This window comes from Cynocephalus volans, chromosome 7, assembly GCF_027409185.1.
Source record: "Cynocephalus volans isolate mCynVol1 chromosome 7, mCynVol1.pri, whole genome shotgun sequence".
Classification (NCBI taxonomy): Eukaryota; Metazoa; Chordata; class Mammalia; order Dermoptera; family Cynocephalidae; genus Cynocephalus; species Cynocephalus volans.
In genome coordinates this window covers 146,487,053-146,549,555 of record NC_084466.1, presented here as the reverse complement: position 1 = coordinate 146,549,555, position 62,503 = coordinate 146,487,053, and the positions used below count along the sequence as shown (strand labels likewise).

The window sequence follows — 62,503 nt, the reverse complement described above, 5'->3', positions numbered from 1 at the left end:
GCTAACAAAAAAAAGAAGAGAGAAGACTCAAATAACAAAAATTAGAAATGAAAAAGGCGATATTACAACTGATTCATCTGAAATACAAGGAATCATTCGAGACTACTATAAACAACTGTACACCAACAAATTTGAAAATCTGGAGGAAATGGATAAATTTCTGGACACACACAAGCTCCCAAAACTGAACCGTGAAGACGTAGAAAATTTGAACAGACCAATAACAATAAAGGAGATTGAAGCTGTTATCAGAAGGCTCCCAACAAAGAAAAGCCCAGGACCAGATGGATTCACAGCAGAATTTTACCAAACATTCAAAGAGGAATTGACACCGATTCTTTACAAACTATTCCAAAAGATTGAAACGGACGCAAATCTCCCAAACTCATTCTATGAAGCAAACATCATCCTGATACCAAAACCAGGTAAAGATATAACCAAAAAAGAAAACTACAGGCCGATATCCTTGATGAATATAGATGCAAAAATCCTCACTAAAATACTAGCGAACAGAATACAGCAACACATACGAAAAATTATTCATCACGATCAAGTGGGATTCATCCCAGGGATGCAAGGTTGGTTCAACATACGCAAATCAATAAATGTGATACACCATATTAATAAACTCAAACACAAGGACCATATGATCATCTCTATAGATGCTGAAAAAGCATTTGATAAAGTTCAGCACTCATTCATGACAAAGACCCTCTATAAGTTAGGTATAGAGGGAAAGTATCTCAACATAATTAAAGCCATATATGACAAACCCACTGCCAATATCATCCTGAATGGGGAAAAGCTGAAAGCTTTTCCTTTAAGAACAGGCACTAGACAAGGATGCCCACTCTCACCACTCCTATTCAACATAGTGTTGGAAGTACTAGCCAGAGCAATCAGAGAAGAGAAGGAAATAAAGGGCATTCAGATTGGAAAAGATGAAGTCAAACTGTCCCTGTTTGCAGATGACATGATCCTATATATCGAACAGCCTAAAACCTCTACAAAAAAACTGTTGGAATTGATAAATGATTTCAGCACAGTAGCAGGATACAAAATCAACACACAAAAATCAGTAGCATTTCTTTTCTCCAATAGTGAACAGGCAGAACGAGAAATCAAGAAAGCCTGCCCATTTACAATAGCCACCAAAAAAATAAAATACTTAGGAATTGAGTTAACCAAGGAGGTGAAAAATCTCTATAATGAGAACTACAAACCACTGCTGAGAGAAATTAGAGAGGATACAAGAAGATGGAAAGATATTCCATGCTCTTGGATTGGAAGAATCAACATAGTGAAAATGTCCATACTACCCAAAGTGATATACAAATTCAATGCAATCCCCATCAAAATTCCAAAGACATTTTTCTCAGAAATGGAAAAAACTATTCAGACATTTATATGGAACAATAAAAGACCACGAATAGCCAAAGCAATGCTCAGCAAAAAAAATAAAGCTGGAGGCATAACACTACCTGACTTTAAGCTATACTACAAAGCTATAATAACCAAAACAGTATGGTACTGGCATAAAAACAGACACACTGACCAATGGAATAGAATTGAGAATCCAGAAATCAACCCACACACTTACTGCCATCTGATCTTTGACAAAGGCACCAAGCCTATTCACTGGGGAAGGGACTGCCTCTTCAGCAAGTGGTGTTGGGATAACTGGATATCGATATGCAGGAGAATGAAACTAGATCCATACCTCTCACCGTATACTAAAATCAACTCAAAATGGATTAAGGATTTAAATATACACCCTGAGACAATAAAACTTCTTAAAGAAAACATAGGGGAAACACTTCAGGAAATAGGACTGGGCACAGACTTCATGAATACGACCCCAAAAGCACGGGCAACCAAAGGAAAAATAAACAAATGGGATTATATCAAACTAAAAAGCTTCTGCACAGCAAAAGAAACAATTAAAAGAGTTAAAAGACAACCAACAGAGTGGGAGAAAATATTTGCAAAATATACATCTGACAAAGGATTAATATCCAGAATATATAAGGAACTCAAACAACTTTACAAGAAGAAAACAAGCAACCCAATTAAAAAATGGGCAAAAGAGCTAAGTAGGCATTTCTCTAAGGAAGATATCCAAATGGCCAACAGACATATGAAAAAATGCTCAACATCACTCAGCATCCGGGAAATGCAAATCAAAACCACATTGAGATACCATCTAACCCCAGTTAGGATGGCTAAAATCCAAAAGACTATGAACGATAAATGCTGGCGAGGCTGCGGAGAAAAAGGAACTCTCATACATTGTTGGTGGGACTGCAAAATGGTGCAGCCTCTATGGAAAATGGTATGGAGGTTCCTCAAACAATTGCAGATAGATCTACCATACGACCCAGCCATCCCACTGTTGGGAATATACCCAGAGGAATGGAAATCATCAAGTCGAAGGTATACCTGTTCCCCAATGTTCATCGCAGCACTCTTTACAATAGCCAAGAGTTGGAACCAGCCCAAATGCCCATCATCAGATGAGTGGATACGGAAAATGTGGTACATCTACACAATGGAATACTACTCAGCTATAAAAACGAATGAAATACTGCCTTTTGCAACAACATGGATGGACCTTGAGAGAATTATATTAAGTGAAACAAGTCAGGCACAGAAAGAGAAATACCACATGTTCTCACTTATTGGAGGGAGCTAAACATTAATATATAAATTCACACACACACATACACACACACACACACAAATCGGGGGGGGAGGGAAGAAGATATAACAACCACAATTATTTGAAGTTGATACAACAAGCAAGCAGAAAGGACATTGTTGGGGGGGAGGGGGGGAGGGAGAAGGGAGGGAGGTTTTGGTGATGGGGAGCATTAATCAGCTACAATGTATATCGACAAAATAAAATTAAAAAAAAAAAAAAAAAAGAAACAGTGGCAGATAAATCAGGATTTGAATCCAAATACAGACACGGACCGTCTTAGGAAGAGTTAGCCATAAAAACCAATGCAATCACCTTTCATAAGCCTCAGGTGCGGAACTCCAAAATATTGCAAACCTCATCCATTTGGGCTCCTGGGCAGCCTTCTTAGCTTCCCTAGACTCAATCTGTCCATCTCCAGCGCTCTCTCTCTTTTTCTCTTAAATTTGGATAAAAAATTAACACTACACAAAAAATAACATTGACAAACACCATTATAACCACCTGGAATTAGCCAAGATGAGCCTTTTATTGTATTTCCTTCAAATCCTTTTGTAATGAAAAATAAATGTGACATTACTAGTAAAGACAGGTTCTAAATGGACATCTAGGCCATGTTTTGATATTTCATACCACATATGTGGTGAGTGGCAGTGTTTTGTGGATAAAAATGTCCATAAGTGGTCATTTCTACACCTAAATGGTTATCTTTCAGTCACTTGCTTTTCTCCTCAACAAGACATTTTGGGGATCTACCTATTTTGGTACCTATGGATCCTAGTTCATTCTTTTTCATTGCTAGAGTTATATATTGGATAACCTGACAGGTGTGAGTGTTATTTTGTTGGTTCATTTGTATTGCCCTGATTACTGGCGAGGTTGCATATCATAGTTGTTATCCAGCTTTCCTCTGTGTAGATCGCCTGCTCATGTCTTTTGCCCATTTTTGTCTTGGGTTGTCCTTTTCTTTATGTATTCTGAATACTAATCCTTGTGGTGTCCACTTCATACACCTTTTCTGAGGCTGTGGCTTGTCTTACCTCTTTGTCTCTGTTACTCTCGAGGAATAACTCACTCCAGCCAGCCCTTCCTGCTTCATTGACTGACAGTTTATGATGTGCCAGCCCCACTTTGTGACAGGGCTGCTATCATCCCCAAGTAAGTGTTGAGGTCAGAGAAGTCAAGTAGCCAGCCCAGGTAGTACAGGTAGAAAGAGACAAAACTGTGATTCAAAGCCAGCTCAGCCTTACTGCAGAGCTGAGTATATAAGCCCTTATTGCACTATGAGAAATCATATGAGTAAAGATATAAAGTGTCATCTCAAACTCTTAGAAAGAAACATATGTGATGGTTTTCAACTGTGGCTGCAAATATCTTGTGGAGCTTTAAAAAATACTGGTGCCCCACCCCAGAAATTGTGTTGGTCTGGGGTAAAGCCTGGACATGGGGTTTTCTTTTAAAGCTCTGTGGTGATTCTAATGTGCAGTCAGGGCTGAGAAAGTTTGCCCTATAGTTTGTGGTTTTATTGAGATCTAGAACATTTAGTAAGTCTCAGACAAGAACCTATCTCATTGCACCAGGCTCACATTTGAATGTTGTATAGGGCATCAGGAAAAAGAATTTAGAAAATGCAAAGAAGAGAAAGGGGAAAAAGGAGAATGAAACAAAAATCCCAAGATATTGAGCCCAAGCCCTTCCATTCCATTACGGATTCGAGGCCTCACTGTAAAGGGAGGAGAGAGCTCCTTTCCCCCCATTCTCTGAATCCCAGGGGATGAATCACCTGCATTTCTCTTCAAGCACCACCCACTGCTGTCATGACACCATTCTCAGAATTTGCTAAATGAGGCCATTTCTGGATTCTAAGAATTGAACAGTGAATATCCACAGCTTGGCCCAACAGGTGCACCCTACACCATCCCAGAGTCTCTGAAAATGGCAGCCTCTCTTGGCTCCAGCCATTTACTCACTGGGGGCCCTGGGAATGAGTGGGCAGTTCTGCTGGGGGCAAGTGGAAGGCTGTGCATGGGCAGGAGGCCAGGCTGGAATGGTTGTGCCCCAGAGACCCCAGCAGCTCTGCTGGGAGGACGTGCCAAGCCCCTGCAAAGCTGAGTACAGCCTGGGAAAAGGACCACACAGGCTGGAGGCTGGTATCCAGCTCAGGAAGGAAAGCTGAAAACCTGGGCCTGGCTGCCTCACCTGGCCTGACCAGTGTGAGTTCAGGTGGTTAGAGCCCTCTGGACAGCTGCGAGGGTCACGGGCACCTGCAGAACCCTCGAGGATGAGCTAGGGCACAGGCTGGCTGGGTGCAGTCCCTCCCACAGACTTTCTGTTTCCTCCCAGGTGACAGATAATTTGAGGAAGATATTTACATATGACAGAATATGCCAATTTCCTTAATATTAAAGTGCTCTTTAAAGTAAAAATCTATTTAAAAGAGGTCAAAAATTGGCAAAGAATTTGGACAATTCATAGAGAAACAAGAACAAAGAATCAGTAAACACTGAAAAGACGTTCACCCTCATGTATAACAAAATAAACACAAATCACAATGTAAGGAAGAGCACTTGTGCTATCAATTGGTGAAAGGTTTGACAATACACCATGTTGGTGAGGGTGTGAAACGCTCTCATATTAGAGTGCACCATATGAAATTGCCAATATTTGGCTTTTTTTGGCCTGCAAAATGGCAATTTCACGTAGTTCAATCTACCATGTTGTTTGTTGGAGTGTAAATTGGTACAATGACTACCGAGGGCAACTTGGCAATACAGATCAAAATAAACACATTCTAGAATTTTATTGGACAGATATGTATAATGTAGAAAATATGATAAAAGGATATTAATTGCATGAGTATTTGTAACAGGAGAATTTTGGAAACCACCTGTATGTCCATCGGCCGCTGCAGCAATACATACCGTGTACCTCTCTCAGTGGAATCTATGCAGCTGAATGGAGAATGAAGGAGCTCTTTCTGTACCAGCAGAAAACAATAGTCAATTTATTGTTAGTGAAAAAGGCAAGATGCAGAATAGCATGTATAGCACGCTACCACTTGGGCTTGGACAAAAAGGGTGGGATGGAGCTGAGGTGTGTAAGATAGATATATACATATGTACACACGAAATATTTCCTGGAAAAACCCAAGTTGTCTGTGGGAAGAGACTTGAAGGCAAGGGTAGAAAGATTCACTTTTTATAGGAATACTCTTCTGTATCATTTGAATTTTGTACCATGTACAGGTATTAACTTTTGTGTTAAAGCCCCTTTTCCTCCATGCCACAGGCAGGTTTTAACCTAAATCACAGTAGTCCGGGGTCACAGGGAGTAGTGTCTACTCCCCACCCCTAAGGTGTTAAGAGCTGGGAGCAACACGTGGGAGCAACAATGACCTTTTCAAATAGAACAGAACTTCATTACCTAAGGAAATAAGATGCATTAGAACAGGCCACACAAAATGCCCTGAAAGAGAGAGCTGGTGGTGGGGGCGGGGGGTGGTGGTGGGAAGTTCCAGGCATCACCTGTGGCAATCTTGGCTCCAGTCCCATTAATCATTTCCAAAATGTTACCCCAGAACATATAGAATGTCAGACTAATACCTCAATCTCAAGCCAAATGCATTAAAAATTTCATTACCACAAAGAGACAAGAGCCTGGCCACGACTTTAACAAGGGGAAAGAGACTATAAAACGTCTTCCGGCACAGTGTCACTGCTACAAAAATTATACCTGTGGAGGAAAATATTTTCAGCATGAGAGTCTTTTGTGGAAATGTAGCTTTAGATGAGTAAACAGCATTTCGCCAAACCCCTGGATTCAGCTCCCTTCGACCAAAAAGCTGTGCTAGAGTCTATGTGATTCTTACTATGTAAACCTCCTAAGAAACATGCTCCTCTCCTGTGGGCTCTTAGCAGGCTGAGAGTGAATCGGTCAGGGCAAGCCACAGCTTTACAAAACTGAGGGGTCTCTGGTGTGCCTGCCGCTTTAGGCCCACCAATGAGTTCCCCTAGCTTCCCTATGTAACGTTAGACAAGTTACTTGATTCTCCAAATATAACTTTCCTCATCTTAAAATGGGAGCAGCTGAGAGGGACACATGTTTCCTTCAGACTCTAACATCCCATTATTCTCTGTCAAGGTGTCCTTCTTTCCCTTGATATTTTAAAAACAGTCACATCCTTTCCCAGCTCCTACCAAGTAAGATTCTATTCCCTTAGAAAGGGAAGAGCTTGCCACTGTGAGCCAGGTCCCCACACAGTCTATGTCCCTCAAGCCACAGTCTCCACACAGACCAATTTATATTAACTGCACGCCCACTGACGTTAACTCGGAGATTTCCCCCAGTACCTCCTGGGTGTTTTCCTTTTTGTTTGAGATAAAACAGTCTCATGTTGACCTGTTTCTTGGATCTATGCCTTACAGCTGATGCTTCGCCCTTGCCAAGCTGAATTTTGCCTGAGGAAAATGATGTTTGATATTTCAAAGTAAATCAGATGGACAGATGGAAAGCTGAGATGCATAGTTGGGTAGATGAGTGGATAGACGGGAAGATGGAAGGATGGCTGGATAGTGAGAAAGATGAGGAGAGAGATGTCTGGATGGATGGGTGGATGGGACGGATAAGTGGATGTGGAAGTGGTTAAGTGGATGCACAAAGGATAGAGGAATGGATGGATGGGTAGATGAATGGACGGGAAAATGAATACATAGATGGGTAGGTGGGTGATGGGATGTATGGCCGTATGCATAGATAAATAGATTGATATATAAATATAAATAATCAGACTTAGATGCAATAAAAGATATGCACCAAGTCCCGTTTTCACCACGTTGCCCTGTGATTTGGGAAGCCCTCAGTCTGGGCTGGAGGAGATTTATCATGTGATGGTTCCAGAAGAACTTAACCTTCTGGATTTTTCCAACATTGAGGTCCACATCAATGTCCTACAGATGGCTTTCACCTGGTTTGAGGGATCTTCTGCAAATACACACATAAAATGTCACATCAGCTGGATGTATGAATATGTAAGATGACAGCAGTCTATCGTTTCTAACAATGGCTACTGTTGGTTTTCTGAAAATACCTGGAATGACTTCATCATTCACATCCAGGGGCTGTCCAACACACATGTATTTGTGCAAAACACACCTTTTAAAAATATTGAACTCCAGATTTCTTTTAGTTTATCTCTAGAGAGAAGTGAGTGAGATATTTGGGGTGGCAAAGCTCATAGGATTTTTTTTTTTTTTTACTTACAGGGTTAATAAACCCTATTAGTTTGCTACAGGACCAATTTTGATGCAGTGTCTTTGGTTTAAAGATGCATGTAGTTCAGCAGAGGCCATTTACTAACATCTCATATGTAGCACAGAAAGTTGTCAAAGGAATTTAACTCAACATGAAGATTATTTTGTTGATTAAATATATAAATTTCGTGCAAAAACAAAATCTAACTTTATGGCACAGGTTGTGTATTTGACCCAACACATATTTACCAAGCACCTCATATGTCCAGCAAAAGCCAGGTGCTGAGGCCACCACAGCAAAAGAAGCTGGCCCCAGGCTTTGTGTGTATCTACGTGTGTGGGGATGGAGTGTGTGTTGAAGGGGAGAGAGTTGCTCATATAGATGAGACTTGCCTGAGGAGCATTTGATATTCATAAAATCCATTCAGATGGTTAACATTCCAAAAGGAGTTATTTTAGATAGTGAATACCTATCTAAAATAGGTATTCACATGACTCATTTTAGATAGTGAATTCTCTCTCTCTGCGCCTCACTCTCCTCACATGTAAAATGGGGTGGCTGAACTAGATGCCAAGACTGTCTTCCAGCTCTGACATTCTAGGATTCAATGGCTCTGTATAAAAGACGCCTAGATTTATAAATCAGTTTATACCTAATCTTTCATGAATAGTCTTTTATGGCAAGTATAGTCATTTCACTCTCCTTGAAAATCTCATATCGTTTTGAGTTTCCATTACTTCCATACAAAGCAACTCTGATGTACCCACTCACTTTCTTTTTTCCAGACAGTGTGACCAATACCTTATATCTCCACCCTATCCAAAGAAGTACAATCAATTTAATGAACTCACTTCGTTGAAAAAGTGACCCAATGGAAGTATTATTGTTCCAAGAGCAATGGTTTCCTTGACTCAATGGAGTTGAGACCCAGGAATTCAGATTCCAGGTGGAGCTGAGGGACCCAGAGGGTAGTAAATATTATAGTTCAGCACAGTTATCTACCAACACAGCAAGGTGTGTACCCGCTGGATGAAGGGCAGCCAGTTACTGCGCATGTACACCCTTGATACACACCCCTACACCAAAAAGGCCCTGGGGAGAGGAAGAGGCTTGTGGATCTGACATTTGGATAAATCACCTACTGCTGTCTCTTAGTTTTTGCTTTGTTCATGTACAATGGCCATATTATTCGCAATAGAAAACCAACACAGATAAAAAGTAAAATCCCCCTTCATCGGTGCCCTATCTACCTGGCCTCCTTCCCAGGTTCTTCTCTGAGATAACCAGTTTGGCCTCTAAACTTCATGAAGTCAGGGGTTCTCAGTCAGGAGTGATTTTGTTCCCCTGGGACTATGTGGCAATATTTGGAGATATTTTTGTATGTCACAACTGAGGGGTTGGGGGAGTGGTGGTGCTACTAGAATCTAGTGGGCAAAGGTCAGGGATACTGCTAAACATCCTGCAATGCACAGGACAGGCTCACAACTCCTGCAGGAAGGAATTATCTAGCTGCAAATGTCAACAGTGCTGAGGTTGCGTAACCCTGATCTAGAGCCTTCTCTGAGCATTTACGTATATATAATATATGCACATATACATTATATACATATATATACATATATGCCTATAAGAATATATAGGCTTGTTTCCTTTTCCACAAATAGTATGGGCTGTTATTCTCTATTTTCCCCACTCGTTCCTACCCCCAACAGATTCACGGTCCTTCTCTGACCTGCCTGTGTTCCGGTGCTGCCCCCAGCAGACTGTCACCAGGGGTCCTTGCCAGCTGCCTTGCGGTTGGGTTCAGCCAGTAGGAGGCTTGAGCAGGAGAGCAGAAGGCAGGAGGAGAGCGGCTGAGGCATCTGTTCCCTTGCTCCCTCCTTGCTCTAGTACCAGGTCTCCGGCAGTGACCTTGCAGCGCCACTCTGGGCAGCCCTGCCTGATGTGATCAGCATGACGCCAGCTCTCACTAGGCTCTGCTAACAGGATTTGCTCCCTTTGCACCTCAGCCCTAGAAGCAGTGATAGCTTCCCACAGTCACTAGATTCTGGGTGCCTCAGCCTCCCTTGTTTGTTCCTTTAACCCTGCCCACACCTGTAAAAGTAGTCACTTCAATAGTCATGTGAACCACTTGCAGTGAGTTCTATCTCCTGGGGGACCATGAGTGACACATGGTGCAACAGACTGAATGTTTTTGTCGCCCTCAATTTCATGTGTTGGAATCCTACCCCCGGTGTGATGGTATTAGGAGGCAGGGCCTTTGGGAGGCAATTAGGTCACCAGGGTAGATCCCTCATGAATGGAATTAGTACCCTTATAAAACGGACCCTAGAGAGCTCTCCTGCCCTCTTTCTGCCATGTAGGAGGATATAGCAAGAAGATAGCAATGTGCACCAGGCCTTACCGTACTGGCACCCTGACCTCGGGCTTCCAGCCTCCGGAACTATGAGAAATAAATTTCTGTCATTTATAAGCCACCCAGCCTGACCTGACTAAGACTCCTGGTGTATTGCATGTCATTCTGTCACTTGCCTTTCACTTAATAGGCCTTGGAGGTTTTCTCTCTTCAGTACGTAGAGCCCTATCCTTATTTGTAATGTTTACATGTAGTATTTAATCTATAGTATTTAGTCATTTACCAACTGCTAGACATTTAGGTTTTACCTGCAGTCTTCTGCTATTACAAACAAAGCTAGTGAGCATCTTCAAACACACCTTCTTGTGCATATGTGTGAGTATTTCTTTATGGCATGTTCTGAGGAGTGAAGTGTCTAGGTTAAAGGAATATGCATATACAACTTTACAGATACTGTAAACTCTATCTTTTATGATAAATATTGTGAGGATTACACAAAATACTCTATGTGAAAAGGCTTTTGTAAAGCGCTACATAATTTTTTAAAAGTTAAAACTCTCTTGGAAAATAACTGCTCTTCTCTCCAGCTATTATATGATATTATTTATAGCAAATGGTGATTTTACTATCTTGGTGATTTTACCATCTTGTTCTTTTTGAATGAGAAGCGGGGCAAAATAACAATGCAAAGAGTGTGTGTGTGCACACGTGTGTGTATGTGCGTGTCGGGGGACTGGTATGGTGAATAATCATCACTGTGGTGACTTCTTGACCTACAATGACTTTGTCTCATGTCGCCTGCTTCTTTTGTTAATAGATGCATTCTTCCTGCCACAGAGGTGGGGGGACATGACCCAGCTCGAGCCAGTCATTGTATTTTCCTTTGCTGATCAGAATTATTATTTAAAGGAGTGAACATTAGACCCACGGCAAATGCCATTCTACTCTCCTTACATTAGAACTTAAGCTGTTTGTAGTTGAGTTTCTGTCAGTTGCTACCAAGGATTTTAATTAAAAATGCTGATACACCTTTTAAAATTACTCACAAGAATTTTTAAGTGAGTAAAATGGAAACTTACCAGTAAAGTTACCACTCTCTCCTGTGTTCAGGAAAAAGGTTTGTCCCATAGCACTGGTTTTCCCCTTAAATTGGCCAGCATAGTGCCCCATTTTGGGGCATCCTTCTGTTGGGCAGGGGAAACAGCCTCTCTAGTGGGAAAAAAACATAATTTTTCTGCAAGTGGTAGGCCTTTGGCTCACTCAATTAATCAATCAACTCATCTTCCCATCCTCTATCTATCTATCTATCTATCTTTCTATCTATCTATCATCTATCTATCTATCTATCTATCTATCTATCTATCTATCTATCTATCTATCTATCTATCTATCTATCTATCTATCTATCTATATATCTATTTATGTATCCATCCATCCACCCAGCCATCCTCTTATCTACCCAGACAGCCATCCATCTACCTGTCCATCCCCCATCCATCTTCTTATCTACCATCCATCCTTCCATTCATCCATCCATTCTCACACCCATCCACTGGTCCATGCATGCATGCATCTATCTACCCATGCCCCATGCACCCATCTACCTACCCATGCACCCACACACCCATCTCAGAACTGTGCATAGAACTGTGCTGGGCCGGGCAAAGTACCCAAAGAAGTACCTTGAAAACTTGAGTATAGTCATATCCAGGAAGCAGTAAAATTAAAATATAAAGAGGAATGCAAGACAATGTCTCTAGGAAGAAGCAAATGGGACAGATAAGAAATTATTTCAAAAGAAGAGAGGAAGGGGAGATCTATGACCATTTTTCATGTCACTGTAAATTACTTCTCCAGACTAGTTGATTTCCATTTGGTACTGCCCAAATGGTAGTTTTTAATTGGACCTGGAAGAGGGAGTTTGCTCCCTTCAAATCAGATTAGCACTTTATGCCACGGAGTCATCATCCTCTGTTCTTTGACCTCATACCACATCCAAAGTGCATGGTGTGCAGGACTACTTTGTGATTTGGAAAGCATGAGACAAATGCTGGAGGCCATGTGACTTTCCAGGCCACAATAATAACTAGCAAGCCAAGGTTACTAACTGGGTACTCACAGACCCTGGGGATCAAATGTGATGTACTTAGTTCAATCCAAGAATGTCAAGGTCAAAATTAGTTTTGAAAGGCAAAAAATGGGAGTGGAAACATATTTTTATTTGAGATCAGATATTTTAAAATACTGAACCTTTGAAAGTCCCAGTGTAATAACTCATTCAGGTAAGGATTGTCAACAGAAACTCAAAGCTTTCCCTGGGTTTGTGGTTGGGAAACAATATCATCTAACAGATTACATAGGGGAAATAATACTTTTATAATGGAGAAATCTGGCAGACACCACCTTAACCAAGTAATCAAAATTTATGTTATCAAAGTACAAGGTGCCATCAAATGAATGTCTTTGGTTGTAATACACTGAGAAGAACCTAATATCACCCACTGAATCACAGAGAAATAATCAAATAATTTCAGAGTATGGGATATTCTACCAAATACCTGGTCTGGAATCCTCATAACGCTCAATGTCCTGGAAGACCAAAAAAAAAAAAAAAAAGGAAACTGTTCTAGATTAAAGAAGACTAAAGAGACAAGATAATGTGCAAAGAAGGGAAGGAGAAAAGAAAGGAAAGAGAGGAAAGAAGGACAGACAGCTCTAGAGGACACTGTTTGGATAATTGGAGAAGTTCGAATATGGACTACATATTAGAAAATATTAGTGTATCAAAATGAAATTTCTTGAATGTTGTTCTGTAGGAGAATAGTCTCATTTTTAGGAGATAAATGCCGAAGTATTTATGAGTAAAATGTGATAACGTCCTTTATTTACTTTCACATGATTTAGAAAAAAAGTATACACACACATATACAAAATGTTAACAATTGGTGCATTTAGGTGGCAGGTGTACAGATATTCATTGTGCTCTTCTTCCAACTTCTGTGCAGATTAGAAGTTTTCCTAGATGAAAAGCTGGGGACCCTAGGGAGGGCCCAGCACAGTCAGGTCTGTGCCATCTCCCTTCGGCCCACCCTGTGCCCTGGGGGAGGAAGGTTTTGTAAGGCTCAGAATTTCCATTACCTTCTCTCATTAGATGCAGAATTACATCTTCCTGTTCTGTCGTAAGCCACAGGGACAAAAATACCATCAACAGGGCCACCAATGTCTTTCTTGGGCTCCTGGGGTGACCTACCTCCTGAAACTCATCATAGGAGGTGCAGGGGTAGCCCAGGAAGCAGTCAGGGCTGAGGATGCTGTTTGCACAGTACTTGTAGCTTTGTAGGTGATTGCAAACTGCAAAGTCTCGCGTTCTTGGAAAGCAAAGCCCACGTGAGCTTGAAGGAAGCCTCTCACTTCTGATGTGTGAACCATTCCAACCACGTGAGGAATCCCTTCAACTTTTCACTGGTGGGTGTCAGCACTACTGGGGGCTGTGCTGGGGTAGGTGGGGGGCGAGCACAGAGAGAGAACAGATAGATAGACAGATAGACAGATAGACAGATAGACAGATAGACAGACAGACAGACAGACAGACAGACAGACAGACAGACAGACAGACAGACAGACAGATAGATAGATAGATAGATAGATAGATAGATAGATAGATAGATAGATAGATAGATAGATTGGAACAGAGAGAGGGGAGAGACAGAGAGACAGAAATAGTCAGACAGACAGAAAGAGACAGAGAGAGACAGAAGAGAGATTCAGAGACAGAAAGACACACACAGAGAGGAGAGAGATTCAGAGAAAGACAGAAAGAGAGAGACAAAGGACAGAGAGAGAGTATATATATATATATATAGAGAGAGAGAGAGAGAGAGATAGACAGACTGAGAGAGAGAAGATAGCACTGGCTTTAAAAAAAGCTTTTTTTTTTTTTTTTTTGTCGTTTTTTCGTGACCGGCACTCAGCCAGTGAGTGCACCGGTCAGTCCTATATGGGATCCGAACCCGCGGCGGGAGCGTCGCCGCGCTCCCAGCGCAGCACTCTACCAAGTGCGCCACGGGCTCGGCCCCTAAAAAAAGCTTTTAAAAGATAGCAACAGCTTTTAAAAATAGAGAAAGAATACATATATACATGTATATATATATGAGGTTACTTCAAAGAGTTCATGGAAAGATTCGCATTATCTCTTAATTCTATTTTTCCATGAACTTTTTGAAGTATCCTGTGTATATACATATAGAGAGAGAAACAGAGAAACAGAGAGACAGAGAGAGAAGATGGCAAAAACTTTTAAAGGGGCTCCTACACAGCCCGGCTTGTTGTTGCATGTTGAAGGCAAAGATTGCTTGGTCTTCTGATTTTTCATGAGAAGCAAGAATCTCAACTTTTACCTGAAAATCCTTCTATGCTCAGATGACCGCAGCACATTCCCATTGTTAGTAGTCGCTGCGTAGGCCTGTCCGGTGCTGCCACGGATTGCCAGTATCCTACCCACGCGCGAGGACTCCCGACCACACTGGACAGGCCTTTCCCACGAACTGACCTCTGTGCCCATGGCCTCAGGCTGCCAAATTCCTCCTCTTTGTTACATGGGTCACAAGGCAAAAGCAGTGGAGAGGGAGGTCACTGTGGCCTCCAGCCACTCCTTCACAGCATTCTATCCATGGCCTTCTCCTTTCAACCAAAAAGTCCTCTCATTAGGAAAATGGTTTTTCATTTCTCTGGCTACTTGGTACAAAACTCCCCATGGAGCAATCCCCAGCGACCCTGGACCCATCTGAGGGCCATTCCTGGGGGTCTGCTGGGCTCGATCTACCACCCCTTGAGAAATGAACATTCTCCTTTGTGCCCAGGGTGGGTTTGCTCTCTGCAGCCCCACCGAGCCCACGGCTCAGCGACTTCCAGCCCACACCAGCACTCATCAGCAGACAATGGAGCCTGTTTCGAACTTGATTGTTTCTTTCATCCAAAATTGCCACCCAGGGACACCATAATAGAGGAAAAAGTGGTTTAATTGTTCCCCAGTGCCCAGAGCCTGGGTGACCCGGAGCTTGACACAATAGAAACACACTCCCATGTTCATGGGCTTGTGCACTCTAAATTGCCTCTTTAATTAAACCTGGGCTTGGTCCTATTATGTGTGCCCTGCTCGTCACTTCTGAAAGGGGCAGCTATTACTGTGACTCTAGTGTTCTTTCAGGGAGTGCAGAATGGCCATGTCTTCCCAGGAGTTACCTGGTGTGGAGCTGAGAGGTCAAAAGCTCTGTTTATTTGTTGGTAGATGCTGGCTGTTGCTTTATCGTCTCTGCTCTTTGACATTAAGCACATGGAATATTAAAGTGCCATTCAAGGCCACTCAACTCAGTTTTAACCAAGTGTATTTAGTGCCTGCTTTGGGCTAGGCCCTGAGCAGGGTACTGAGGTGTTTGGGATGCCCAAGACAAAGTCCTCAGTCTCGAGGAACTCCCAGCTCAGAAAAATAAAGACAAAATGATCACAGACCCAAAGCCTCCCCTTTCAGGGAGGAGACTAAAACCTGGTCTCAGGGGAGAGGCAACAGGAATAGCCGAAGGTCAGAACAAGGAGCAGCTAATGTAAACAGTGCTGTGAGGTCACCTAATGCTAAGGGTACAGATCCTTCTCTCTCAGATCAACAGAAACACACACGAGGCTTGCCAGGAGCCAGGCCCCCAGGCCCCCAGGCCTTCCCATGACACATGCACACCTCAAACCCACAGAACGAACCCTACTTTGTCTTCTTGCCAGCTCAGTCCTCTTGCATCCCTAGGACCTGACAACAGCAAACAGCGAGAAAGTCAAAGCCCTTCAAATCTTTGCCTCTGCCCTGCAGTTCTTCAAGGTTCAGGTGCTGCAGGTAGGAAGGGTGGCCAAAGCCAGAGCTGGGTATTTGCTAACATGTAGTCCAGCCCTTGTCCCAGCATCCTGATATCTGGGGGAGACAGCACAGGCTGGGGCATGAGATCAGAGCTCTACAGTCAAAAATTGGGCTTAAATATAGGGTGGCCTTAGACATACTATGTAACTTTTACATCTGTAAAATGGAGCTAATCAGAGTAACTACCTCATAGCATTGTTGTGAAAATGCCTGGCACAGAATAAGCACTCTATAAAGGGTGGCAAGTTCACTATTATGAAGGTCAGATCATACACTCTGCTTTCTCTTCAAATAGAGCAGTTCTTGCCTTACTTCTTACCTTCCCATATTCCATTTATATCAATGACGGTCAATAGGGCATTTTCCCCACATCCAGACATTTGTTTTCTTCCACTTGGAAAGAAATCCAGATGGCCCACCTTTTGGCTAATTCCAAAACCTGAAACATTTAAAGCAAATGTGCGCAGGGAGGTAAGTGGTCCTAAAGTTAGGTCACGGCCACAGCGAGGTGTTCAACTCGCTCCAACCAGAGTGACAGCCTTCTGAGCAAATCTCCTCTCAGCACAGCCACCACTGCCTCTAGCTCTGCAGAAAGTTCTCAGAGATGGGTTCTTGGCAAGACAAGGAGGGAAGAGAGAGCAGAGGAAGAGAGATGAGGGGAAGGTGGGCTCTGAATGAGTGTGCACACATATATTACATATTTCTCCATCTGTCTGTCTGTCTTGAGGAGGCCCTGGACAATGCTAATATGCCCTGATGTCGTTATGCGCTAGTAGACACTTACTAGGACTGGTGCAATTTTTATTATGATATTCATTTTTAAATTCTAATTTCAACATTATGTTGTTATACGGAGACTACATAACCTTTTATTGTTATATTCAGAGCCATAGCATAGTGGCAAAAAGCTTTGGCTTTTGAGGCACACAGATCTGTGGTCAAATTCTGTTTCTACTTACAGACCCTGTGATCTTGGGCAATTACTTAACTTCATTGAACTTCAGTTCCTCAACTATGAAATGGTGACTATGATACCCACTTTTTAGGTTGTTACAAGATTAATGAGCTAATGCATGCAAAATGTTCAGTGCTGCACATGGTAAACATAAGTGACATCATCACCATCATTATCATTAAAAACACCCTTTATTGGCAAGTTTCATGAGCAGTTATGTAAGAAAATATTGCAAAAAAGAACACTGATTTTAGAATAATGAAATAAAGGTATATATTTAGTCTCCAACAAAACAAACTGTAACCAAAGCTTTGACAAAAGAAGAAAAAAAAACAACAACAAGAATTAACTCTGTATTTTGCAAGCACAGGTCAAATATCAACAATAAATACATCTGCCACTTTAGATGTTGGTAGGTTGGGGAGGAATGTAGGATTTGAAGACCGAGTGGCGGCCTTCCATAGACTACAGAAGGGTTTTGGTGCTACCTGGGGCACAGGCTGATGACACTGGCACTGTGCTAGCTAGCTGTTTATTTGTGGCTGGTGTCCATTTCAACTGGTTGGTGTCCAAGCCATTCTTGTAGTTAACCATTCAGAATAGCTCCCCTGCAGAGTGTGTGTGTGTGTGTGTGTGTGTGTGTGTGTGTGTGTGTGTGTGTGTGTGGTGGTGAGGGGGGACACCTGGACCAAATGTCATCAACTGTAGCTCTGGTCACCAGGAGGTGGGATTGAGGAACTCACCTAGGAAAGGGATTATGGGAGCAGAATCCGTGTGAACCACATCCACAAACATGGCATCAGATGGGTCCAGCCAAATCTCCTCGGGTGTGCCCTGGAAGCATGGCTCTGCCAGATCCAGCCCTGAAAGGGAGGAGGTGTACAGGCAGGCTGCATTGTAAGAAAGACCAGGATCTAAACCCCATACCCACAAACTGAGCATGAGGATTCCTGGGCAAAGGGCCCAGCAGCTGTGGTTTGGGGGATTGGGTCTGCAGTTCCTGGACTGCTTGGAAGAGAGAGGCTGAGACAGAAAGACCAGTTAAGGGGTCATTGCCTGTTGAAGAACATCCAGAAATCCCTCCTGCTGGCTCCACGGAGGATCTAGATGGCTCCCTTTCCCCCCGGTCACCTTCCACCCCCTCCCTGTCCCATTTCTCTTTTCCTTTCTCCCGCACATATGACACCTTTTGGCCACGGCACTCAGAGACTGCAAGCTCCCTGCCTGGCCTCACCCAGCTCCGCCCCAGTCCCCGAGCCCCCCACACGTTTTCTCCTTTGTGTCTTCACCACGCTGTTCCCCAGCCTGCTGTGCCCTTCCCCACATTCTTCCCTTACCTAAATCATTCTCCTCCAAGACCCAGCTCAAACACCACGTCCTCATGGAAGGTTTAACCCCTCTCTGTTCTCAGCCTAGTCTGTCCACATTAAAGGATTATTTTGCATTTATTAATTCTGTTTTGAATTTTATTTGCCTACTTAGTTGTCTGCCTCCCGGACTAGACTGTGGGTTTCCTGAAGCAGGGGTTGTGCCCAGATCAGCTTGGGACAGAAGCAGAGGGTAGGGGAGCGTGGTCACGTGACCTAATTCTTGCCCTGGTTCTGCTCCAGGTTCAATGTCTGTCCTCCCTGAGCTTGTTTCCTCCTCCAGAAAGTGGGAATAATGACAACAGCCTACGTTACAGGGGTATTGTGAAAACCCCATGAAAAGATGTCATAAAAAAGACTTCGCAAACTGAAAAGTTCTATGTAAACATGAACTCTGACCCTCTCATCCTTCCCCCAGTGCCTAGCACGGTGCCTGGAGCAAAGGGGACACTCTTTAAATGTTGAATTGAACTGTTTGCCAAGCTACATACTGACTTGGCTGCACAAAATGAATAGGCGTCTATGTCTTGTGTGCATTCATTCTGCTTAGTGATTCATTCATTCATTCGGTATTTACTGAGCACCTCCTACTGGCAGGTCTCAGCCACTTTCATTTTCTGTTTGTGCCTGGCACCGCAAAGACATGCAACAAATATTTGTGAAACGGATGAAATTTTTTCTAATCAGCTCTTTTTTTTTTTTTTTTACTTTGCCATACTGTAGCAAAGTTATGGGTCTAATGTTTTAGTCAATTTTTTCTTTTTTTATAAATGTATTTTTACTTACAGCCATCTATTTTCTAATACACATTAAAACATACGGACAATTATTTTAATATTCAAGTCCGGGCATCCTCTAAACTCAGCTCCAGCAGGGGAGCCCTTCGCCGTGCCACGTGCCCCGTGTCGAGGCTTCCGCCGCCCCCACGACCCCGACCTGTGATCCTGCCCACGCGGCCCCCCAGCCTGCTGCCCGCCTCCGCGGCCGTGTGCGCTCCAGGCTGTGGCCGATGAGGTGCACGTCCTCGGGGCGGGACCCCAGCTCCGTCTGCGGACGGCTGGCGCCTCAGGTGGCCGCCCCTGCCAGCGACCCGGGCTCGGGGACGCCGCCTAGGACAGCTGCAGTGTGCGAGTCCCGCGGGGCGACAGTGCTGACCAGCGGCCACCGCGCCAACTGCAGGTCGCCGGGGCCAGGGGTGAATGCAGCGCGCTGCCTGCTGCCACCCCCACCGCTTCCCGCGTCCCCGGAAGGGGTGGGGCCTGGGAGAGGCTGGGTAGTGGGACCCTGCGCTGGGGTCCTCCAGCATAGACTCTATGAAGGAATCTTCATCCTCAGCCCTCTGCTGAGCTGAGAACTGCTGGGCAGCCCCGACTGCCCTCCGATTCCCAGAACAGCCTGCAAGGAAGGCCTTATTTCAAAAGGGGAAACTGAGGCTCGGAGAGGTTCCTTTGCTGCAGCCCCCACAGCTAGGAAGAGATGGGGCATGGTGTCTTTGGGACAATTGGCATGGGAGGAAGGTCACAGCTTCACCTTAGGAAGGGCCTTCGCGCCTGGGCGACTTGAGTTCCAGCCCCGACCCCCGCGCAGCGGTCGGCAGCCGCCCGTGGTCCGGGCAGCGTTTCACCAACAGCTCTCGTGTTAGGGAAGCGATCTCCGCCCCCACGACGCTGGTGTTGGACCCCTTGGGTGCATCCCGTGCGAGCCGCGCGCCTCCGATCCACACAGACGCAGTTCAGCTCCTCCACTTTGAACATTTTCTGGGGAAGGCAAACGAGAGGGAGAAACCAATTTCTGGACAGCCTCAGAGAAGGGATTCACACCCATCAAGCACTCGTTTGTGCCAGGGCTTTAATAATTCCTTACGCCCTTCATAACTGAATCCTCACTGTAACGCTGTGAACCGGGTATACTTATACCTGCTTAACAGATGTGGAAATTGAGGCCTGGAATGGGAAAGTGACTTGTGTAAGGACTCACAGATGGTTATTGACATAGCCAGGTCAAAAGGTTCACTTACTAGGTTAGGGATGAGCAAACTACTGCCCAGTGAGATAAAATTCAGCTTCTCAGTTGCACTGGCTGCATTTCCAGTACTCAGTAGGCACAAGTGGCTAGTGGCTCCAGATGTGGGGACTTCTGTCATTGCAGAACATTCTACAGTGGCGCTTTGGAGGGTAAAATTTAAGCAGGTTTTTTTTTGGTCATGCAGGGGAATAATATAAACCATCAGAGACAAGTGCCAGGTAGTTTGCTGTAGTCTTCACCTCTGAGGCTTTCTGCCTGGACTCTGGGTCTCTTTGGCCCCAGAAAAGATGGTTGGCTATAAATTGGTGGGTAGGCAGAACTTGACAGTGGATGCCCCTGGGAACCAGGCTTTCTTTCCTCTGTGATGTTAGGAAGGACCCATTCTCCCTGGAGTATTTCCTTTCCTGGTCTTGGGGGGATTGGGGGTGCAGTGTTTGAATCTGCATGTTGAGTGCTGGTTTCAACAGGGAGTGGCAGGTGGGGGGTGGGCCTCTACCTTGCACATGTCCAGCACCCAGCTCTCCCCGCCCTTGTCTGTGAAGCCCTGGGTGATGAAGCGTGTCGTGCAGTCCAGTCGGAAGTTTGAAGCCTCAGTGGTGTCTGGATCAGTGGCAGTGATCAGCTGGTTTAATTAGAAAAGACAACTTGAATGTTGGCCTTTCCGAGCCAGTCCCAGTGAGACTGAGATCACAGGTTCAACTCCCATGAAGTTGGGTCAGACTAGAAGGAGTTCCTGACCTGGGGTTGTGGATAGAATTCAGGAAGTCCAAGGTCATGGACTCCTCTCTGTTTTCATTAACCGATAACCAAAATATAGAATTTCTGTTAATAACAGGAGCAAACAACAGTGGTATTAGCAACACCTATGACTCTGTCCCTAATAGAAATCACAGGTATTTTCATGTCCTATTGTAATTGTTGCAGATATCTCAAAATATCATTTATACTCATTACTATTTTAAATTATAGTAGTTATGAGACAACCCCATGGATCTTGCTATTTAGTGAGATAATAGAGCAGCACATATATTACTATATTGCATATTTATATTTTTTAATGTTCTAAGTGTTTTTCAATATAATTGGTTTCTTTTGTGATCTAATATATTTTATTTTATACATTTAAAAACAGTGTCCTGAGAAGGCACTCTTAGGCTTCTCTAGGTAGCCAAAGAGGTACGTGGCACAGAAAAGCTGAAGAACCCTTGGGCCAGAAGCATTAGCCTGAGTGGAGATTCAGCTCAGTGGAGCTGTGAGAGTTTAGAACAGACTCCTGAATGCCCGCATGCCTGCTCAGGCCCCCTGCCACCAACCCCCTGGACAAGATGCCACAATGATCACAAAATAAAAATAGCACAATGATCATGTCCAAGCAGACTCCAGGCTGGGGGGCACTGAGTAGAGAATTTATCACATAGAGTCCCACCGTGGGTGACCTCAGGGACCTAGAGACAGACACCTGGCTCTTTAAATTGTCAGGGACCGGAGTTGTGAGCTGCTTGAATTCTTAGCAAGGTCTTACTTAAAGTGTGTCCTGCTCACTTCTGACCACCTGGAGCAAGCCTGTCCTGCATTCACCTGGAAGGCCATCTGGGAACTGAAGTTTGCTCCGAGGGACCTCATCTTTCTTTGTGATTCAATGTCCCCTCTCCCCTACCTGCCTTCTATCTTCTCAGGAATGATTTACATCCCCTCACCTCCCACCCCCAAGGGGCTTCTCTTCCTCCTCTGCCCAGTGTAGAAATGAGACAGACTTCCCTGGGGAATACACCAGGCCTGGGTTTCTCCATAGATGCTGCTCGTACTCCCTTACTCCTGAGGGGGAGGTGCCTGTGCTGGGGTGGCCCCTGGAGCTCTATGCACCGGTGTGTGTGAATATGTAAGTTTCTGGGTTAGGCATCCATAGATTTCATCAGGTACTCAGGGGTTTATGATGCTAAGAGCTAAGATGGCTCTAGGTCTAACATTGATGATGGAGCATCACCTGGAAGGTTCCAAGGCAGTCAATTATGTCTTAGACACCCATATGAAGGCTCCCATGTGAGGGCCCAAATATATCCACGACGCAGGCATCGCATGCCCACTCTTACTTCGTAGTTGTTCAGATTTTCTTTTGTATACAGAAGAAAGCAGGTGTCAATGCCCTTGGGGGACCAAGGCAACAACTTTAAAGGTCTCTGAAGGATTCCTGCCCATGGTTTTTCATCAGAAAAGCAGCCAAGATGTCCGTAGCAGATTTCTCTCCCTGGGGCAGGAAGAGTCACAGACAAGACACTTGTAAGGTTTTGGAAAAGAGTAATATCATATCTGCATAGGAAGACTCTTTGGGAAGGAGCCTGGGTCTGGCCAAGGCCAATGCTGGTCTTTGTCTTTGCCATCAGTGTGCTCCAAACTTCTGTGGCGGTAAGGGCATCTGGCGGCTGGGGGTGAATATGGCATTTTGCATATACACATTCCCAGGCCCCTGCCTCAGAAATTCTGATTCACAGGGTCTGGGGTGGGGCCTTGGAAACAGCGTGTTTCATAAATTGGGGAATCACTGATCTGTAACCTGTTGCCTTAAAACCGCCTCTTCCAGTCCCAGCTGGCCCCTTATATATACTCATCAAATATCAAGTATTTATCAAGTGCCTACAAACTCTGTAGCACAGAGATGCTACCTGATACATCTTGATATCTCCATTACATGCCCACAGGCAGTGCACACAGTAGGCATTTGCATGGCTTCATGGTGTCCCTTTGCACACATTTTTTTTCCAAATTATTCTCTGCCATTTCAGATTTTCCCTGATGCTCTTTGAAAGGGTAAGTTTTTAAAAAATAGTAATAATTTATTTGTGCATCCTACTGGGTGTAGTAGGAGCTCAATACATGCAATTCATGACTGAAATAACCATGTCTAAGTCTGGGAGTCCTTTCTGTGTCTATGACATAAACATTACCATAGGAAATGGCCACTAGAGGTGACATGATTCAAATCCCGAGGATTATAAAGGGTCTTCTGTTAGACTTCCTCAGCTCCTAAACTGATGGTGCCAAATGTTGGCCAATCATTCAAAAACAAGTAATAGTTCATACTTGTTGTTTACTATGTGCTAGATACCGTGCTAGTGCTTTATTGATATCATCTCATTTAAGTCTCAAAATATGAGTAAGGAATTAGTATTACCTCCACTTTACAGCTGAGGAAACCAAGATACAGAGAGACAAAGGAAGCTGCCTGAGACCACAGCTAGCGGTGGAGTCAGGATTTGAACCCAAGAAGTTTGATTGGGAATCAAATTAGGAATGCAGGGGCCACAAAGACAGATCAGATGCAAACCCTGGCCCGAAAGAGAGGAAATCTAATATGGAAGAAATAGTGATGGAGTTGAATTCGTCCCAGGCAGAGGGAACAGTCTGAACAAAGGCTTGAAGGGAGACTGCAGGAGGTGGAAGCAACATCTGCCCAGGGAGGAGGTGGCTGGGTCCTGATGGTAAACGAAGGGGCCTGAATGCCTAGTTACAGCATGTGGGCTCCCTTAGGTGGACAGCAGGGAAGTGCTGGAGGGTGCTGAGCTGGTGAGGGCGAGGGGCGGTGGTGCTGTGCTTCCTGAAGGTGCTTTGGGGAGCTGAGTGCAGGTAGCTCAGAAGCCTGGGAGAGACGGGGGGCAGGGAAGTGGGTGTTGGGGTGGGGGTGGGGTGGGGTGGGGCAGGGGTGGTGGGCCTGGAGAGGAGAGGGCCCACTCTGGTCCAGGGCATTCCAATCTAGTGGGTTAGGATAACGGGAGAAACTCAGCAGAAGTGGGATGGGGGAAGGGGGTGGTGTCTTAAGCTTGGTTTGGACCATGAGTTTGAGGTGTGGACCGAAGGGGCTTCCTGGAACTTGGGAGGGTCAGAGGCTGGGCAAGAGGGAAGCCCCGAGGAGGAAGAAAGAGATGAGGAGAGCATCTGGAATGACTTTTGGGGACAGCCCACGACTGGGGCAGGATGAGGGGGCAGATGGACCCTCCCTGGCTCTGCTGCAGGAGCTGGGTCTTGCTTGATGGCCAGAATGGGAGGGAAGAACAGGGGTGGGCTGGGGTGCCCAGGAGACAAGAGGATAGAGTCATGATGCAGAAGACAGCCCCTGCAGGGACCAGAGGAGACTGCATCTGCTTCAGCAGGGTTTGGGGGGCCAAGCCAGGCAGTGAGGGGCTCTGATGGGAGAGGAGGTGGGGCAGCCCAGGCGCCTAGGCAGAGGGGGAAAGAGGCTCTGTGGGTGACTGTGCCTGTGAGGAGGTGGGGGAAGAGAAGTACGCAGGATGGGGGCTCGGGGGCTTTTGGGGCCAGGGGAGGTGATTTTTGTTTTAGCACAAGTAGAACTTGGGTATCTGTATCTCCTCTGGACAGAGCCAGACAGGAGGAACAAATTGGAGAGACAGAGACGCTAACCACGAGAGGATGAATAAGTGGATCCATGGCAGGAGGGTGGGCTTGCCTGGCAGGACTGGGCATTCTTGAGGGGACACATCCATGTGGCTTTAGTCTGCAGGTAGGGACAGAAGATGTTTAGGGCTTCCACCCGCCCCAGCTGCCTGCCTCCCAGGCCCTAGAGCCTCTGCAGGAAGTAGGGATGGAGCACGAGGATTACCCGAGATCACCTCTGTCGAGCGCGTTGCCCTGCGTTTGCCTCAGAGTTCACACTTCTGGAATGGCAGTGATTTTTTTTTTTTTTTGAAGAAATGATAATGCCCTTACTAATAATTATAAAATTATTATTATGCTTCTAGCTGTCTTGCCGAAGTCCAGCCCAGGCATGTCACTCCCCAAAGGTGGGGTGATGGTGATGGCACCCTCACCTCTGATTGTGGCCAGCAGGGGAAGGCCGAAGGTCTGAAATAGAGCTCCCCACACCCTCATAACTACACTATCTGCTTCTGTACTTCTGTAGAATTGCTTGCTTAACCTAAGTAACTCCATTTTAGCCCCGTCTGACCTGCAGACTACCATTGACCTCGTAGAAACAAAAACCGTTACATAGAAACAGAAGCCATGCACAGTGAACTATGACATGGGAACATACACAATGAAACCTTGTATGCTTGACTGCTCCAACGGCTCATTCCTGGCCTCTGTGACCTAGCTCCCTAGCTTGCTTTGTGCCCCTGGACAACCCCGTGTGCCAACGGGATGCAGTTTTTGCCTTTAAAAACCCCAAAAGACCAAGGCCCGAGGCCGTTCTCCCTTGGTTGCTCCTTGAGAGACGGTCGCTGGCCAGCTGGAGTGAATAAACTGCCCTTTTCTGCACGAGTGGCGTGTAAGTGCATTCTTGCGGTGCCTCATGACAGGTCCAGGAGGGCAGCATCTGTGTAGAGGAAGACATGGACACACACAGACACCCACGTACACAGGTGCTGGCAGCGGCAGAGCCTGACTGGGCAGGAGGCCTGGGGCACACACTGGACAGTGAGCGGAACAGAAGTCCTGCAGCCTGGGCCCCACAGGGCTCTCCCTAGAGGTGGGGACCCTGAGGCTGAGATTCCCAATGCATAGGGTGTCGGGCAGCACTGTGCTAGGACCCCGGACCCAGGGTCTTCCCACTGCAGTGTTTCCACGCTGGGCTGACTTACTGTGCTGCACCAGAGCATCCACGCAGGGCCCATCGGGTTGGCTGTGGCCTTTTATAACCAGGCTTTATCCTTTGGACTCCTTAGAGGAAAGGCCAGGGCAGCATAGACAGACAGGGCACTGCACCTGGGCGCTGTGAACTGAAGTTATCATAAACAGAGAGAGCTGGCTCAATCCGACCTGGGGAGCAGCACTGTTTATAAAGTGAGATTCGAGGAAAGGAAAACTGACTTTGCGGATGGGAAAGGGCTCTGCTAATGTGAGTTTACAAGTTCAATTGCCAAACGATTGTGTTCCGAAAGTGATAACAGGGAAAACACGAAGCTGCTGTGCCTCCAGATCAAAATTCCCTGGGACACACAAACCCCAAACCCATCACGTTGCTCTGTTGCTCTCGACACACTGTGCAGGGTTGGGAAGTCTGAAGACTTCTTGCTTTTGGAAGTGCGTGTTTATGGAGACACATGCCTCGTTTCGTCAGGGTGTGGGAGGAATGGAGAGCAGACCCCATCCCCCAGTGAACCTAGTCAAAGGTTAAAAATGAAGGCAACCTTAATGACGGAGAAGCGCGAAAGGATAAAATGAACACTGCTCAAATATAACTTGGTTTAGAAATAATATAGCCTATTTTCAAAGCATTTCTGAGCTGCACCAATTGTACCTTGACCTGGAGATAAGTGGAGGTGTTTTCTTTCCTTCACTGCTAGAGAACTTGGGTGAATAGCCAGGTGCCACCCTGCCATGTTTTAAATCGCTGTATGATTTAGATACTCCAAAGTACGTAAATGTTAAGTTTAAAACTTAAATACAGTTTAATGAATTTTGACAAATACGTACTCGTATGTGTATGCCCCAGATCAAGATGTAAAATATTTCCAGCACCTGGCAGGTACTAGGTAATCCATAAATGTTTGCTGGATGTAAGCATGGTGGATTACATGTTAATGCCTCACTGGGTTGGTGAACAGGATAACTCCCATTGGCCTCTCCATTTCTGGTCTCCTGCCTCCTCTCCGCTCTGTGCCCTGAGGCTGCCTCTATGGACTGCCTCTATGGACTATTGGCCCTTGGCCTTCTGGTTGGGCTCAGCCAACGGGAGGCACTGGCAGGAGACTGAAGAGTGAGAAGAGGAACAGGCTGGAATATTTATTCCCCAGGCTCCTCCCTTCTGTGTTGTTGCTGAGCAATATCTCTATTCTCCTCTTAAGCACCTTCCCTCCCACAGCCCCACCTCTTTCCAGATTCTCATTACAGCTCCTTCCCCTGATGCTTCAGGCCACAGGAAGAAAGAGCTTCCAGCTGCTGCAGATGCCTGGGCATTTCACCATCCCTGGCTGGTTCCCTTGACCCTGTCCACCCCTCTGTAAATAACCCCTTCGATAAGCCCTTTGAGTGGGCTGTCTCTAGCACTGGGTCCCCAACTGGTGCAGTTGGTCACTGGACTCCCCCTGAGAGACAACTATCACAGTGGCCCAGAGGCCTGTGGTCTATTTTAGGGGATTAGCTAGGCCTTGAGCACCTTCCTTTCCTGACTCTATATTACTAATGAGGACTTCTGTCTTTATTTGGAGAGGGTTTTGGATTGTGCAGTTCTTTGATTTTTGGTTTTGCCACCCATGTTAGTAGCAGCCAACCCATTCTATGACTTGATTGTAGCTTTTGCCAAAAATTTAGCTAAGTCACTTTCAGTTATTCTGTGGGTTCTGTCATCTGGGCTTGCCTGGTTCCAGCCACAGATTAGTCAGAGAATCCAGGGAAACCTCACCTAAGTGGCCAGTGGTGATTTATCTGGTCAACATGCACCCCAGAGGGCAGAGCCAGAAAGAATGGAGAGGGTCACAGTTCCTTTCCGCAAGAAGCAATTCTTGTCATTTCCAGGTCACCAGGCTCTATTCTATTTTTATTTATTTATTTATTTATTTATTTATTTATTTATTTTTTAAATTTTATTTTGTCGATATTCATTGTGGCTGATTATTGCTCCCCATCACCAAAACCTCCCTCCCTTCTCCCTCCCCCCCTCCCCCTCAACAATGTCCTTTCTGTTTGCTTGTCGTATCAACTTCAAGTAATTGTGGTTGTTATATCTTCTTCCCCCCCCCCTGGTTTCTGTGTGTGTGTGTGTGTGTGTGTGTGTGTGTGTGTGTGTGAATTTATATATTAATTTTTAGCTCCCACCAATAAGTGAGAACATGTGGTATTTCTCTTTCTGTGCCTGACTTGTTTCACTTAATATAATTCTCTCAAGGTCCATCCATGTTGTTGCAAATGGCAGTATTTCATTCGTTTTTATAGCTGAGTAGTATTCCATTGTGTAGATGTACCACATTTTCCGTATCCACTCATCTGATGATGGACATTTGGGCTGGTTCCAACTCTTGGCTATTGTAAAGAGTGCTGCGATGAACATTGGGGAACAGGTATACCTTCAACTTGATGCTTTCCATTCCTCTGGGTATATTCCCAACAGTGGGATAGCTGGGTCGTATGGTAGATCTATCTGCAATTGTTTGAGGAACCTCCATACCATTTTCCATAGAGGCTGCACCATTTTGCAGTCCCACCAACAATGTATGAGAGTTCCTTTTTCTCCGCAACCTCGCCAGCATTTATCGTTCAGGGTCTTTTGGATTTTAGCCATCCTAACTGGGGTTAGATGGTATCTCAATGTGGTTTTGATTTGCATTTCCCGGATGCTGAGTGATGTTGAGCATTTTTTCATATGTCTGTTGGCCATTTGTATATGTTCCTTAGAGAAATGCCTACTTAGCTCTTTTGCCCATTTTTTAATTGGGTTGCTTGTTTTCTTCTTGTAAAGTTGTTTGAGTTCCTTATATATTCTGGATATTAATCCTTTGTCAGATGTATATTTTGCAAATATTTTCTCCCACTCTGTTGGTTGTCTTTTAACTCTGTTAATTGTTTCTTTTGCTGTGCAGAAGCTTTTTAGTTTGATATAATCCCATTTGTTTATTTTTCCTTTGGTTGCCTGTGCTTTTGGGCCAGGCTCTATTCTAAATGCCAAGGATAGGGCCTGGTCACCCCTGCCCTCAAGGCAGATTTACACAATATAAGGAAAAACTTTCTAAAAGCTAGAATCATTGAAAACATAATAGTGTTTTGTTGGCGGGGAGTGAGCTCCCTGTCTCACTAGAATGACATTATGACTGGAGTAAACGTAGACAGAAGTCATGCACCTGGTAAGTGTTGACTTAGATGATCTACTTCCAAGGTCGTTTTCAAACCTGGGATCCTACAAGAAATTTTGGAAACTGCAAGCTAGAGAAAAACGCTGCCTTTCTATTCAAGCTAGAGTCACCTTGAAGGAAGACATCATCGAAACCCCTTTTTAAAAGAGAATAAGAAATCACCCAATAGACAATGATTCCCATTACGCACCCAATAGACAATGATGCCTGAAGTAATGAGAAATACCCTGAACGAACACATCTGGGGAATACATCTCAAGGAAAGGGGTTGAGGACCGTGCGAGAGAGCTGAGCATGGGAAAGGAATTAGGTATTTGTGGTTCAGAAGGGGTCCTCAAAGAAAATGGCAGTGATCAATTGTAGCTCTTAGAGTTATGAAGTGCTCAAGAAGTAGACAGTCTTGTTTAATTCCCAGTTTACAACGGAGGCAACAGAGGCCCAGAAAGGTTAGGGGCTTAGTGTAAGGGCGAGTGGAAGAGTACGGCCTTGATCTCAGGGCCCCACATCCTACTATGGTGCTATTGCCTCTCCTCCTGCAGGTCTCAGTTTGCTGATCTGTGAAATAGATGGAATCTAGGTTGATTTGGGAACATCGTTCCTGCACCAAGCTATCCCCCAAAGAGGGCTGGGGACCCATGCCCAGACATTAGTGGTTGGGGGAAGACACTGGGTGCTTCCTGCAGGTCTCAGTTTGCTGATCTGTGAAATAGATGGAATCTAGGTTGATTTGGGAACATCGTTCCTGCACCAAGCTATCCCCCAAAGAGGGCTGGGGACCCATGCCCAGACATTAGTGGTTGGGGGAAGACACTGGGTGCTTCCAAGCAGCCCAGAGTCTGCGTGGTCTCTTCTGCAAGGTGGCCCAAGGCAGGCCAGCTGGGCCCCAGGCTGCCACCCAGGAGCACTCGTTCACTCCCACTTGCCTGCTCATGGTAGGGCCAGCTCAGCTCCCCTCCCCTTTCTGGGGCACCAAGAAGGCCCAAGGTTCTGCCAGGTGTCTGCTGTGGGATGGAAGCGAAGGCCAGCCCCTGTGGGAAAACTCATTTGCCGACCACATGGCTGGCAGACAGCAGGGTCAGGACCTGGGTGAGCCCTGCCAGCCGGCGCAGCAGCTGCCTGGTGGGTGGGGTGCTTGGGTTCTCCTTCTCTTGCACCCGAGGACTGTGGAAACCTATTTGTCCTCCTCCCTTGACACTGCCTGTATCTGTCCCCTCCTCTCCCTCCCCCCCTGCCCTTGCCCTTGTGTGGCTGACATACCACTCCCTAGGCCACTGCATCTTCCGTTCCAGGTCAGCCCACCCTTCCTAAAGTCCCTCCCAGCTGCAGCCCTGTGGGGTCTTTTCGTTGCCCTCAGATGCATAATTCACGGGAGGTTCACTCACGCACCTTTATTTTTATGTGGCTACAACACGCTGGATGCTCTTCCAGTCTGGACATACAACAGTGAACAAAATATCTGTCTTCCCCTCCCTCATGGGACTGGTAGTGCCATGGGGCACAGGCAATGATTATCTACAAATAAATACGCAATTAGAAATGACCAAAAGCGCTAAGAAGAAGTTCTAAAAGTACATCGAGGAGGTCTTGTATGCTGGCTACAACATAATTTTGTCTTTACCTAAAGAGAATAACTCTGTGGAGAGGGGTCAGAATTTAGGTGGAGTCCGAGCTCCTAAGCTGGGCATGCAAGGGTGGTGTCTTGGTCAGTTTGTGCTGCTATAATTAAATATGGGAGACTGGGTAATTTCTAAAGAACAGACAGTTATTTCCCACAGCTCTGGAGGCTAAATTCAAGATCAAGGCACCAGCCGATTCAGTGTCTGGTGAGGGCTGCTCCTATTTCCATGATGGCATCTTCTTGCTGCATCCTCACATGGCAGGAGAGACGGAAGAGCCAGGCAGCTCTCTGATGCCTCTTTTTTAAGGGCATGATGGCATGAGGGGAGCCCTCCTGATTTAATCATTTCTCAGAAGGCCCCACCTGTTAGTACCACTACAATTGGGACTAAGTTTCAACTTGAATTTTGGAGAGACATGTACTTTCAAACCACAGCAGGTGGTCACTGCTGTGAGTTGAACTGTGTTACCAAAAAAAGATATGTTGGAATCTTAATACCGAGTAGTTCAGATCATGACCTTATTTAGAGGTAGGGTCTCTAAAGAGGTAATATAGTTAAAATGGGGTCATTAGGGTGGGCCCTAATTCAGTATAATTGGCATTCTTATAGAAAGAGGAAATTTGGACACAGAGACACACATATAGGGAGAACACCCTGTGAACACGAAGGTAGAGATTGCCAAGGGATTCCAAAGATTGCCAGCAAACCATCAAAAGCTAGGAGAGAGGCCCAGAACAGATTCTCCCCACAGCTCTCCAGAGGCACCGACTCTGCTGACACCTTGATCTCAGACTTCTGGCCTGCAGAACTGTGAGACGAGCCACCAGTCTCTGAAACTTCGTTATGGCAGCCCTGGAAAACTTACAGCCACCATGTGGCCTCTGCCCAGCTTCATTTCTGCCACTCTCTCAATGTCTTCCCTCTTCTGAGCACCTACGGTTCCCCTGTCAGGGATGTTACCACACTCCACTCCTGAGGTCCCCTAATTCTCCCCCATCACTCCTGGCTCCTCGCCAGCCACGGTCGCTCCTTCGTTCCAGGTCCCAGAGCAAACTGCTCTCAAAGCCTGTGGCGCTGGACAGCTCTTCCACATTTTCAGTTCCAGACGGTACTCTCCAAGGTTTCTCAGCTCCCAGGAATACATGGATTTCATCCTTTCTAAAAAGTTCTCATAACCTCTGGAATATTCCTGCTGACCTAATTTTATTAAGTGTCAGCTCAGGAAACAAAAGTCTTACTGTAAATTATCACAACAAAGAGAAACCTTTATTTCTATAACTGGTAAAAAAAAAAATAGACTATCATCAAAATGAAAGCACAAAATTAATAATTTCTCAGAGAGGAATACGCCCAGGAGCCCTGGGAGCTGAAGACTCCCATAGCAGGTGGATCTTCACCCGCCTTCTTTAAAAAGGCCTATGGCTTATGGTTGCTCTTTAATTGGTCGGGGTAGGGCCTGGGATTTCTCTTTTCTTTTTTTTAAGCTCCCAGGTGATTCTGGTTTGCAGCCAAGACGGAGAACACCCGGCATTCCTTGATTGTGTCTTGGTTAGTCCCTTGGACCCTAGATTCCCCAGGGGGCAGGGACAGCCTTGTGCCAGCCATGTGCTAGCCTTGTGAACCCTGGGGTCATATGCAGGTCATGGATTGGGTGGGTATGAAGTCAACCTCGCGGGTCCAGGGACCCCAAAGCTCTGTGTGACTACAGCCTTCTGATAGCTTTGGGATCTGCGGCCAGACTCCTTAGGTTGCCTTGCTCACCTGACAGCACACTGACTTATGGATAGAGCTGTTGATTCTATTGTTAGATACTTAAGACAGGGCTGGATTGCTGCTTGCATTTTACATGAGAAAGCTGTGGTCCAGAGAGGTGGAAACCCCAAGGGCAAGGTCACCTGCTTGGTTAGAATCCTGACTGCAAGTGCAGTGTCTTTTCTATTGCTCGCACCCAAACTGGATGTCCATCTGAGCTTTATGTTAATGATCCGAATATTAATGTGGCATATGTCTGATGTTTCAAAGACTCTATATGCATTCTGAACAATGCACTGCTTTTGTTATTTAAAAAAAAAAAAAGAAAAGAAAAACAAAGGCCAATCAAACTGGCCAATGCAGCCCCTTAAATCTGGAAACTTGATCAGATTTGGCCAGGGCCACATAGATACGGCAGGTCTACCCCAGAGTAATCACAGGGTGCCCCAGACTCCCCATGTCCCAGGTCAGTGTGTTTGGGCCATGGATCTATGGGGCTGAGTGTCAGGAAGTGGATGCTGGACAACCACACTGATCAGTAGTCAAAGTCCACGGTGGTGATCTTGGGACCTGCTGCTCTTTGCCTTCCTGGGAGTTTTCTCCAGCTGCAGATCTGAGAGAAGGACACACGTTCCAGGAAGGGAATGTGGGAGGAGAGAGCAGGGGCCTGGCCGCTCTCCTGCTCTGGTCTACATTGACCTTGAGCATATGGCCACCTCTGCACCTGCAGTCAGGACTCAGGTCACCCCAGGTCACCCCCAGGCTCAGTGCAGCACCTCTGCTGAATGTTTATAGTGTGGCCAACAGTCTGGGGGAGCCTCCCCAACTGGCTTCCTCCTTCCACAGCCATACACTTTTCTCATTTTCCTCCCTATTTTAAAATCATTTGCCCCAAGCCACTGTCTATATCCATTAGTCGGGGCAGTGGAGTGAGACAGGCTGTCCTTGACCCAGGAGCAGGGCTGTCATCCGTGGCCAACCCCCTCCATCAAGCCTCAGTTCCTTTCACCCCCTCAGATGGGCCTCATCACCTCTGGCCTGGATATGTGCAGGGCCACCTCCTCCTAGCTGGCCTCCCAGCCTGCAGTGTTGGTAGGACATCGCCCTTCAAGCCCGGGCCTAGAAGCACCGCTTCTGTGGGGACTTCCCTCTTCTGCGTCACCCTGTCCTGAGACCTACCCTGCTTTTGCCTAGAAGGTAGCCGGGCGGTATTCATCAGGTGCAGCACTTCCTGCTACTGTACGCAGAGTTGGTGTCTTCTGCTTTCCGCTCTCCCCAGTGCCTGGCACAGTCGTGGGCACAGAGATGGGTTTGATAAGTTTTTGCAGAATGTGTATTCCACGGACTGAGCTCTTTTGCCAATGTGGTGCTGCCTTGGCCTGGGTGAGGGATTTTTCCAGTACTGGGTAAAACTGTGACAAAGGGCTGCTCGGAGATGGGCAGCCCCGGCCACAGCTCTGGGCTCTGTTCTCTCACTCAGTGCCCCGACCTAAGGTGCTGGTGTCCCCTGCTGCCTCACCATCTTTGTCCCCCTCATGATCGCCGCTGTGTATTGAGCACTTGCCCCTGCCCTGTACCGTGAGGCCCTTTTTTCCAGGTGCTCCTTTAACCCTCACCAGGACACTGCTTTCGAGGGACAATCTGGAGCCCACCTTGCATTCGAGTTTGAAGCTCAGTGACAGCCTGATGTGGCATTACTGGTGAGAAACAGAAGTCGGGACACTGTCACCGCCATGGTGGATTGAGAGGCCTGGTGACCAAGAGGGGAGATCCTCTAGAGAGGCAGGGACCTACCCGGACGATCAGGGGAAGGGCTGGGCCACCTTGAAGACCACCCTTGTCTCGGGGCCTGTGTGTGCTGGGCCCATGGTGAGGACTGATTGGCTGGGAGCAACCCAGTGGCCCCAGCTGATTGGTTGACAGAAAAGCCCTGCCTCAGCCAGTGCGGCACCTTGAGGTCCTCAGAAACCCTCCCTTGCTCCTCAGCTCAGCTTCCAGCCCGACCCTGCCCTACGAGTGGGTGCTGGGCACATGTGCCCGCCACAGAGTCTCTGGATACCTCACCGAGAGCCCAGGCCACTGAATGGTCCCATTGCCACCAAATCTACCACCTCAAAGAGGCCACATCACCCCAGGCCCTTTCCATGAACCCTCAACGGGACCAGAGCGAGTAAGGGAGGAGTGTCGAAAGTGGAGCTGGAGGCGACCCTCCATCCTGACGGGGACACTGATTCACTCTGTGAGTTTGAACAGCCAGCTCCCTTCTCTGGGCCTCAGTTTCCTCACTGGCGGCTGAGGGGGCAGGGCCAGTTCTGCACTTAATCGCTGCCCCTCCAGGAAAGAGAAGAGGTTGGGCGTGAGAACCAAGGAAGCTGGGGAAAGGTGGTGGGTGGCCTGCAGTCCGTGGCAAGAAACCCTGGTAAATGGAAAGGCTCATGACATTTTTAAACGATCAGTTCCCAGATGTCCCCTCAGGCGTCACTGGCAGATGTAATGAGTAGATAGAAGCGTCAGTGGGCTTTATTGATGTCCTCACACTTGTCGTCCTGGAGTTTACCAGGGCGTGAGAGCCAGCAGAACGTCTTCTCCCACGGTTTCCAGGGTGCAAAACTAACACCCGGGGAGCGAGAGCGATGCTTTGTGAGTGGCTGAGCGTCCTTAGTGACAGCCACGACGCGTGCCTTGTTAAGCAAAGGTAATTGCTGAGTCACAGTCCCGAAGGCTCGAGGGAAGCACTAGCCTAGGGCTGGAGCTTCAGCCGGCCGCTGGGAAACTGGCTGCCTGGGGACTTCCAATCCTAGGGGCCCTGCCCAGGCCTGCTGTTGTGCTAGAGTGGCCCCAGCTGCTGGCTCCTGTGTCCAACAGGACTGTGGCCTCTGAGCAGCGACTCTCCCTTCTCTTATTGCACAAGTAGATGGTGGCCTCAGTCACCACAGCAGACTGCTTTGCTCAGGACTGTCTTCATCCATCATCATATCTGTAATGTACTGAATTCTCACGAGCGCAGGCAACTACTAAATGATGCACTTGTGCGAAAATCATCCTCACCGCACATGTGTGGGGAACGTGTGATTATCAGTCCCGCATTGCAGAAGATGAAACCGAGGTTCGGAGGGCTCTCACTTAATAAGTGTAAGAACTAAGATGCACATACAGGCCCATCTGATGTCACCGTCCAAATTTGCTGTGGTAGAGTCATACTGAAACCTTTCTCAACCTGGACTTCCAGATCTGGAGGCCCAGGACCTGGCTTCTCCTTGGGCCCCCCCACCCCCACCATCTAGCTGCAACACGAGGCTAGTTCTTGATGGCTCTGAGCATTGATGGCTTCATTAGTAGAAGAGGCCCCCCCCCCCATGATTGTGGCCATGACAGTAATGCAACATCTCATGACAGTAAATGTCAGTGAAGTTTTATAATTAATAAAAACAATGCAGATGTAAGTGGTTATTACTATGGTTACTCAAGAATCATGGGCTGCTCTCGGGCCCACCACCTTTGAGCTCTGAAGCTCTGTCCTGTTTCCTCATTCCCTGTCACTGGCCCCTCACCACCTCCTCTTTTGTGTTTCATTTGTTGTCCTCGAAGCCGTAACCTGGCGTTCGAGGCCTCCAGCCATATTCCCTGCACCCTGTGCCCTGCCATCAGCAGTGTGGCCTCACCCTGCCCCCACCCCACCCCTCACACACCCAACCGGTGGTCCCCACACACCTGCCCTGTCCCTCACAATGTCCCCAGGTCCCATGCTTTCCCCCTTGGCCACTCTCTTTGGGCTCCTCATGGTGAGTTCTTTATTTGGTCATTTGACCATTCATGTGAACCATAAATCTGATTTTTCTGAACAGCCAAACTATATACTCTGTGAGAGAAGGCTCTGTCTTTGCATCACCTGCTATTTGCCAGGCATACAATAGGTACTTAATAAAATAATTCACACGTCATTTACGGTAGGTACTTAATAAAGGGAGGAAGAGGGAGAGGAAGAAATAAAGCAGCTCCATTTCTCTTTTGTCATTGGAGGGAAATCTAGTCGGCAAGTTTTTTAATAGGACATGAAACCCTAATGAGGTGACTAAATAATCTGAGGGGGATCTGAGATGTTGGACCAAAATCTTGATTTTTCTTTAGTCTCCTAATTATTATTATTATTTTAAATGTTACTAGCTGTTTTTATAATATCTTAAGATATTTGAATAACTTGACTCATCCAGCTTTTTTACTCTCTGAACGAGTTTGTGAGGTTTGAAGCTGGTTTTGACTTTCCTATATTTTAAGAATCTGATGTCCGACGTGCAGCTTCTCTTAGGATATTCTCTCTGGAGTCGACGGGTGAGGGAGGGGGCTGCGCTCAGCCACTGGAGGGTTCAGATGGCAGCTGATGGGCTCAGGGCCTCAGGGGTGGCCTCAAGTACATTCTCTTCCATTTCTAGAAAGTTCAGAAAGCCCTCAGCCTTTCCTCAGAGAACCTGGAAGGTGCCATGCGTTGGCTGACTTGGTCCGTGAGCAAGTCACCTCCTGGGAACTCCTGTCATTTTTAACATTCCAGTGACGCCACTTTCTTCTGACATGTTTTTAACCACACAGTCCCAGGATCCAGGCCTTGGGTCTACTTCCTAACAGGGCCCCGGGAAGCTGACTTTAGAGGCCGAGTGTCCTTCGGCGGGGGCAGGGAGGGGAATGCTTGGCTGCCTCCAGCCTGCACAGCGCTCCCTACTTGTCTCCCGCCTCCTCTGTGCTGTGCGCTCCCTGAGAGGAACTCCCGGTTCCACTGACCATCTGGCTGGGCCACTCTCTCTGTCCTCCCTTCCTCATGGGGATAGAGAGGACCTCATAAGGCCATTCAGTCTGATGAGACAGGGTGTGCCCATCTCCCCTCGGTACCTGGGGTAGTGACATTCTGTGGGGCTTGAGTTCAGTGGCCCCACCTAACTGCCAAACCTCAAGACCGTTGGTGGCTCAGAGCCCAGATCCCCTTCCCACTAAGCCACTCCAGGAACATCCTGCTGGCCAGACTTGGGGGCCAAGCTTTGGGGGATAGTTGCTCTGCCCCCTTGAGGTCACAACCCCCACTTCCCTCCGGCTGTCCCCTTTTCCTATGCAAAGCCTTGTGTCTACTCAGGCACAAAGGAAGGGAGGCCACGGGTCAGGAGGAAGGTCCCCCAAGTACTGCCACCTCGGCTCTCTTGTCCTGTCTCAAATTTTCTATCTTTTCCTAAAACTGATTTCCTTTTCTTTCTATTGTCTTAAAATGTCACCAGTCCTCTCCTCTTTGAAATGCTGCTACTCTCTAGCCCGTAGTTAAAAACCGTACCCTTAAGAAATTATTTCCTTGTTTCTTGTTCTCATTTTTTCTCCTTTTCCTTGAAGGCAGGGTCGTGTCTTCTGTACCCACACAGGCAGCGCTGAGAATGCGCAGCAGAGTGCACCCAACAGAAATGTTTTATGCTCTCAGGCGTTTGTTTGCCTGGGGAGAAAGGGTCACAGATGGGCAGATTTTCTTGGCTTTTCTGGCTTAGTCATAACTGACTTTCTGTTGATGTAATGATGTCCCCGTTATAAACATGAGTCTCTACACGGTTGTCCCTTCTCCCTTTTGAACGGTGATCTTGGCTGCACCTGCTTTGGGGAGGGTTGGATTTACCATGTTATTATTCCAAGGAAACTTGTCTTTCTCAGCTGCTCCAACATCGAGTTCTGCATCAAACTCACTGGGATGGGTAGAGCCCGGTTTGATAATTTCCCTCAAAACAGAGACATAGAAACATGCTGATTTATAGAAAAAAATTCTAATGACCATGAAAGAAACCAGAATGTGTCACCCTAAAATATGCCTCTTTGACATAAATGTTTTTGAGCTAGGCAATTAAGAAACAGGAAATGTTTCTCCCCCTATTTCTGCCTGTAGACAGAATGTAATTTCTCTTTTACTGAAGACAACCCTTTATCAGCTCAGAAACAGTTCCAGAGGAATCTGCGGGCAGACTTTGCTGTATTAGTTGACTCCCATAGATTTACCTTCCCACAGCTTCGCACCTCTGCAAGCCTTCCCACCTCTACTTGCCTTTGTCTTGTTTCTTCTCTATAATTTATTGTCCTTTGTTAGATGTACTATATGAGTATAAGCCAGACTCCTAAACCATGGCCTCGAGTTACTTTTCACTGAGGTTTCTCCAGCATGACGTGCAGTGCGTGCATTCATAAACCCGCTTGTTTTTCTCTTGTTCATCTGTCTTTTGTTATAGAAATCTGTCCCAATTACAAATTTAGGAGGGTTGAGAAAAAAATTTTCCTCCCCTTCAACCATATAACGCCACGCTGTTCTTCTCTACTCTCAATTAACAAGATTATTTTTCCAAATCGATTCTTAAATAAAGGATGGAGAAATGGAAAAGCCAGGTATAAGCTGGTAGCCTCAAACTATTATTTATGATTTTTCAAACAGGTTAATTTCTCCTCAAAACTTCCATATAGAAAATGATTAAATTCCTTCATATTATTTTATATTTTTTCCTGGAAGAATTATTTGTACAGTAACAAGTTAGCCACTTAGCTTAACACAAGCATGTGTTATTGTGCTAATCAGAAAGCATAATATATGGGGTAATGTTAGTTTTTTTTTTTTTTTAATCTGACCTATTGAGAAAAAATTAAATGCCTAGGTTAATAATAGAGAAAAGACCGATTATTATAGTATAAATGTGTAATTAACTTCAGTACATAAAGTAAATAATTTAAAATTTATGGATATGTAAAGACATGATAAGCATTTAAGTGCCTGGTTTGAAGGCTGTGCTTATTATCAAATGAGATGTGGTGTTAAAATAGGAAATTGCCTGAAGACATCATACTGATGAGTGTTTCCCTGTTTCTAAACGAAGCAACTTTGACTTGATCACTGGCTATTCTTACAGACAGTGTTATGGAAACCCACATCTCCAGCCTGCACAGAGGATGAAAGAGTTCAATTTATTCACACACAAAAAAGGTGACCCAAATCCCAGGTTCCTGTCCCCATTCCTTACACTAATGTATCAAAGTATAAGAAATTCTACTTGTTAATCTACAACTCAAACTAGACCTTAAAGGGAAGTACTATCCAGACCTGCACTGCCCAGTAAGGGGACCACTAGTCACATGTGGCTGCTTAAATTTAAATTCAAATGAAATAAAATAAAATAATTATTTTCTCAGGTTCACTAGATGCATTGCAAGTGCTAAATTGCCACATGGGGTGAATGGCTACTACACTGGACAGTGCAGAACATGCCTATCATTGCAGAAAGTGCTGTTGGACAGCCCTGCTCTAGAATGGCAGTAGTATGAGTCAAGGTGAAAAGAGAAGGAATGAGGGTTCGTCTCCACGTTTGGGAAGGTAGCTCAGGAGTGCAGTCTGGCGAGAACCTTGAGGGCAGAGGCTGTGTCTCATCTCTCATCCCCAGGGCACTGGGCAGTCTCCAGCACAGAGCAGGTGTGCAGGCAGTTGTCACCCATACTTCTACCTGGAGAGCTGTCCCAGTACACAGATACCCTCACAAACATACACAGCTACACACATGCAAGCCTAGATGCATGTGTACACACACACAATCCAACATACATAGAACCACATACTCACATACATGTAAACACCCCAATACACACACATACAAATACACATGTACATATGCACACATACTATACAAACCTACACAAAAACTCACATACACACATCCATATATAAACACACACACAAAGATATATATACATGTAAACACACACACAAGCACATACCCACACATGTACACACACACGTACATAATCACACACACACACACCCTTTGACTAACTCTTACTCATCTTTTATTTCCTCAGAGACATTGTTCCTGTCCCTCCCTCTGGTCAGGGCCAGGTCCCCTGTCCCATAACACTACTGCAGCAACCCACCAAGTCCAATGCACTTGTAGTTGCCTGCTCAGTTTCCATCTTTTCTGCTGAATTATAAATTTCACGAGTAGAGTGTCTTGTTCACCCCTGCATCCCCAGTGGCTAGTGTAGTCTGTGGCCCATAATAAATGTTGGTTGAGGAATGAATATGTGGTTTCTGAATGTTTATTTGTTGTTGAAATATGGGCAAATATTTCATGCATCACTATATCAGTGGAAGAGTTGATGCAAGGCTCACGAAGGGATGTGAATTCTGTCCTGAGGACAATTGGGAAGATGTTTGAAAAACATCTAGAAAGATCAAACAGGTTGCATGGAGGCCAGGGACCTGGGGGAACCCCACTCAGAGCAGGGACACTAGCCAGGAAGCTTCGGATCTGTCCAGTCCTTATCTATGTGTCATGTTCCCTGAGATGTCTGATTAGGAGCAGACACAGAACTTAAAGATGATGGGAAAAGCAGCAAAGGTTGGTACTTTCCATGTAGGCCAACCAAAAGGGGGTCATTTTGGCCATGCGAGTCTGCCTTAAGTGATCAGAATGATATCAGTAATATTAATGATGGACATGATGACAGTGTCATGTAAATAGTTTCTCAAGCTCAAATGCCACACAATATGTAGCAAAATTCAACAGTCATTTGTGGTTCTTCACACCAACAACAAATTTTGGATTTTAATCATTTTGGAAATAATTGGCATGGATGACAGAAGAAAGGAACGTATTGCTTCACCACTAGATTTATTAGCAGTAAGAGTCAGCGGTCACGTGTCAGCAGCCTCCTAGCACGGGGTGAGGGTTAGCAGAACGTCCTCCTTCACAGTTTTGTCACTACAGAAGGCGAACCTGTGGAGAGAAAACAACACACAGTCACCTCTTCCTGGCACACCTCTGGTGTGTTGAGCACGAGGACTGGCTCTGCTCTCCTGCTCAGTCTGAGCGAGGGACACCCCCTGTGCCCAGACCAGACATCGGCTGAGGGAAGACCTCCTGTACGGACGACCGAATTCTCCTTCCCTGTTTTATTTTATGGCTGTGCAATAGCGGAGAGAGCAGCTGTCACTGGACACCCCAAAGAATGGGCAGGGCTCATTTGTCACATCCTAAAAGCCATTACTGATCACGTGGCACATGTCAACCAATGCAACTGAGGAGAAGCAGAGTCAACGGCATGACAAGAAACCAGCCCATCGTGAGAATTCTGAGGTCCCGAGGCTGTGCTGGCTGACATTCTCATTTCAGTTCAGTGATTGAACAGAAATGACTGATTTTTCTCACTGAGACTGATTAACATTTAGGATGCTGTGGAGCTAATTTTCTTTAATAAAATACAGTAGCATAGGTACAGTGCCTGGCCCATAAAAAGTGGTCAGAAAATGCTTTTCTTCATCTTTGTGATCCTCCATGTGATCTTATGGCTGGAAGCCTGTACATGGTAAATTAAAAGTTGAAAACTAATCTTAGTAAAGGACGTAAGAAATGAAGGACACACAGTATCTATATATGAATGAAGGTGAACTGGAATTGTTTTGCAGTACTAAAGAACTTGCTGGAGTCAAACGTCCTGCATTTGACTCTGGCATTGAGCCTTCACTGAGTTATCTGTAAAATAATAGCACCTGCCTTACAGGGTAGGCTTTTTTTTTTTTTTTTAACAGATTATTGGAGCTTCAATTGATCTATAATAAACTCCACATTTAAACTGATGTTTTCTTTCTCTCTCACACATTCACCCCTCTGAACCCATCAACAAAATCAAGGTAGTAAACTTATCCAATGACCTAAACATTTTCTCCTACTCTTTGTAATTCCTCTTTCCCACCCCCTCGCATCTTCCTTTTCCCAGGCAACAACTGACCTGCTCTCACCATAGAGTAGTTAGAATTGTCTAGAATTGGAGATGAATGGAACCAAGGGTGTATTTTAGGCCATTTTTATTTAATATGATTCTTGATATGTCTATTATCTTTCTATTTTTCCTCTATGTTCTTTGTTCTCTTTTACCTCTTTTTTTTGCAGCTGGCGTGTTCGGGGATCTGAACCCTGGACTTTGTGTTATGTTACTGCTCTAAGCAACAGAGCTAAGCGGCCAACCTTCCTTTCACTTCTTTTTATGTTTTATTTTGTGTTTTATGTTTTTTTTTATTTCATTTTATCCCCTTTGATGGTTTATTACCTATAGTTTTTTTTGTTTTGTTATTTTAACAGTTGCTTTAGAAATTATAGCGCATACTTGTAATTTATCAAATTCTACTTTCAAGTGATATTATACCAACTTACATATGGTATAAGAAATTTCTAATAATATATTTACATTTCTACCCTTTTGTCCTTTATGGAACTGTTATCATACATTTTATTTATACATATATTATAAACCCTTCCCAATATATTGGCATTAATTTTTAAATAATCAATTAGTTTTGAAGACTTAAATAACAGTATTTAACAATTTCATGTATTGACAAATGTAGTTACTATTTCCTGTGCTCTTAATTTCTTTCTGTAGATTCTTTCCCAACTAGTATAATTTTCCTTTGCTTGAAGACCTCCCTTTAACATTTCTTGTACTATGACCTGCTGGTAATGAATTCTTTTAGCTTTGGTGTGTCTGAAAAGTCTTTCATCTTTGTCTTTGAAAGATATTTTTGTGGGTATAAATTCTAGGTTAGCACTTTAAAGATGTTGTTCCGCTGTCTTCTGGCTTGCATCGTTTCTGATGAGAAATCTGTAATATTCATCTTAACTCTTCTATACGTAATGTTTCTTTTTTCTCTGGCTGCTTTAAAGATTTTCTCTTTATAGCTGGTTTTGAGATTTTGGTTCTGAGGTGCGTTGCTGTGTTTTCTTTATGTTTCTGATGAGTTTGGATGGGATCTGTTGATTTATAGTTTTCACCAAGTTTGAAAATTTTAGAACAATTATTCTTCCAATATGTTTTTTTCTCCTCCTTTGGGGTCTTCAAAGACAAGCTAATTAGTGTTCTTGAAGTTGTGCCACGGGTCACTGATGTTTTCATTTTCTAAATGATTCTTTCCGTCTGTGCTTCATTTTGGATTGTTTCTATTACGTGCTGAAGTTCACTCATCATTTCTTCTGCAATGTCTAATCTGCTGTTAATTGCATTCTGTAGTTTTCATTTGAGACATTGTATTTTTCATCTTTAGAAATTCACTTTGGGTCTTTTATATATATGCCCTGCTCTACTGACCTTTTTGAACGAATGGAATACAAGTTTAATAATTATTTTATGTCCTTTTTTGCTATTCTTTCATCTGTGTCAGTTCTGGTTCGTTGCCAATAGATTGACTATTCTCTTATAGGTCGTATTTTCCTGCTTCTTCGTAGGAAGAGAATCTTTGAGTCAAAGTCAGCTATCGTGGATGGATTTTATCTTGTTCTCTGCCAGATCGTTTTGTATCTGTATAAATATTTTTGTGCTCTGTTCTGGGGTGCATTTAAGCTACTTAGAAACAGCTTGTTCATTTCAGGTCTTGCTCAGTCTAGGATAGTTATTTTCCATTATGAGGCAAGACCTTCCTAGATACTCTATCCAATGTCCTTTAAATATAAGCTTTCCCAGTGTGGTTGGTGGAAACAAGTACTTTTCCCATTCATGCAAGAATACTGGACACTGTTTTCTCTAATCCCTCCAAATGGATATTTCACTGGCCTTGGCTAGTTTGTTCACAAATGTGCTGATTAGCTCTCTGCTCAATATTCAGGGGGACTCTCCAGATCTCTGGGATCTCCCTCTGCAGCTCTCTCCTCTCTGGTATGCTGTCCCATGAAATCAGTTTCCTTGGATTTTCGGATTCTTAGCTCTATCTCTTCAACTTAAGGAGTCCACTGGGCTCTGCCTAAATATCTGCTGCCTGTGCCACATCCTGGGAACTCTCCCAAGGCACTGAGTTGGGACAATTATCAAGCCTCCACCTTTTTTTTTTTTTTTTTTTTTTTTTGTCTATCAGGCATCTTTTATTTTTTGATATTCGGTGTCCTGAAAACTGTTGTTTTATATATTTGTCTGAGTTTTTTTATTGTTTCCATTGGGAAGGGAAATCTGGTCTCTGTTACTCCATCTTTTGCAGAAATAAAAGTCTCCTCATTGGGTTTTTATGAGGACCAAACGACATGATGACAGAAGCACAGGGCTTTGCTTCAGAATTTGCTTAATACTCAACACGTATGGGCTAATATTGCTATTATTATAATCATCACCAGATCAGCTCTTTTGGTAGTTTACTATGGTAAACATCCTTTGGCTCATGTACACTACAGTCTTGGTTAGAAAAAAGGATTGGTCTCCTGGATGTCTGTCTTCACTGAGAAATCCAGTGATACAGAACAGCCTATTTCCATCCCTGAGAAGTTAAGTGTGTTCCTGAAGATGCAAGTGGAACTTCAGCGAGCCCAGGAAGTCTGGGGAAGATGCACGCATTAAGCACACACAGCACAAGGCACAGCTGCCAAATAAAACATTGTTTTCTCCTAGGATTATGAAGCCAGATTCTCATTCTAACAATTTGTGTCAAATAACAAAACACTTCTTTACAAATCTATCAAAGTTCTTTCCCTAAAGTCTCTACTTTCTCCTATAGAGACAAAGGTACTAGAAAGCAACTGTGACTAGGTTGTAGGCAAATCAATGTAGGAGGTTTAACATGAAGTAGACTTTTAGTGGAAACAGAATTATGAAAAAAACTTAATATTTCAAATTCCTTTTGATTTTCATTACTTACACTTCTCCATCATTTCTTTCCACTGTGATCCTGGATGCTCCCACTTTGGGTTGAGTTAGGTTGATCAAATTGTTATACCAAAGAAATTTCACCTTCTGCAAGTCCCCAACTTCCACATCCACGTCAACCTCTTTAGAGTGAGTACTGTCTGGGCTGAGAGAGCCCCTGGGGAGTTAAGAAGTCAACAGAAACATTTGTGAACATACACAAATATACATATAAACAACCCTAAATGTAAATATATACATATATGAGTGCATATCTCTAGGTAAGGTGATTGGTTGTATATTTGTCATTCTTTTTTTGGCAGCAGGCTGGCATGAACCCTTGACGTTGGTGTTACAATACTGTACTCTAACCAAATGAGCTGTCATTCTAAATGTTCATGCAAATTCAGACGTGTATGTTGACTCAGTAGCAGTTCATTTGCCATCAATGACTCATATTACTTTATTGTCATCTTTACTTTAATAAAATTCAAACATGTTTTAGTCACAATTGTTTTATAATTTCATAGATGACATCATTATGTCATCTTATTTCAGCTGTTTTGTTGGTAGGATACTTTTTTACTGACTATCAATCAAAGGCCAGACATCAAAGTAAACATTAATAGTTTTCTCAGGAAATAGCAGAGAAAAATTTAGAAACAGAGTACTGAAATACATTAAGATGCGAGGGCGAAACAATTTCTTCCTTTTTATTATGACAGTACTCTACTCCCATATAGTAATGAATGAAGAAACTCTTATGTTGATAACTTACATTATACATGCACAGTATTTCAACATTTAAGAAGCTTAGAGTAATATATTACTCACTTGAAAATGTCAAACTGCTGAGAGATTCCTTTATCCCCATATAAAGAAACTAGCACATGTCCTGTAACCTTTTTCCCAGACAGTGTGACAGTTACCTTATACCTCCAACCTGCATGGGGAAAGATTTTTGCAAAACGTCAGCTTGTAGAAAAAAGAAACAGAAAACAAGTTAATTCGGATCCCATGACTGCTGAATGTTGAATTATTTAGATTTGCTGTTGGTAATTCTTCTGATGAAATAGTCATAGGCATTCCTTTTCTTAAATGTTCAGTGGACAGGTATTGGGGAATGAAGGGTGTTCAAAATCTTCCCAAACTTAATAGATGTTTTTTTCCAGGCCAAGAGACTAAATAATACATTTACTTCCATTTTTTAACCTAACAATATGTTCTTGAGCGTTATAAGATCTTTAAGTGAACAGGTAGTGGAAAAATAGTACAGTGTGACATTTCTGTTAATTTTATTTTTAGAGATCACCCACTTTTAGAGCACTGTCATCTTTTTGTCTACATTATGTATATTTACTTTTAAAACTTCCATTGCCATTGTAGATGTATTAATTTGTGGTAATCAAAAGAAATTTCCTGTGGTACTGGCCAATAGTGAACTATCAGTTTTTGCCATTTGGAGTTAATCTAGGCCAAATTGGGGAAGGGAAAGATTTGTCCTTAGACTTTACAATTCTGTTAACCCCAGTGACTCTCGTCCAAATCAGTTTTTTCCTCTGTCACTCACAAAGGAAACCTGGATCCTGTCCTCCTGCCTCACCGTTCTCACATCCTCTAAGTCCCATCACCCAGCCACTCTACAGTCCTAGATATCTCTAGAAACTGTCAGTTCCTTCCGATTCCCGCAACCTCCGCCATCTCTCTCTGTCCTGGATTTCTTTTCTGCTTGTACAAAAACTTCAGAATTTTGCTCAGTGAAACTTTTGACTGAAAACAAAGAGGCTGAGACAGAGGAAGCCTGAATTTAGCACCAGAGTCAAATGTGAAAAACTTTCTTTTTGTATCATTAATAGTTCAGGCCTCAAACTCTGTCTGCCACCCAAATTAACCATAATTATCATGAGCACGACATTGAGCTTTCTTCCACATTGGGGAGGGGTATTTAGAGCTTTTGCATAGAAAACCAATATTGTACATTTTCAATGTACATGATAAAAACATAGCATTCAGAATTTAAGGTCAATAAAATAGAAACTTACGGGCGAAATTACTGGAATCACCAGTGTTTAGATAAAATTCCTGGCCCACTTCACTTGTCCTCCCAGAAAATCTGTCAGCATAATGACCCATCTGAGGGCAGCCTTCACTTGGACAGGGGAAGCATTTGTTCTAGTGAAAACAAAGAAATAATGAATGAGGGTGCTCTTTCATTACTGCACTGGCTTTTCCTACATGTTGATGCAACTCAAATATTCTAAAGTCAATTCTGTCCTGATGGCAAAGGAGACTTTAGCAGGGTCTTAGCAGCAAAAGTTAACAGTGCATCTCATTATTCCCAACATTAAATCATCCATTTCACTGTAAAATGACATGATACTTAAAAATTACAGAGTGGAAGAATTTATATACATGGTTGGCCCTCATTATCTGTTGGTTCCGTACCCACACGTTTAGCCAACTGGGGATAAAAAACATCCTAAACAAACAAACAAACAATATAAAACAATAATACAAGAATAGAAAGTAGTATAAATTTTAAATTGTATAGTATAACAATTATTAACATAGCATTTACATTGTATTAGATATTATAAATAGAGATGGTTTCAAGTATGTGGGAGGATGTGCATAGATCATATGCAAATACTACACAATTATATTAGAAACTTGAGCATCCTCAAATTTTGCTATCCAAGGAAGTCCTGGAACTAATGCCCCAGGGATACTGAGGGAAGATTGTATTTACATATAACTAAAGCACATCCTTTTTTATACTTTAAATAATCTCTAGATGGACTTATAATACCTAATACAATGTTAATGCTCTAAAAACAGTTGTTACACTGTACTGTTTAGGAAATAAGAGCAAGAAAAATGTCTGTACATGTTCAGTATAGACACGTTTTTCCATGTATTTTCAATTTGAAGTTGTTTGCTTCCATGATGTGGAACCCATAAATACAGAAGGCTGACTGTACCATGCCATTTTATAAAAAATAGTTAAGTATCAGCAGTTTTTGGTATGAGGGGGAGAGCCCTGGAACCAATCCTCTGTCAATACCCAGGGACTCCTATACATATTTATATATTTATTTTTTCTCTTTTGCCTCTTTATGTTGCCCTAAGACAGGCATCTCTCTGCAAGGTGGTGAGAATTTATTTTAAAAAGACCCAGTACAAAAGAACAGGAGGTTTTGATCAGCTTCTGATATGTACAAGAAGAACAAATCAGAGAATAATAGGATCAAAAGTCAGGCTTTTCTCAGTTCCTTTAGCTCGCATCCAGCATATCAAGGCCTGAGGGATTCTGATCCCAGAATTTTCCCAGTGTGAAAAGAAAATGCCCCAGGTGGATTTTAAGGTTTAATTATGAGGCTAGGGTCTGGGGAAGACATATAATATAGGAAAATGTCCCCTCTTTCTGGATCAACTAATTGTGGGAGAAAGAGATGGGGAGGGAGAAACAGAGTTCGCAGGATAAGCACCTCATTATACAGGGGCAAGCCCACTCCAGAGTAAAGTCAAGTGGTGGGCACCTGGATCAATGCACCAGATGCTGGGCTTAACACAGAGTCTCAGGGACTACATTCAGTAAAAGGCAAGGAGAGACTGGACCAGCCAGGAAGAAATGGCCAAAGCTCTCTGAGGGCAATGCCCAAGCCAGAAGAATAGAGCAGCCCCAGCCTTCACCTCTACGTGCCAGCAGTGTGTCCATCAATAAGGCAGACAGGGATATTGCCCAGAATCCACAGGAGCCGAAAGACCCTGCACCAGTGGGCCCCCAGGTCATTCTCTCTGCTTAACAAACACGCTGCCACCACCACCACGATCACCTGGTCCCAGTACTAGCTTGGAGAGAAGCTGAGAAGGAAGTATAACAGCAGAGAAATCTGCAAGACTGAGACAGTTTTCTTATAAAAGTGCTGAGTATCACCAGAAAGGACTGTTCATATCATTCAATCAGACTGTTTCAATCTGATGAGATCTAAAGCTTTTTATTTGGTGTCCTTATTTCTTTTCCCTATTACCTAATGTTGGGTATTAGGGAAGCACATAAAAATAAAGTTAAGCCAAAGAAAGAAGGGGGAGGGGTTCCATTCTTTCTATAAATGCAAGCTATTGTGTGAATAAGATATGAATCCTCTCTCCCATAATAGCTAGCATTTGTTAAACGCTTATTATTATATTTTTAGTTTTGAGCAAGTAATTAACATATCTCTTCTCATTAAGTCCTCCCACCAAATATAGAGTCCATCATTATTATTTACATTTAGATGAAGAAACTTCCTTAGAGAAGTGTTTCGCTTAAAGTCATTCAGCTGCTTAATAGTAAAACCAGAATTTGGATCAATCCCTTAATGACTCAGGTATATATATCTGCTTGGTAGGTATGACTTCGTCTAGCATGTTCATTACCTGAAATTATCTTTACTGAATGTCATAGGTTACAGATTTTGACTTGAAAGTATTTATAGTGATAAAGAGAGTTAATTTTATAAAAACCATCAGACAATAATAGATGGATCACATATAAGAATCCAACCTAGATATAAGAGGATACCAAACAAGATAAAAATTCAAAAATTCTTGGCAGTTATAAGACTGAACAGAAATGTCCACATGTCCATAATTATGTGGTATAAAATGCGCACATTTAAGAAAAACCTTCCATGTTTACCAGCATTCTATATACATTGCTTGGATTTTCATGAACTAGTTTATTGTTATTATTGTTTAGGACTATGTTCAAAATAAGTTTTAGTATTTACTTGATAAATACAGAAAATGATAAAAATCAAGTTAGACATGGTGTAGTGGATTGAATTATGTCCCCCCAAAACTCCCTGAAGCTTGAACTGTGTCCCCCAAGTTTCATGTATTAGAAACTTAGCCCCCAGTGTGACTGTTAAGAGTGTGGGAAATCCTATTATGGTAATTGAAAGGTGGAGCCTTGAAGAGGTGATTGGATTGTAGGACAATGCAGTAGTGAATGGATTACAAATGGTGGTCAAGGGTATGGTTCTGAGGGCTTTAAAAGAAGAGGAGAGTCTGTCTTGCTCTCACTCTGCTCTCTGCTTCCACCATTTGCAATGTGAGACCCCTGGGTTGCTGTCACCACCACCAGATGGACTTTGGACTTCCCAGCCTCAGAAACTGTAAGCAATAAGTATTGTTTTTCTTTATAAATCAACCAGTTTCAGGTATTTTGTTATAAATTATGGAAATGGAGTAATACACATGGGAAATTTTAATTGATGAGCCAATTTTCTAAAGTTATCTAATTTATCATTATTAAAATATGCATCTATGGTTTACTTTATAAATAAATTTGAAAGTATGAGTGGTCTTCAAAAAGTTCATGGAAATATTTGTATTATCTTTTAATTCCATTTCTCACAATTCCTTTTTGAAGAACCCTCATGTAAACATTCACTGAATTATGTCATGTACGGTGACCCACATGACTGACATGTGACATGACTGTGACAATCACAATATTCTTTATGTGGAAGGTAGAGTTTACTTACTTTAGTGAAATCTTCATAAGAGGTACAAGGGAATCCAGCAAAGCCATCAGGGTTGAGGATGCTATCAGAATAATACTTGTAGCTTCTTAAGTGATTACAGGCCACAAAATCACGAGTTCCTTTAAGATCAGCAACAGATTTTATTTTTCCATGTTAAGGTCATGATCAGAATATAGTGGTTGAATAGATTTCTCTAATTAGCGTGAATTCATGGAGGTCACTGAACAAAATCAGTTATGAAGTGTATTTATGATTCATGATGCAATCAGAAGTTAAATACTGCTTAAGTTTATAATAGTTAATGCCATAGCTAAATACAATGGAAAAATAACTTTAGGAGGAAAACATTGGTCCATACAGATATAAGTATAGCTTAGTAATATATTCCTTGAATTAGGTCTTTGGAAAGTTGACAGCATTCTTTTCCTATAGACTTTTCATGTCCTCTTCTCTCAAGAAAACCTACATTTCTCACAAATAGCAGACAAGAGCAAGCCAAACAAAGAATATCTAGGCTCAGAGACAGGTCATTTGAATTACCCAGTCAGAGAAAAAATGAAAGAAAGAAGAACAAAAAAGAGTGAAAAAAGCTTACAAGAATGACACCATTAAGTGAACAGATATTGGAATTATAGGCATTCCTGAAGGAGAAGAGAAGGGAAAAGGCATAGATAACTTATTTAATGAAATAATAGCTGAAAATATTTCAAGTCTTGGTAGAGAGATGGCCATACAAATCCAGGAAGTTCAAAAGTTCCCAAATAGATTCAAACCAAAAAGGGATTGTCCCAGGCACATTAAAGCTAAAATGTCAAAAATTAAAGACAAAGAGAGTATTCTAAAAAGAGTAAGAGAAAAGCATCAGGTCACATATACGTGACTCCCCATTAGACTAACAGCAGATTTTTCATCAGAAACCTTACAGGTGGGAGACAATGGGATGGTATATTCGAAGCACTGAAAGAAAAAGAATACCAGCTAAAAATACCATACCTAGCAAAGCTACCCTTCAGGAATAGAGGAGATAAACAAACAAACAAACAAACAAACAAACAAACAAATAAATAAATAAATGAAGTCTTTTCCAGGTGAGTATAAACTGAGCAAATTTATCACCACTAGACTGACCTTACAAGAAATACTCACGGGAATCTTACATGTGGAAATGAAAGGACAATAACCACCATGAAGAAAATGCAAAAGAATTTAACTCAGCAGTAAAGCAGATACACAAATGGGAAAGAGAAAGGAATCAAACATTATCACAAAACTGCAATGATAAACAATGAGAGAGGAAGAATGGAAAAAAAGATAATCAAAATAACCAGAAAACAATGGACAAAATGACAGGAGTAAGTTGTCACCTATCAGTAGTAACCTTGAATATAAATGAACTAAATTCCCCTACTAAAAGATATAAACTGGCTGATTGGCTAAAAAAAAAAAAAATGACCCAAATATATGCTACCCACCAAAAATCCACTTCACCTGTAACAATGCACACAGAGTGAAAGTGAAGGGGTGGAAAAAAACATTTCAAGAAAATGTAAACCAAAAACAAGCAGGAGTAGGTATAGTTCTTTCAGATTAAACTGCATTTAAGTCAAAAACTGTAAAAAAAGACAAAGAAGGTCATTATACAATTTTAAAGAAGTCAGTTCAGCAAGAGCATATACCAGTTGTAAACATAAATGCACCTAACATTGCAACACCCGGATATATAAAGCAAATATTACTAGATTTAAAGGGAGAGATAGACTCTAATATGATAATAGTTGGTGACTTGAATACCCCACTCTCAGCAGAGAACAGACCACCTAGACAGAAAGTTAATACAGAAAGTTTGGATTTAAATTGCACTGTAGATCAAATGAATCTTTCAGACATTTAAGCAATGTTTCACCCAATAGCTACAGAATATACATTCTTCTCATCAGTACATCAGGTATTCTCCAGGATTAACAATATGTTAAGCCACAAAAGAGTTCTCAAATTTAAAAAAATTGAAATTATATCAAGTATCTTCTCTGAACACCAAAAAATAAAACTAGAAATCAACAGCAAGAGGATCTTTGAAACTATCTGAATTCATGAAGATTAAAGAATGTGCTTCTTAATGACCAATGGGTCAAAGAAGAAATTAAGAAGAAAATTAAAAATTTTCTTGAAACAAATGAGAACAAAAACATAACAAACCAAAACCTATGTGATACAGCCAAAGTAGTACTAAGAGAGAAGTTTACAGCAATAAATGCCTACATCAAAAAAGTAGTAAGATATCAAATGAACAACCTAATGATGCATCTAAAGGAAGTAGAAAAGCAGGAACAAACCAAACCCAAAATTAGTAGAAGAAAAAAAATAATAAAGACCCAAGCAGAAATAAAGAAAATTGGGACCAAAAAAACAAAAACAAAAACAAAAAAACCCTGTACAAAAAACCAAGAAAACAAAATGTTGGATTTTTGAAAAGATGAACAAAACTGACAATGATTAGCTAGACTAATCAAGAAAGAAAAAGTCTCAAATAAATAAAATCATAAAGAAGAAATGAGACATTACAACTGATACCACAGAAGTACAAAGGAATGTTAGATATTATTATAAACAACCACATATGCCAACAAATTGGAAAACCTAAAGAAAATTGTTAAATTCCTAGACACACAAAATCTACCAGGGTTGAACCAAAAACATATAAAAAACTTGAGTTACAAGTAATGAGACTGAATCAGTAATTAAAAGTCTCCCACTAAAAAAAGCTCAGGACCTGATGCCTTCACTGCTACATTCTACCAAACATTTACAGAATAATGAATGCCAATTCTTCTCAAACTCTTCCAAGAAATTGAAGAGGAGGGAATTCTTCCAAACTCATTCTATGAGGCCAGCATTATCCTGTTTTCAAAATCAGACAAGCACACAACTAAAAAAAGAAAACACTAGGCTGATATCCCTGTGAACGTGGATGCAAAAATCCTGAACCAAATACTAGCAAACTGAATCAAGCAGCGTATTTAAAAGATCATTCATGATGACCAAGTGGGTTTCATCCCAGTCATGCAAGATTGGCTCAACAAATGCAAATCAGTAAATGTAATACAACACATTAACAAAATGAAGTACAAAAGCCATATAATTACCTTAATTGACTAAGAAAAAGCATTTGATAAAATTCAATATCGCTTTATGATAAAAACCATCAATAAATTGGGCATAGAAGGAATGTACTGCAATACAATAAAGACCAGATAGGACAAAACCACAGCTAATATCACACTGAATGGGGAAAAGCTAAAAGATTTTCCTCTAAGAACTGCAAGAGAGAAAGGATGCCCATTCTCTCCAATCCTCTTCAACATAGTACTGAAAGTCCTAGCCAGGATAATTAGTCAAGAGAGAAAAATAAAGCACATCCAAATTGGAAAGGAGGAAGTCAAATTTTCCGTTTGCAGAAGACTTGAACTTATATATAGTAAACCCTAAAAGCTTCATCAAAAAACTCATAGAACTCATAAATGAATTCAGCAAAGTTGCAAGATACAAAATCAACATTCAAAAATCAGTAGTGTTTCTATATACCAATAACAAGCAAAATAAAAAAGAAATAACTAAAGCAATTCATTTACAAAAGTTATTAAAAAATACCTAGAAATAGATTTAACCAGGGAGTTAAAAGATCACTATAAGGAAAACTATGGAACAGTAATAAAAGAAGTTGAAAAGGACACAAAGAAATGGAAAGACATTCCATGTTCATGTATTGGGAGAACTAATATTGTAAAAATGACCATACTACCAAAAGCAATCTACAGATTCAATGTAATCTCTATCAAAATACCAATGACATCCTTCACAGAAATATTAAAAGAAAATACTAAAATTTGTTCGGTACCACAAAGGACACCAAATATCTAAAGCAATCCTAAGCAAAAAGAACAAAACTGGAAGCACAGACTCCCTGACTTCAAAATATACTATGGTAACTAAAACATCATAGTTTTGTCATCAAAACAGACACTCAGACCAATAGAATAGAATAGAGAAACCAGAAATAAATTCATGTATTTACAACCAGCTGATTTTCAACAAAGACACTAAGAATATTCATTGGGGAAAGGACAGTCTTTTCAAGAGATGGTGCTGGGAAAACTTCATATCCACGTGCAGAAGATTGAAACCAGACCCCTATCTCTCACCATATGAAACAATCAACTCAAAATTTGTTGAAGACCTAAACGTACAACATGAAACCATGAAACTATTAGAAGAAAACATACGGGAAATGCTTAAGGTCATGGGCCTGGGCAAAGACTTTATGAAGAGGTCCTCAAAAAAACAGGCAACAAAAGCAAAATTAGACAAATGGGATTATATAAAACCTATATCTCTGAGATACAATTGAAAGTCCTTTGTTTTATAAAATGTGAGAACAGTACAATTCCAAAATATTTAGTTAGTTTAGAAAAACAAAATCCAAACTTTCCACTAAGAAAATCTCTTTGCACACATAATGATTTTACCTTGCCAGATCCCATCTACATCAACAATCGTAGAGATAATGTTCTTATCACATCCGGGCATGTCTTCTCCTCCATTTGGAAAGAAGTCTAGGTGGCCCACAGTCTGACTCAATCCAAACCCTGAAGAATTTTAAAAATAGGGGAAGGCTTATTCTAATGCGTAGACAAGACACGCTAAAGTACTCCATGTATGGTCTCAAAAATCTTCTAGGAGGACGACTTGAGGAACTTACCCAAGTTGGGGATAAAAGGGGCAGCATCCGTGTGAATTACATCCACAAATTGAGCATCGCTGGGGTCCAATCGAACTAATTCAGGGGTGCCCTCAAAGCAAGGTTCAGCTGGATCCAACCCTAAAGTAAATACGTGGTGTTAACTATCTGTCAGTGGTCATGCACACACACCTTCTTCTGTAGTTCCAGAACTGAGTGCAAGAATCGGCTGTAATCATGAGTCATGCATGGAAAGACAGGAAGGAGTTCTTCCTTACCTTAGCCTGTTCTGAAGGGAAATCTGCCTCTAGTTTGCTATTTGCTTTAAGGTGAATTTTGGAGAAACCATAGAATTTGCACGTATTTATGGATACTGAGTCACTGGGAGAATCTTGGTCACCAGCAGCAGTTAAGAGTCAGATCCAGGATTCACTGTACTAAACGATGTTCAGGTTAAAAGAGTCCACACTAGACATAAACTCCCATGAGGTCAAGGACCTTGGCTTTCACTGCCACTGAGGCCACATCCTTGTATCCCAGTGTCCTGCTGTGCAGGCTGTGGTAATCATTTACAGAGTATGGGAAAGTATGTTCTGTGCAGAGCTCTTATTCAGCAAATTAACAGAGAGGCATTTAAGATGCGCCTCCCCCTGCCCACATCCCCCGCCACCAATCCAGAGGCAACCAGCTTATCCAAAGTTTGAAAAAGGTCAGAGAGAGAATGTTACAAGAAGGAAGAGTATAGTGAGGATTTCTTGAAATAGTCATTTCTCAGATCCAGGGTAGCAATGTCTCTCTTAAAAGGTTACAGTATTTTTATAGAACCTGTGTATCCAACATGTGAACCAACTGTCAAAATGCAGCCAGTCTGAGGTTTGTAAATGACATTTATCATCTGATTAGCAGCATGCAGAGCTGGTAACTCAGGGCAATCTGACCACCTGAGCAGCACAGCTCTATGGCTGTGGTTGATAAGGTTTGGGCTCATTAGCAATTGCTATGGAAGCAGAATGGAATTAATTATACAAATTTGAGCTCTTTGGTTTAATTCTATTGATTCTAGTATTTGTGTTATTTATTCTATTCATGGAACTTGTCCTTTGTCGATACCTGACAACATGGAAATAGATAGGAATAAGATCTTGGGATGTTCTTAATTCACATTTAGTCATGTGCAGTATAATTACATGTTAAACAGAGCGCTATCAACCAAACATCAATACCAATAAAAATTCACAAGGCTTCAGGACATACTGATTTCTGATCATGTGGCCCAATGCAGAAAATGTTTAAAGGTAAACAGCAGGGCTGCACCACATTTCCACCCTGTATTTTCCTTTTTCACCCCATATAGGCTACCTTTAGTTTAATTTTGCAGCTTTCATTGTTTTGACCAACCTGTGATTCGTCCAATGGTCCCATTGGTCCTCCTTCCAGCCTCCCCAGCAGCGTGGGAACCCAGGCTGTGGCCGATGACGTGGACGTTGGAAGGTGAGTACCCGAATGAGGACTGTTGGAAAGAAAAGCTCTTGAGAATGTTTTCAAGGATGGCAGAATTCAAGATGGGCACGGGAGAACCTCCTGTTTTAAGACACACTGCTCCTTCAGAGCAATTGACTTTCCTATTTTTTTTCCCCTACAGTTATAATGAAAAATGGAAATGGGCTTAACTTTAAACTTGTGGAAATTGGGACCTACTTTGCTGTTTTTCTATGTACAGAGAACCCTTGACGGACGTGAGGACTTGTTACCCAGAGATGATGAAGCAAGTATTTGGGTTAGACAATAATAATGATAGCAATTATTTAAACACATTTAAGTATTACATTTTTTATGTTTTTGATCAACAAACTAGGTTAGCTTATTATCATTGTGTTTCTCTTAAAAAACCCAAACTAAAACTGAACACCTAGTTTACTCTTGGAATTGACATTGCTATGTCAACTTGGTAATAACTGGTAAAACTAAAACAAATCATGGTGGAATTAAGTAGAGATAATCTACCTAGTCACTTAAATAAGTCCATTAAACAAACAAATAAGCAAACAAAAACCAAACTAGTGTATTGACCTAACTAGGGTTATTGATCAAGTCCAAATCTAGATGTTTTATGCATTTTTCTTCTCAATCAAGGGGAAAGCAGTATCTCAGCAGATAAACGTCTTTACCAATCATCATACCTACAGCCTTTTCTTGGAAAAAGAATTCAGAGAGCGATGTGTATGGGCTCTTATACAACCCGCAGGGAGTTTACCTGAAGAAATTCAACCAAATATGCCACTTCTGCCCCCACAATCCGGACGTTCTGTGTGGCCTTTGAGTATGTAGTTCGGGAGCCACTTTTCCAGTCCACACAGATACAGTTCACGCTTTCCACCTGCAACATGTTCTGGTGGGAGAGACACAATAACTAGGTTTGTAATTCACGGTCTTCATTAATTTTTAATTAACACTTTGGAAGACCAGGATAAACTCCCTCCTTGACCTCTACAATATCATGTCACTTTTCCCCCAAACCAGTGAACAAAATTTCTAGTCTATTATGGATACGGAATTCCTCCTAAAGTTTAACATGGGCTCTAAACTTGAGGTTTGCCATAGTGGAAACTGGATTTTTGGGATTTCTACCATTACAGATGTATAGATATTTGATTCAGGGAAAACACATGAAATTTGATACAATGGATTGTCTAGTTAGAGTATCCTAAATGTCATAAGACAACATTGTCCCTTACTAGGATGCATATCCTGGTGCTGTATCCTCAGCGCCTAGTTTCTAGCACAGAGTAGGTACTCAATAAAATTTGCTGAATGAGTCAAAGACTATGTTAGGACCCCTTAATGATATACTTAGAAAATAAAGAGGTAAGCTTTCCCATGATAGATGAACACATTTGGTTGTACATCACTGAAGAGTTCTTTCACATCAAAACATAGCATTCCAGACATCTAGTAAAAAATTTGTTTGATATGGAACAATTGTGGTTTCATGAAGGTTAGTTCTGGAAAGAATTTTGTCTGAGTGTATATTTACATATATCCTCACCTTTTCCCAAAAAGTGTTAGAGAATAATGAGGCAATCTTAGAAATCATCTCCAATTCTTTCCTTTTACAAAAGGAAAAACCAAGAGCAGAGAACTGATTTGTTAATATTGTGGTTAGCTCGGATAGAGCCAGTACTGGAATCTGGAAACTTTAGCTTTCTAGTTTAATCCACTGTATTCTCTATCATAGTACAACAGTGTTGTCAAAGCCCAGTCAACTGCAAGAAGGGGATCCTAGAAAATTGAATGCACATGTCTAGAAAATGTATAATCCCTTGAGCTAAAAATCATTTTTTCTTCACTGTTGTATAGAAATCTGTCCTACTCTCTTCCCCGAAATCATCAGATTTAAATTATTCTGGAAGACAAGTGGTGGTTTTACTAATTGTTGCTGAACTTCTGAAATGAATGGACCCTAGATAGTTTATCTGTCTTCAGGATCAATGGATATGCTCTGGAGTTGACTTGGTTCACCTGTTGGGTTGAGTCTTAGGCTTGGAATTAAATGCATTTAGGAAGACCTTTGTGTCTTTTTCTTGACACCTCTGAAGAAATGACTATACCTTTGTGCCCCAGGGGATGACAGAAATTTGATGAATACATTATTAAATACACAAATAAATAATCAATAATAATGTTCCTCAAGCAACAGCAGTTAGTAGAAAAAAATTATTCTATTTGATTTTCTGTCTTTTAATTCTTCATTATCACAGGGCACATAGCCAAAGGCAAATTAAATAAACTAAATTTACTGTTGTTGAAATGTCAGAAGCTGGAAATGAAATCCCCCAGTTTTCCTAAGTATTGTTGCCAGAGGAGATCACAGAACAGCAAGCGAACATTGAAAAGAAATGAGTTAGTTCAGGCAAACTAAGAGCTCTTGGCTTCTCATATGAAATGAAAAGCTAATGAAGAACAGGGGCCTATAAGCAGCTGGTATGCACCTGTGTGGCAGCTTCTGTTGCTCAAATTTTGATACACCTCCATATTAGTTATGAAATAACCACTACCTGGAGCCAACAAACGCCTGACTGTCCCAGGCCCCCTCTCCACACCACCACCTCCTGGACCTCCCCTGGGAATCCTCAGGCCTAGAGGGGTCTGAGGATTTTCCATGCCATGGTGACTAGCATTTGTCCTCTGTTGAGGCCAGCGCTTTACCAGTTGTTAGTTATCACACTGGAAACAACCTTCCCTTAAGTGATGACCATGTCTCACCTTGCACATATTGGCCAGCCAGCTTTCTTCTCCTGTGTCTATGAATCCATGGATAATAAAACGGGTTTTTCTACTTGTTTTGAAATTGGAGCTACTGATAGTTGATGAATCTGCAGCAAGTTTCTGTTTTGTAGAGAAAAATGTTTAATATGAACTTTCATACCGTCTGCAGTAGAACCATTTATACGTGAAAATGGTGGTAGGTGGACAATCGAACCATGCACAATCGTCACCACAAAACCATTCCCAGGCATCACGTTTTTCAGTTGTTCAACTTAGGATAATATGTCTGCTATAACATTGGTTGTAAAAATCTTGTCTCCACACAATGGAAGGCTTTGTGTGTGCATGTGTGTGTGTGTGTGTGTGTGTGTGTGTGTCTACATATATGAAGTCCCTTTGAAAAGTTTGTGTAAAATGGAATTAAAAGATATTTCAAATCTTTCCTGGACTCCTTGAAGACTCCAACTAATATGTATAATCTATTAATTTATCTATCTAATATAAAAAGACATGAACATTCATATGTATATATATAAAAACACACACATAATATTGGAATTTGTATATATATCATACCAGGGTATTTTATATTTTACATATATTATCTATGTAATCCACCTATATCAATATATATATAAAATATATATGAGTGTCTTTCAAAAAGTTCATGGGAAGATACATATTATATTTTAATTCTATTTCTTTACAAACTTTCTGAAGTACCCCCGTATGTATTCACCCCCATATTTAGAATAGTCATTAAATGGTGCCATGGAGGTAGAACAAGAACAATATGAAGTATATGGACCTTTTATAAACAAGTTACATACAATAATACTTAAGCTCACTACTCTAGAAGTCTACAAAGGTGCAAATTCCACCTTCTGACTTTTTGTCTTTGGAAGACTCGAATATTCAGTGTCCTGACTACATAGAACAGATGGGACTTAGTCCCCAGATCAGCGAGCGTCCTTACTTGATAGCTGTCTGGGTTCTCGTTGGTGTACAGGAGGAAGCGGGTGTTGACGTCTTCTGGAGAATCGGGCAATACTGTGAGGGGTCTTTGCGCTGTTCCTGCCCATGGCTCTTCATTGCTGAAGCAGCCGAGTCTGTCGTAGCAGACTTCTTTTCCTGCAATCACCAGAAGTGTTTCAGGGATATTAGTTTAACCAGAATGCTCCTTTCAATGGTCTCTCTGCCGTAATATGCATCAAATTATATTTCATGGCACATTGTCTCCTCTGCATCCCCAAATGCCCTTCTGCCACACACTCGCAACAAAACAGCTTCAAAAAGCAGCGCCCTGTGAAAGAGAAGCTCCTGGTCCTCATTTTCAGCAGGTACGAACTTCTGGCTTCCCTTGTGTCTCTGCTCAGTCTTTGCTGGGACTTGTTTTATCTTCTCAACTCAGATGTCTCCCTTGAGATCTTGGGACCCAATAAAAAAGCTGCCCTGTGTCCCCAGGCCTTGGTGATGAGCCATCACTGGGCTTTGGGCTTTGAATGGAGGAAGAGTTAAGTTTCTTGCAAGAGCTGAAACTTTACATCTCCGCTCTGGCTGAGTATTTAGATCTCTGGCCTATGTTTGAGGGGCGCCCTCGATTCCTGTGCCAAAGACATTGCTTGTCAAAGATCAAACAAAACCTCATAGTTTGACAGAACTCTAGGCTTGAGTGTTACCCTGTAAAGGAACAACTCAAAGGCAGAGCTCTCGACGATGATGGATTCCAGGTTCATAGTAAGAGTAAGGGTAGTAGCTGCCGTGGGGGCTGCATTTCTCAGAATCTTACTATGTGTCAGGTGCTGGGCAAGACGATTTACTTGTCATACCTAAGTCCCACAGTTATCCTGTGAGGGGGTGATGTTAATATCCCTATTTCACAGATAAAGATACTGATGCACAGAGGGGTAAAGGATATTTGCTCAGGGCACTGGTGCAGATGGTAAAACCAGGGTTCAAACCGCTCACTTGACTCCGAGCTAGGGTTAGTGGATTCAGCAAATAAAAGCACAAGTTAAATTTGAATTTCAGATAAACAATGAATTTTTTTTGTATAAATATGCCACATACTCGTTGTTTGTCTGAAATACTTGTTGTTCATCTGAAATCATGTTTAACTGGGCACCGTAGATTGTGCTCTTCATCACGCGTCTCCCTCACTCTCCTCATCCTCACAGTGGCCTGAATTCAGCTGTCATAGCCCTTCTCGTAAGTACTGAGCAGTGAGTGAGTCTCTCCCAGCTCCACATACATATTTTCTCTTACCTGCTACTGCTCCCAGCAGCAGTGACAGTGTCCAGAGTAGCAGCATCTATGTAAAGTTACAAACATAATTGAGTCTGGCTAGATAAGCTTTTAGGAGGTTGAATAATTTAAGTTCATTTAGACCTTGGTGGAAAATGGGTAAATCCTAATAAATTAGGCCTAGAAAAAATATTTTCAACTTACCTTGGCAGTTGCGTCAGGGTCTGCACATAACCGGATAGCAACAAAAGGTCCTTTTATAGGCAAACCTTATCTTTGGAACAGTACCATGGAAAAGTGGAATGAAAAGAGGGAACGTTCCAAGGATGTATTTCTAATTTTAATCATAGATAA

At 42.9% G+C, this 62,503-nt stretch overlaps 2 protein-coding genes across 2 annotated transcripts; both read right to left on the bottom strand.

The window, feature by feature from the left end:
- Positions 1-6,366: 6,366 nt before the first annotated feature.
- On the bottom strand, positions 6,367-25,434 carry LOC134381804 (pancreatic lipase-related protein 2-like). The gene is given in 15 exon segments (XM_063101609.1): positions 6,367-6,430; positions 7,511-7,676; positions 8,650-8,763; positions 11,384-11,513; positions 13,468-13,473; positions 13,555-13,672; positions 16,519-16,645; positions 17,905-18,024; positions 19,465-19,527; positions 19,530-19,575; positions 20,153-20,204; positions 20,206-20,285; positions 21,050-21,175; positions 22,644-22,798; positions 25,374-25,434. Coding segments are annotated over 15 exon segments (1,428 nt in total).
- Positions 25,435-41,426: 15,992 nt separating this feature from the next.
- On the bottom strand, positions 41,427-62,216 carry LOC134382252 (pancreatic triacylglycerol lipase-like). The gene is made up of 12 exons (XM_063102683.1): positions 62,171-62,216; positions 60,882-61,036; positions 59,903-60,025; positions 57,894-58,028; positions 57,038-57,149; positions 55,661-55,780; positions 55,428-55,547; positions 50,905-51,023; positions 47,416-47,545; positions 46,208-46,316; positions 45,387-45,551; positions 41,427-41,490 (listed from the first exon to the last, which is right to left on the bottom strand). Exons 1-12 carry the CDS (start codon positions 62,214-62,216, stop codon positions 41,427-41,429), a joined length of 1,398 nt encoding a protein of 465 aa, XP_062958753.1.
- Between the last annotated feature and the right edge of the window lie 287 nt (positions 62,217-62,503).

Bases quoted from the DNA above. Each gene is read 5' to 3' on its own strand.
- LOC134382252 (XM_063102683.1), bottom strand. From the start codon at position 62,216: ATGCTGCTACTCTGGACACTGTCACTGCTGCTGGGAGCAGTAGCAG. The intron at 51,024-55,427 runs GTAAAATCATTA...CTGATCTTAAAG, and splicing joins TGTAGATGGGATCTGGCAAG to GAACTCGTGATTTTGTGGCC. The intron at 41,491-45,386 runs GTAAGTAATGAA...TTCTCTCCACAG, and splicing joins GAAAGAAATGATGGAGAAGT to GTTCGCCTTCTGTAGTGACA.